We start from the raw sequence: 72,089 nt of genomic DNA on the forward strand, positions 1-72,089 counted from the left end.
TTTCTATATTCTGCTTTGTTTCATATGTTGTCTAGTCCCAGGTCTTCTTTGTGTGCAACAAAATGTTGCTCAGACAGATGCTTTATTTATTGTTGAAGAATTGCTGCCACACCATTATTCGTTCCAAGCTTAACATTTGCCTAGTCTGACATAAATATCAGCATTTTTGAATATCAAGATTGTTGTTGATATAATTTTTTTATTGCTTCAGACTGTTGGCAATACTCAAAGTGTGGCCGGACTGGTACCTTATAAAGCCTTAGCATTACCTCATTGCTGTTATATTCTGTTCCCCTTGAAATACTGCCAACATTGAACTTGCCTTCTTCACCACAGACTGAACCTGTAAATTAATCATAAGACTATAAGACATAGGAGCAGAATTAGGCCACTCAGCCCATCGTATCTGCTCCACCATTCCATCATGGCTGATCCTAGATCCTACTCAACCCCATACACCTGTCTTCTCATCAAATCCTTTGATTCCTAACCAATCAGGAAACGATCAATTTCTGTTTTAAATATACCTACAGACTTGGCCTCCACTGCAGTCTGTGACAGAGTATTCCAAGGATTCACTACTCTTTGGCTAAAAGAAATCCTCCTTACCTCTGTTCTAAAAGTTCGCCACTCAATCTTTTAGGCTGTGCCCTCTAGTTCTGGATACTCCCACCACAGGAAACATCCTCTCCATGTCCACCTTATCTAGTCCTTTCAACATTTGGTAGGTTTCAGTGAGATCCCCCTGCTTTCTTCTAAATTCCAGTGAGTGCAGGCCCAACGTTGACAAACACTCCTCATATGTTAACCCCTTCATTCCCAGAAACATCCTGGTGAAAGTCCTGTGGACTCTATCCAATGACAGCACATCCTTTCTGAGTTATGGGGCCCAAATCTGTTGTCAATACTCAAAGTGTGACCTGACTAGTATCTTATAAAGCCTTAGCATTATCTCATTGTTGTTATATTCTATTCCCCTTGAAGTAATGCCAACACTGAATTTGCCTTCTTAACCACATCAAATGCCTTCCGAAAATCCAAGTAAATAACATCCATTGCCTTTTATTTGTCCACCCTGCTTATTACTTCCTTGAAGAACTCTGACTCTATCAGTGATACTGTCATATGCCGTTAATTTCAGAACACCTACAAACACAGTCTTACAGAAAGTTTCATTTTCCGGTCAAAACTTAATATACAAAATTAAGATTTTCTGTACAGAAATGAATATACTTTCTTCAGAACTGAGTGTATGGAAAACAAATTTCCACTATTTTTCCATTATCTGTTTCTGAAACACAAAGCTGATGCACTCAACAAATTCAAACATGTAGTTCTTTCTGCACCAACTCTCAGGTATATGTACGTATTTGGCCACAAGTGCATGGATGTTTTGCACAGAATGTACTGAAGTGTTAATTTTAATTATGAAGATAACTTTATAAATTGCCATTATGACGATATCAAAGGTAGACTTCTTTTTCACATCTTGTTTCACTCTTGTTTCAAGCACTTTTGGAGTTTCAGTTAAGAGGTGCAGAATTCTACTTTTCCTCTGGTTGTGTAATTTGGTAACTGCATCTATATGAAACCTTCTGTGAAGATAATTGTTTTAAATAATCTAGCTTTCATTTTTCCATATTTTTCCACTACTGAACTTGCTCCCAAATTTCAATTCCACTCAAATAGTGCATACAACATCTCTAGTATCTTGATATGTACAGATATTGCCAATTTTTATGTTTTGTTTTTAATGTGAAGATGGCAGCTCAGTAACTATGAATTGCAGCAGCCATTCTATTTTACATTTTGTACAGGCTGTGTTCTTCAAAGCATTTTTCTCTTCTTCCACTTTTCTTAGGATACTAAAATTAATAATAATTATCATTTCAGAATGATAAAAACAGTAATTGTTATTATTGCTTGAAAAATTTAACAAGGTAATTTGAAAGATTTATAGCTTAATAAAATAACCAGATCATGCAAACAATTTTATGGAAACAAACTTTTACCTTGTTCTATCAATTTTTTAGTTTAAAAAATTCTATTAGATTATGATGTTTTTAAAAGGTTACTTACCAAAAAAGTCAGAATATAGAATTTTTCACATCAAACAAACACAAAACATAACTCACAACACTAGTAAATGATGCAGTCAAAACAACTGACAGACACAATGGCAAAAATAAAATATTTTGATTAGATGGCATCCATTCTGTGTGTATTGTTACAATTTGTAAGTGTGTACATCAATTAGCATCCTCCAGTCCTCTGGTACTACTGCTGTGGCCACTGAGAACACATTGCTAATTTATTTTAGATTCTTAAATTTGAACCATTGCTGTCAGCAAGTACTGATCAGCTAAGAAAATGAATATTTAAGTCAAAGAACACTTCATATTTTATTTTGGCTTACTTTTTAGTCATATGCCTGCCCCACCCTTTTAAAGTCAACAGAAAAGGAAATCTACTGATAGGAGGGGGACATATAATGGCAAAAATTACAATATCATCAATTTCCTGGGCAGCCTATTATAATTTTTCTGTTGGAAAGCAGAAGAATAACATTACATCGGACCAAGAAGTTAAATATTAAAATTTCAAGAAATGAACAGCTATTTCAAATGCAAGTACACTGTGGAGATAGCTCAAACTCTAATTAATTAATTGATGCTGATGAGTAGTAACAATTTAAATGACTAGAAGATATTATTGTTGATATCCACTCTCGCCTCTCCAGTACTCTTTGTATATCTGAAAAATTTAATATCTTATATTATTGGCTAACTTACCTTCATACTTCATTTTTCCTCTCATTATTCTTTTTTTCTCAGTTACCCTTTGTTCATTTTTAGATGTTCCCCAATCCTCTATTGCTATTGCCAGCTATGACATTGCTTCTCCATTAGAAATAGGAGCAGGAGTAGGCCATTTGGCCCATCGAGCCTGCTCCACCATTCAATAAGATCATGGCTGATCTGGCCATGGACTCATCTCCACCTACCTGCCTTTTCCCTATAATCCTTAATTCCCCTACTATGCAAAAATGTATCCAACCTTGCCTTTTATATATTTACTGATATAGCCTCTACTGCTACATTGGGCAGAGAATTCCACAGATTCACCACATTCTGGGAAAAGCAGTTCCTCCTCATCTCCATCTTAAGTCTACTCCCCTGAATCTTGAGGATATGTCCCTTAGTTCTAGTCTCACCTACCAGTGGAAACAACTTTCCTGCCTCTATCTAATCTATCCCTTTCATAATTTTATATATTTCTATAAGATCTCCTCTGATTCTTATGAATTCCAGCAAGTACAGTCCCAGGCGATTCAATCTTTCCTCATAGTCTAATCCCCTCACCTCTGGAATCAACCCTGGTGAACCTCCTCTGCACCGCCTCCAAAGTCAATATATCCTTCCTCAGGTAAGGAGAGCAGAACTGCACACAGTACTCCAGGTGCGGCCTCACCATGACCCTGTACGCTTGCTGCATAACCTCTCTGCTCTTAAATTCAATCCCCCTAGCAATGAAGGCCAGCATTCCATTTGCCTTCTTGATAGCCTGCTGCACCTGGAAACCAATTTTTTGTGATTCATGCACAAGCGCTCCCAAGTCCCTCTGCACAGCAGCATACTGCAATTTTTTTTTACCATTTAAATGGTAATCTGCTCTATCATTTTTCTTTCCAATGTGGATGACATTGCATTTATCAACATTATACTCCATCTGCCAGTCCCTTGCCTACTCACTTAATCTATCTATATCTCTCTGCAGACTCTCCATATCTTCTGCACAATTTGCTTTTCCACTCAGTTTAGTATTGTCAACAAATGCATATCATGAACAGTTGCGGGCCCAGCACCGACACCTGCAGCACACCACTCACCACTGATTGCCAACCAGAGTAACATCCATGTATCCCAACTCCCTGCTTTCCATTAGTTAATCAATCCTCTATTCATGCTAATACATCACCCTCAACTCTAAGCATCCTTATCTTATGGATAAGGCTTTTATGTGGCACCTTATTGAATGCCTTCTGGAAATCCAAGTAAATAATGTCCACCTGTTCCCATCTATCCACTGTGCTTGTTATATCCTCAAAGAACTCCAGTAAGTTTGTCAAACAGGACCTGCCTTTGCTGAATCCATGCTGCATTTGCCTGATGGATCCATTTCTTTCCAGGTGCCTTGCTCTTTCTTCTTTAATGATAGCTTCAAGCATTTCCCAAGCTACAGATGTTAAACTAACTGGCCTACAGTTACCTGTCTTTTGCCTACATCCTTTTTTGAACAGTGGCGTGACATTCACCATCTTCCAATCCACTGGGAGCTGCCTAGAGTCCAGAGAATTTTGATAAATCATCACCTCTACTATAACTTCTGCCATTTCTTTCAGTACCCTGGGATGCATTCCATCAGGACCAGTGGATTTATCTATCTTCAGGACCACAAGTTTGCTCAGCATTACCTCTTTAGTGATGCATGAGCTTTTAGTTTGATGCCTTTTATTATCTCCTTAGTTATCCAAGGCTGGCTCTCCCCACCCTTGCTGTCCTTGCTTTTAACTGGAATATACTTTTGTTGAACACCATGAAAAATCTCTTTGAAAGTCTTCAACTGTTCCTCAACCATCCCACCATATAGCCTGTGTTCCCAGTCTACACTAGCCAAATCCTCCCTCATCCCATTGTAGTCTCCATTGTTTAGGCATAATACACTGGTTTTAGATTGAGCTATTTGTAGCTCATTTGTCTTTCTCCATTTGTAGGAGAAATTCAATCATACTGTGATCACACTTTCCAAGAAGATCCCTAAAGTCAAGATCACTAATTTTACCTGTCTCATTGCACAGGACCAGATCTAAGATAACATGTTCCCTTGTAGATTCAGTAACATGCTGTTCAAGAAAGCCATCACAGATGCATTCTATTAAGTCCTCCTCAAGACTGCCTCAACCAACTTGATTCATCCAATCTATGTGCAAATTAAAGTCCCCGATGATAACTGCTGTTCCATTCTTACAGGCCTCAGATATTTCTCCGTTTATTGCCTGTGCCACTGTCATGTTATTATTTGGTGACCTATAGACAACTCACACCAGTGATTTTTTTCCCTTTACTATTCCTAATCACTACCCAGATGGATTCAACATTCTGCTCCTTAGATCTTACATCGTCTCTCATTATTGCCCTGACTTTCTTTTGTTCTTTTGTTGGCGAGAGATGAAGAGAGAAGTCGTGAATGAAAAGAGTTGGTACACCGCTGGATGGAGTGGACTCAGAGCGAGGGTCCGATGGTCAGTGACGCTCGGAAGAGGTCAATGGGGAACGAATGGACGAATCCGTGAGCTCCAACATGCACATTAGACTGTAACTTTAAAATGGGCCCTTTTTCTTTTTATTTTCTTTACTAACCCTATAATTCAGATTAAGATTTATAAAGTCCAAACGTTTAATTGCATATGGTGTACTGCCTGATATCTTGTGGTTTGGATGTATAACCAGGCAACACATCACACAGCATGCACACAAACGAGATTTCTAATTTTGGCTGGGCCAGAGGCTATCTTACCCTAGACAAACATATGCTGGCTGAACCTCAGGGTTACACTGGCATAGCTTTAAACAAAGGTGAAACATAAAATACTGTAAAATAATGAGGAAGCCCCAGATGCAAACATAGCTTTACTCCACACAATTTCATTTCTCTTTTTTCCGGAGGGTGGATTTTGAAACAAATTAAGATTGTCAAGCAACTTTTAAATCATCAGCTGGGATTACTTTTACAATTAGAAACCTCAATTACAATTATTCTTGTGTACTATTCATCAAGAAAATGTCATTTGTAGGGTTCATCGATCAGTACCTGCAAAGAAATAAGAAGTAGTTGTTCAAAGGATTCCCTGATTGTGAAAACATACAGTAAGAATCATACCATCCTAATGTGTCTTTTCATGTCCTCCCCACTATCTTTCTCCCATGAAGAGGGAGACACACATAACAAGCAAAGTGTTTATCTATTCATATATATAAAATTGTAAACTTTCAAAGTGAGGATCTTGGACTCAATGAAGAGATATACTCAGTGGCCACATTATTACATACTTCTTACACACCTGTTAATCTAAATATCTTATCAGCCAATCATGTGGCAACAACTCTCTGCACAAAAGCTTGTAGCTCAAGTTCAGTTGTTCAGAACAAACATCTGAATGGGGAAGAAATGTGATCTAAGTGACTTTGGCCGTAGAATTATTGTTGCTGCCAGATTGAAAGCTTTGACTGTCTCAGAAACTGCTGATCTCCTGAGATTTCCATGCATAACAATCTCTAGAGCTTACAGAGGCTGGTATGATAAACTAAAAACATCCAGTGATTGGTAGTTCTGTGGGTGAAAACACCTTGTTAATGAGAGAGGTCAGAGGAGAATGCCCAGACTGGTTCAAGCTGACAGTAATTCAAATAACCATGCATTATAACAGTGGTGTTCAGAAGAGCATCTCTGAATACACAACACATCGAACCTTGAAGTAGATGGACTACAGTCGAAGATCACAAACAATTACTTAAAAGTGCCTTTAGTGGATACAGGAGGTACCTAATGGACTGAGTGTATGAGGAGATACTGAAGCAAACTCCATAGGTTGCTGTCGGATTTTGGATTTCTGAATGCACTTTATCTGTTATTTCTTAAAATCTATAAGAGAGCAAATGTTGGAAATCTGAAGAGAGGAATTGAGTTAATTCAATCTTTCATCAGACCTGGAAAAGGGAAAAAAACATGGTGTGTGTGTGTGTGTGTGTGTGTGTGTGTGTGTGTGTGTGTGTGTGTGTGTGTGTGTGTGTGTGTGTGTGTGTGTGTGTGTGTGTGTGTGTGTGTGTGTGTGTGTGTGTGTGTGTGTGTGTGTTGGTGTCACTTTAGTCAATGCTGATTAATCCTTCATATCTATCTCTTTCACTGTGCCCTCTTAGTCTTTGATTTCCTACATTATTGCAATGAAAACACTAGCAATAGTTTTAGCTCCCATTTAGGCATGAAGCAACTCCCAGGACTCAGGACTGAATTCATATTTTTCAGATCATTTGGACAGTTTTGATGTAAAGTCACATTATTAGCAAATTTTTTTCTCTCTGCAGAGATACCGCCCAATCTGCTGAGTATTTTCAGCAGACCCTTTTATTTTAGATAAAACAGCAAATGGATTTACAATTACAGAAATTTTTCTCTCTCTTGTTACTGCTTTCATTCACATCCTAATTAGATTCCTTTAAACAGATCAGCTGTGATTAGCAAGCATTCATTACCCTCTTAAACAGCACAGTTCTCTCTACCCGTCTTCTCTCTGCAACTGAAAGACAGTGTTTGTCTCCAGTTCATTATTGACCTCAAACATTATCTCTATTCTTTCTCCTCGGACACTAGTGACCCAACTGTTTTTGCAGTATGTTCTGTTTCCAATTATAATACATAAATATCCTTTAACAAAGCCATTATTTTCCCATTTTAAACAGAGTCTTCTTATTGTCTACCTGCACTGCACTTTCTCTGTAACTACAACACTTCATTCTGCATTCTGTTATTGTTTTACCTTGTTCTAACTTAATGAATTGGTTTTGGTGAACAGTGTGCAAGAGAAGTTTTTCACTGGAGCTTGGTACATGTGACAATAATAAACCAATCCTCTACTAATTTACAAATTTTCAGGATTCAAGATTCAAGATTGCTTGTTGTCATTCTTTAATACGCAAGTTTAATGGAGAACAAAATGGTTGTTATACCAAATTCGATGCAATGTAAAGAAAGCACAATAAACAAAAGGAACACAATACATTTTAAAAAGTACAAAATTATAAATATAAAAGCAATCCTATAAAACACAATGTACAAGTAACTGTTACATGCATGGACTGATTGCATGTACATAAAGCGACGGTAGATGATGTATGTGTTGTGCTGGGATGGGTAAATGGGTGGAGGTGTTGATCAGCCGGATATCTTGGGGGAAGTAACTGCTTTTGAGTCCAGTGTTTCTGGTGTGGATGCTGCCTTTACCAAGAGTACTGAAGTGATACTGGGCAGAATACCATTAAGCAATGTAAATGCAGAAACAACTGAAAGCAGCAAGTATGTTTAGCAAGTCAGGTTGTATTTAGAAAGGAAAAGAATGAGTTATGTGTAAGGCCTGGACCCATTGCATTTTGCCTGTCGCCACAATAAATCATCAGGAGAAACAATCTCAATGGCTCTCCACACGACTTTAGACCACCTGGACAATAGAAACACCTATGTCAGGATGCTGTTCATCGGCTATAGCTCAGCATTTAATACCATCATTCCCACAATCCTGATTGAGAAGTTGCAGAACCTGGGCCTCTGTACCTCCCTCTGCAATTGGATTCTCGACTTCCTAACTGGAAGACCACAGTCTGTGTGGATTGGTGATAACATATCTTCCTCACTGATGATCAACACTGGCGCACCTCAGGGGTGTGAGCTTAGCCCACTGCTCTACTCTCTCTATACACATGACTGCATGGCTAGGCATAGCTCAAATACCATCTATAAATTTGCTGACTGTACAACCATTGTTGGTAGATGACAGAGCGTACAGGAGTGAGATATGCCAACTAGTGGAATGGTGCCGCAGCAACAACCTGGCACTCAACGTCAGTAAGACAAAAGAGCTGATTGTGATACTAAACCTGATTCTGATTCCGATTCATCAAGACGTATAATGAAAGCTACACACTGAAAGTATAGTGGCTACTGAACTCTTTTTAACATTTTTATCATCTGTAATGGAACAAAGGAATCTGTCATCTTCAATAATTAGATTTTAATGCACTTGTGTAGAGACAAGTGAACAATGGTGGTGCATAATCAATTTTCTTGCTATAATTTATATTTAAAATAAGTCAGCTGAAGGATAAAATGTTGATCTGCTGCAGCTCTGAGTGCACTTCCTACAATTGTCATAAATCTCTCATGCTTGTCGGGATACTTTTCCACAAACTGAAATATGACTCAATCTAGGCTGAAACGTGTTTTTCACTCTTTGTAAAAGGTGAGGGTGGGGTCATGACTTTACATCAGCGTTCAAACGTGGCTCCCCTCACATCCATCCACAAGTTGTACAAACAGGAACTGAAGTAGTGCCTGTTCAGCTACTTGCTGATAGTATTAGGCATGAGATAAGTTTGTATTTGTCGAACCAGCTGAAACTGAATAATGTGGATGTTATTATGGTAAGTGTGAAGTAACTTTCCCACAGTGTTAAAACTATTGTATTTTTTTCATTGATGCTTCAAGTATTATTTTTAAATGATGCAAAATGAATGAAGCTTCATGAGAATTAATATTGAGAATGCAAAGAATATCCGAACTAAATATACTTTTAAAACTTGGGTGAATACTTAACCCACTCTCATAGATTTTTAGGGATTTCCGACCTGATCTTGTAAACAAGACAGCAAAAGGACAATTTTATGCTCAGTAAATGAGTACATAGAATTTTAGAATTGGAAGGGTTTCCTTATTTAAATTATCTTCACTTGCATGAGTTTCAGCTATACACTGGGAGCATATTATCAGGAACAGCAACAGATTAAAATAAATCCTGCAGCTGTCTTAATGAGGAATGTGTACCTTGAGGAGCAAAATTGTAGATTGAACTGGAAGTAGATATGAAACCCATGAAGGCAGTGATAAGCTCTTTCCAGAAAGAATTGAGGAGGATGAATGTGTAAGTGTTAGAGAAAGAGAATGCTTTAATGTCTAATGCTCTTTCTGTTGGCTGCGGAATAACAAGTTCTAAAAGATGTGTCTGACTGTGTGTATGGGCACCTCAGTGCACACATGATCAAATACGTCATGCTGTGATCATACATTTATTTATAACTGCTCTGTTTTTAAGCATTTTCTGGCCAATCTGCAGTAGACCCTTTAAAAAAAACACTCATTAGACTCAAAACCAATGAGCAGAACCTGATTTTCATGAGATAATGAGGCTCTTGCTTCTTTCTGATGAGCAGCAAGCCCAATTATTTCAATGCCACTGATTATGAGTCAGAGATCCAGCTATCAACAAGAATGGGTCATGCATTCTTCACTTCTATTACAATAGTGTGGTCACATTTTTTCCCCGGTTGGCTCTATTTTGTATACAAGATTGATGCCAAGTCAGAGAAATGTAGAGGTAGTTCATAAAGATGCTTTCAAAAGTAATTTAATTGGACAAAACATCGAGATAAGCTTAAAACATATTAGAGACCAATGTTTCTGAATGTGCTTGAAGCTCCATTGCTATTGAATTATTTTTATTACATTCCACAACAGACAAGGAAAATAATATTTGTCCAAGCCAAATAATTTTTACTAACTTATTTTATGAAGCACCAAATATGAATATTTGAAATACATTCCCCTGGAATTTTACTGATAAATGGATATTTAATGCAATAATTTATTATCCATTGCCAACAAATGCAAAATTAACAACTGGAGTTGCTTAATACATTGATAGATAGAATCAAACATCCCTCCTGTTGCATATTAGAAAAGTTATTCTGTTTACTTTCAAGAGGTACAATGATCCCACAGTTACTACCCTACATTGATCAGGCTCCTGAACCAGTTTGGATAATTCATTCACCTCAATGCTAAACTAACTCCTCAACCATTTGATTCATTTTCAAGAACTCTACAGGTCATATTGTCAGTATTATTTATTTACTTTTATTATTTTGTTTATCATTTGCACAATTTGTCCTCTTTTTGTGCATCTGTCCATCTTCCTTATGTTCAGTTTTTCATAAATTCTATTGTATTTCTTTATTTTCTTGTAAATGCTTACAGGAAACTAAATGTCAAGGTAGTATATAGTGACATAAGACCATAAGACATAGGAACAGAATTAGGCCATTCAGCCCATCACGTCTGCTTTACCGTTCCATCATGACTGATTTATTATCCTTCTCCACCGTATACTCATGCCTTTACCTCAGTGGTTCCCAACCTTTTCAATGCCCCACACCCCTAGGAAATGTTTGATTAATGTTTGAACCCCCTACAGAAGTAATATCACATTTGAAGATGAAGAAGTCTAATTTTTAATTTTTGAACCACAAATTGAACCACTGCAAAACTGCGGGTGAACAACTTGAACTTAAAAATTAAGCTTTTAACTCAGTGCATAAAATGCAAATATAAATTGAGCAATTAGATTCTAATTTATTCAGAAAAAATTGTAAACAGTAAAATCAATCCCAATTGTGAACATAAAATTCAATGAATTCTTTGCTCCTGCTTCTCATTCATGATTTTGTCAAAACGTGGAACTTTCTTGCTGACTGCGATACGCAGGTCTGCTTGTGGATTCAGGCAATTCCTAGATTTTGTCTTGATTGACAAAAGAGAACTGAATCCAGATTCACACAAGTATGTTGTTGCAAATGGAATGAGGACACGAAGTGCTTTTCCACCAAGTCTTGGGAACATATCCAGTGCTGCACACCAAAACTCCTCCAAAGTCTTGCATTTCAAGAGCTCGATTTGTCCACAAATCAATAAGATCTTCCTTCAGCTCTTCATCATCTGACCTTTTCTCTAAATTGTAGGAATATGGATACATGATCCATTCTTCTGAAATCTTCAGGTCTCCAGCAGCAAAATATCCATCAAACAATTCTGACAGTATTTCCAAATGAGCCACAATTTCTTCACGCACAGTAGGAGTTATGGATCCAGCATCATCAACCATATCTTCTAGTGAAGGAAAATTTGAGAGACTGCCTCTTTCCATCCTTTGACGCCAAAGACGTAACTTTTCTTTGAAGGCATTCAACTTTTCACAAGCCTTCAATATGTTTATCCCTTTTCCTTGAAGAGAAACACTCAGGTTATTCATACGAGTGAAAATGTCAGCTAAGTAAGCCAGCATTTGGGCAAATTCCTGTGATTCCATTGGCCCATCCAGATCACATTCACACTCCTCCAGAAAAACTTTGATTTCTTCCCGCAGTTCAAAGAAGTGGGTTAAAGCTTGTCGTCGTGACAACCAATGGACTTCTGTGTGGAAAAGCAAAACTGAATGCTCACTTCCCAGATCCTCACAAAATGATTTGAAGATGCGATGGTTCAAAGCATGCCCCCTGATCCAGTTGATGATCTTCACACAAGTATCAAGGACTTTCTTCAATTTGGAGGCAATGTTTTTGATGCCAAAGCATGCCGATGAAGAAAACAATGGGTAACTTGCAAGTCTGGAATCTCCTTTTTCATCAATGCGGAAAAGCCAGATTTATTTCCAAGCATTGCAGGTGCCCCGTCAGTGCACACAGAACCAATGACTTTGATATCTAAATCATGTTAGGCAAAGAAGTCTTTCACCAGCTGCATCACATCCTTTGCAGCTGTGTTTGTTTTCAGATCTTTACAAAACAGGAAATCTTCCTTCACAGCACCATCATCGACATACCTCACTAATGTGATGAGTTGACTACAACTGGAGACATCAGTTCACTCATCCAACTGAATAGAGATTTTAAGCTCTGACATCTGAGATGACTTGGTCCAAAATATCTTCACTCAAATCATTGATTCAGTTGTGAATGACATTATTTGATATGGGCACCTGTTCAAATTTTTTTCTTGCTTCTTTGCCCAGGATAATTGTTGCCATTTCCAGTGCACATGGCTTGATGAGATCTTCTGCAATTGTGTGGAGCTTCTTGGATTTGGCCACTTTATATGCCACTTGGTATGAAGCAAGTTGTAGTGGTTTCTCAACAGAAACGAAACCTAATTTTGGAAGAGTTCCTTCTGAATCAAAACAAGCTCTTTTGATTTTCAATGACCAACATCATGTCCTTCAACATCAGCTCTGCCATATTTGTTCTTGAAGTGCTCCTGAAGCTTGGATGGCTTCAGATTTGAGTTGGAAAACATAACGCTACAAAGAATGCACTGGGGTTTTTGCAAGCCATCATTTCCTGTTGTGCAAGTGAAACCAAAGCACACATAGTCATCATTCCATTTCCTTCTTTTTGACATGATGAAGGGTTAATGAAGGGTCAAAGGTAAAGAGAAGAATATGAGCTAATATGAGAAAAACTATCTGACTAAGTCAGGGATGACCGCTTTACTCAACCAGACACGCCTACAGCAAAGTATCGCGAGAAATAAGCTTTTGAATATTATATTACGATATTATCTGCGGTTACGCCAAGATAAATCGTCAGGTGGAAATGCTACAGGAACACGACGCAACTTATTAGGCTACTCTCTACTGAATTTACACACCTATTTCCGATGATTACTGGAGATATGAACTCCCATCACACGATTCAAAGTCCTCGGCGCTAACCATGACAACCTTCTCAACTAACACAATTCAAAATTATCAACAATTCAAGAAAAAAAACCATTTAAGAGAAAAAAACCTTTGAAATTCAAAAACTTCTTTAATGCATTGAGACAAATACGAATGAACGACTTCAGCTGCTTTTTATCAAAAAACGGCTTTTTAAAATTTTATAATTGAATAATTTACCTACTGTCTGCAGGTTTGGTTTTAACGCGAAGTCGTTACTCGATGGTTGATTTGGGATGTATAAAGATTTTGGCATTATGAGATGATTTTTAACTGAGATGTTACCTTCTAGTTAACATTGATGAGACTCCTCAACTCTGAGGTGTAACTTCCCAGGTAACACTGATGAGAATCCTCAACGCTGACTCGGGCAGCGGGAGACTGGAGTGAGTTTACGTCTCTCTCGACTCAAGCAGCGGGAGACTGGAGTGTGCTTGGGACAAACATTACTACCACTTCTCAAGGCACACTGGCAACTGGCTGAGTGATGACTTGTGTTTCGTCACTCAAGGACACAAGCCACTCTTTGTCGCACCCCCTGGGGGTGAGGGCACCCCAGGTTGGGAACCCCTGCTTTACCTCATAACTTTTGACACTCTGACTAATCAAGAATCCATCATCCTCCGCTTTAAGTCTACCGGATGACTTGGCCTCCACACCTGTCTGTGACAATGAATTCCACAAATTCACCACCTTCTGGCTAAAGAAATTCCTCCTTATGTATAACTACTTCAATAATAAATTGACTTGAACTTTGAAGTTATTGGTGTATTTTAAATCATAGAACTTACCATGTGGAGGTATCACAAATGAAGCTAAAATAAATATTTATATATAGATTGGAATATTAATGTAGGTTTACATTCTTCATATTAACCTGGGCAATTTGTTTTGGTTGCAAAATGGGCACCTAGGTCTCCAATATTATGGACAGTAAGCTTATGATCAGTGTTCAGCTAGAATTACGTCACTAGAATATTCAAATGCTCAGGTGAAAAAACATTCTGAGTTGCTGTAGTTAATAGTAGGTGTTTACTTTCAGGAAGCCCTTGATAAGGCCCACATAAGACATTAACATGCAATATTAAAATAGGATTTGGGGATATGGTGCTAGCATAGAAAGAGAATTGGTTGGCTGACAGGAAAAAAATGCTAGGAATAAATTGGTCTTTTTTCGAAGTGGCAGTCCGTGTAATAGATATCAGTGAAATCCCTGCTGGTGTTCAGTTTTCATTATATACTGTAATATCACTTATATATCACTTGGACGAGGGGATTAAATGTAATGTCTCCAGGACTGCAGGCTACACAAAACTGGGTGGAGGGTCAGTTTGAGGAGCTTGCAGAGAAGCACCAGCTTGAGGGAGTGGGCAAATAAGTGGCAGATGCAACATAAAGTGGAGAGATGTGAGGTCATCCAGTTTGGTGGTAATAACAGGAATGGCAATGGATTGGGAAACCTGTGGAGATTCACATGTCCTTGAGCACCACTTGCTGAATACAAGTACAGTAGGCAGTTAAGATGGCAGACTATTTGCTGGTCTTCATAGCGAGGGTGTTCAAATATAGCAATAGTGATATTGTGTTGCAATTATACAGGGCTTTAGTGTGATGATACTTTGAGTATATTGTGCAGTACTGGTGTCCTTTCCTATGGGAGATTCACTTGCTATGGCCAGAACTCAGCATAGATTCACTAGACTGATTCCTGAAGAGGCGTTAGGTGAATTAGGTTTATATTCATTCCAATTTAAAAGAATGAGAGGGAAACTTACATAATTCTAACAAGACTGGACAAATTAGATGCAGGAATGATATTCCCCGTGGCAGGAAGTCCAGGAACAAGGATCATAGCTTAAGGATAAGAAGTAAGCCATTTAAGAAAGACATGAGGAGGAAGTTCTTCTCCCAGAGAAAAGGGAATCAAGGAAGTCTCTACCATAGATGCCAAATCATTAAATAAAATCAGGAAGGATTTAGGTATTGTTCCTATGGATCAAGGGATATGTGGGTAATGAAACTGAATGGTCAGCCAGGATCATTTTGAGTGGCAGAGCAGGCTCAAGGCATTGAATGACCCACACTTGTTATTATTTTCTGTGATTAGCCTATGGAGAATAAAGACACATATGTAAGGCTCCTTTTCATTGACTACAGCTCTGCCTTTAATACCATCATTCCAAATAAACTGATTCCTAAGCTCCAGAACCTGGTTCTTAGCACTCAGATCTACAGCTGGATCTTTAAGTTCCTCACAGACAGGACCCAGGCTGTAAAAATAGGGAACAAGCTCTCCTCTACAATCACTCTGAGCACCGGTGCCCCACAAGGCTGTGTACTCAGCCCCCTGCTGTACTCCCTGTACACCCATGATTGTGTAGTCAAGTTTCCATCGAACTCAATATATAAGTTTGCTGATGACTCTACAATTGTAGGCCGTATCTTGGGTAATGATGAGTTGGAGTACAGAGAGGAAATTAAGACCCTGGTGGCATGGTGTGAAGACAATAACCTATTTCTCAACGTCAGCAAGACAAAGGAATTGGCTGTTGACTTCAGAAGGAGTAGTGAACTGCACGACTCCATCTACATCGGTGGTGCGTAGGTGGAACAGGTCAAAAGCTTTAAGTTCCTCAGGGTCAATATCAAAAATGACCTGACTTGGTCTAACCAAGCAGAGTCCACTGCCAAGAAGGCCCACCAGTGCCTTTACTTCCTGAGAAAGCTGAAGAAATTTGGCCTGACCCCTAAAACCCTCACTAATTTTTACAGGTGCACAGCAGAAAGCATTCTTCTAGGGTGCATCACAACCTGGTATGGAGGTTGTCCTGTCCAAGACCGGAAGAAGCTGCAGAAGATCATGAACACAGCCCAGCACATCACACAACCAATCTTCCATCCTTGGACTCACTTTACACCACACACTGTCGGAGCAGTGCTGCCAGTATAATCAAGGACAAGACCCACCCAGCCAACACACTTTTTGACCCACTTCCCTCTGGAAGAAGATTCAGAAGCATGAAGACTCATACGGCCAGATTTGGGAACAGCTTCTTTCCAACTGTGATAAGACTGCTGAATGGATCTGACCCTGATCTGGGCCGTACCTTCCAAATATCCAGACCTAACTTGCACTACCTTACTTTCCCTTTTCTATTTTCTATTTATGATTTATAATTTAAATTTTTATTATATTTACTATTGATTTGTACTCCAGGGAGTGCAAAGTGCAGAATCAAATATCGCTGTGATGATTGTACACTCTAGTATCAATTGTTTGGTGACAATAAAGTAATAATAAAGTAAAGGATAACCTTCCTTCTCCTGCATCAAGACCTTGATCCTGCTTTAATATGACAACCTACTGTACATTCTAATTTAATGTGCCAGTCTGCATTCTCCATTCCGAAAGCAGATCTTGCTAACATGACCTTCAGATTTATGATTACTATTTCCTGAGAGGTATGCTGATAGTTGTTAGAAATGTATCTGCAATTGTATTTAATAGGCATCTCTCACCCAAACATTTGCTCAGTACATTTCCAAAAGGTATTTGGCAGATTTTAATCAATTTTGCTTTCTGAAATAATTTGTGTAGTTCTTGTTGTAATATTCTGCATTTTAGAGTTGGGCTTGGTAAAATGCAATAAAAAGATTAAAGAGTCTCCTTCATAAGTAATAATTGAGATGTAGAAAAAAAGCTTAAAATGGTACAAGTGGTAAGAATCTGAAACAAAGACAGAAAATAAGAGAAGACACAATAATTCAGCCAGGAGCAATGCTGTGGAGGCGGAATGATGGCAAGTTAGTATTTCCGGCAGTGCCATTCATCACATTAGTTTCAGATTCTGAATCTTGTTGGCATTGAGACAAAATAGAGAATTTACCATAGAAGCTCTTTCCCTCACATTTTATTACTTTTGTGTGAAGATATAACATCCTAATTCACCCATGCAAAACCAATTCCATAGAAAGCAACTTCATTGCAGATAAATCTTCTGCCTATTGATGAGTGAATAATGCTCAAGAAATAATAGAATTAATGTTTTCAAAAGCTATAATTTAAGGAAGCTACAGTGTTAATAATAAACACAAAGTACACTTTGTGTACTAAGTGCTACACCTGTCCCTACACCTCCTCTCTTACCACCATTCAGGGCCCCAAACAGTCCTTCCAGGTGAGGCAACACTTCACTTGTGAGTCTGTTGGGGTAATCTATTGCATCCGGTGCTCCCGGTGCGGCCTCCTCTACATCGGTGAGACCTGACGCAGATTGGGGGACCACTTCGTTGAGCACCTACGCTCCATCCGCCACAACAGACAGGATCTCCCGGTTGCCACTCACTTCAACTCTCCTTCACATTCCCATTCAGATATGTCCATACATGGCCTCCTCTACTGCCATGATGAGGCCAAACTCAGGTTGGAGGAACAACATCTCATATACCGTCTGGGTAGTCTTCAGTCCCTTGGTATGAACATCGAATTCTCCAACTTCTGGTAATTCCCTCCCTCTCCCTTCCCCCATCCCACCTCCACTCTGTCTCCTCTTCTAGCTGCCTATCATCTCTCATGACTCTGACTTCTTCTACTACCCATAGTGCTTTCCCCTTAGATTCCTTCTTCACCTCTCCTGCCTATCCCCTCCCTGCTTCCCCTCCCCCACCCCTTGATCTTTCCTCTGATTGGTTTTCCACCCTCCCCCCACCTTCTTTATAGGGCCCCTGCCCCCACTTCTTTAGTCCTGACGAAGGGTCTCAACCCGAAACGTTGACTGCTCCTTTCAACGGATGCTGCCCGACCTGTTGAATTCATCCAACTTTTTTGTATGTCAGTGTTAATAATAAATGTCCGTGTATCTCAATTTGCTTCTGGGAGCACCTGCATGGTCCTTCTGTTAAATGGTAGCAGTTTCACCCAAGCCTACTCTTACTCCTGCACAGCTCTTGTCTACTCCATCTCAACTCTCTTCAGCTATATATAGTTCTTATCGTAATTTATATATTTTTTTAACTTACATATTGCTGCATAACAACAAATTGCACAATATATGCCAGTGATACTAAACCTGATTCTGATTCTTACAGTAAGAAGTCAAATCAAAAATTATCTGGGACTGCTGATGGCTAGCTTTGATAGAAGTCAATATGCTGGCTCAAAGCAGTAACAGCCAGGGTGATCTGACAGGTTGCAAAGCAGAGGTGAGATAAACATGCCAAAAGAGTTCAGGTAAAATCATTTTACCAGGCTAATGTAAAGTCAGCAGGAGATGGCCGCAAATCTACTGAGAGTTGTTCAGTGACCTTGGTCAAATTGTCTACTGCAAATCAGTTACAGCTTGTTAAAATTCATAGAAGTTGTAGATTAAATTCTGACAACTCTTAAATGAGTTTTTTTCCTATGCTATGAATGTAGTTGTTTCAGTAGCACAGAGAATATTTATTTATTTGTTTGTTTATCTATCATTCTATTTATTTATTTAGTATTTGCATAGTGTGTCTTCCTTTACACAATGATTATTTAGCTATCTTTGTTGTGAGCATTTTTTCATGAATCTATTGTACTTCTTTGCATTTTCTGTGAATGCCTGCATCTCAGGGTAGTATATGGTGACATAGTTGTACCTTGATAATAAAGCTACTTTGAACTTTGAGGTTATTAAACCAATTGCATAAGATAAATTGGAAACAATATGTTATACTTTTCTGCGTTTTTAATTGCACATGGATATTGGATAGAGTCATGGAGTCATACAGCTCATAAAGTAACCCTCAGCCAATCATAGCCATTTTGAATATCAAGTACACAGCTGGACTAATCCCATTTTCCAACATTTGGCCTGTGACCTTCTAAACCACTGTGATTCGGTTGCTCCGCTAGAGACTTCTAGCAAAGTATTGCGTGACTCTCAGCTTCTGAGACTGTCAGGCAGTGTGTTTGGGATTCTGGGTGTTAGAGAGTCTAGAGAAATGTATCACGTAGACCACCGCTTCATCGCACTGAGTCTGTGTTGTCAATCAGCTACCCATTTACACTAATCCTGCATTAATTCCAGTTTCATTCTCCCCACATTCTCATCGCTCACCACACACCCCCGGATTCTACCACTCACCCATACAGCAGCAGTTATTTATTGTGCCCCTCTAAACTACCAGCACACGTGTCTTTGTGATGTAGGAGGAAAGCAAAGCACCTGGAGGAAGCCAGAGTGGTCACAGGGAGAACATACGGGTAGCAGCCGAGGCCAGGACTGAAGCTGGTCCTGATACAGTGAGACAGCAGCTCTACTATCTGTGTACAGTTTACACATTCTCCCAGTGAGTTTCCTCCAGGTGCACTGGTTTCCTGTAGCATTTCAAAGACATATGCCCTACTGTGCTGTCCGAAAAATATCTTCATGATGAAGGGTCTCGGCCTGAAACGTCGACAGCGCTTCTTCTATAGATGCTGCCTGGCCTGCTGCGTTCCACCAGCATTTTGTGTGTGTTGCTTGAATTTCCAGCATCTGCAGATTTCCTCGTGTTTCCTTTAGATTCCTTCTGGATTTCTTTCTCCTCACCTTAAACTTAACGCCTTCTAGTTTTCAACACCTTCATGAGGGGAAAAGTTTCATACTACCAATCTTTTAAGTCAGCCATAAATTTGTGTGACACAGGTTCCTTCACTGTAAGGAAGACAAACTCAGACTATCCAATATCTTCTCATAATTGAACAGAATAAATAAATTGAGAAGCAATAATGATTGCAAAGTTTCTTCCTCTCTGCCATCTGATTTCAAGTCAAGTCAAGTCACTTTTTATTGTCATTTCGACCATAACTGCTGGTACAGTACATAGTAAAAATGAGACAATGTGTTTCAGGACCATGGTGTTCCATGACACAGTACAAAAACTAGACTGAGCTACGTAAAAAACAACACAGAAAAAAACAACACTAGACTACAGACCTACTCAGGACTGCATAAAGTGCACAAAATAGTGCAGGCATTACAATAAATAATAAACAAGACAATAGGGCAGTAAGGTGTCAGTCCAGGCTCTGGGTATTGAAGAGTCTGATAGCTTGGGGAAAGAAACTGTTATATAGTCTGGTCATGAGAGCCCGAATGCTTCGGTGCCTTTTCCCAGACGGCAGGAGGGAGAAAAGTTTGTATGAGGGGTGCGTGGTGTCCTTTATAATGCTATTTGCTTTGCAGATGCAGCATGTAGTGTAAATGTCCATAATGGCGGGAAGACAGACCCCGATGATCTTCTCAGCTGACCTCACTATCCGCTGCAGGGTCTTGCGATCTGAGATAGTGCAATTTCTGAACCAGGCAGTGATGCAGCTGCTCAGGATACTCTCAATACAACCCCTGTAGTATGTGCTGAGGATGGGGAGTGAGAGATGGACTTTCCTCAGCCTTCACAAAAAATAGAGACGCTGCTGGGCTTTCTTTGCTATGGAGCTGGTGTTGAGGGACCAGGTGATCACCAAGAAATATGGTGCTCTTAACGATCTCTACCGAGGAGCTGTCGATGTTCAGCGGGGAGTAGTCGCTCCGTGCCCTCCTGAAGTCAACAAACATCTCTTTTCTAAATGGACATTGAACACATGAACAGCACCTCACTGCTTTCTTATTTCTGTTGTTTTGCCCTGCCTATTTTAACTGAGCAATCTAATAAATAAATATAATGTAACTCGGTTTTTTTCTTTAAATTTATTGATCATGTGTTTCATTGTAATGTTGCCACAAAGTTAACGAATTTCACACTATATGCCGGTGATATTAAATCTGATTCTGATTTTACGGAAATTTGAAGCAAGCCAATGAAAGTGAACAGCTTTCCTCATTGTCTTACACATCTTTGCGCAAATTTAAAACACAATGAGAATACAAGCCGGGCGAAGATGTTTTAACATTCATTCTCTTGTTGCATTATTGTTTCACAACCTCATTATTTTAATAGGTTTGAAATTTATAGTGAATTCTGAAGGCTCATCCTGAGATTGCTAACGAGTCATTTATATTCCCTTCAGTCCAGTGGAAAAATGGAATTGTATTTGATCTCAAGATATAAATGAAGCTTATTAATTTCTCAGTCCCAAGTACTCTGAGAAGGTGGGAATGATGCTCTCACAATGACCCTGAGGAATTTAGGATGCTGATGTGACTATGTTTAATGAATGGCAAACTAACTCCATGTTTAGCTTGTCAATGATTTGAAGCTGAAATTAAAAATGATAATATCCCCACTAGGCTGCTGCTCTTATGCCTCACTGTGGCAGAATTAATAACTTATCTCGAAGTAACATTGTGCTTGCAATGCATCCAATTCAGCAAAGTTGTGGTTGAAGAAACTTATTCTAGCTGGAGATCTGTGATTGGTGATGCACTGCAGGGATCAGTACTGGGAGCTCTGCTGTTTGTCATGTATATAAATGGCTTAGATGAAAGAAAAAACAGATGGGTGGGGTATTAAGCTTGCAGTTGGCACAAAGATTGGTGGTGTTGTGGATAGCATAAAAGACTGGCAAAGAATACAATGGAATATAGATCAGTCCCAGATAAGTTCAGGGCAAGATCCTTACAAGTGTTGATGAGCAGAGGGAACTTATGGTCCAAGTTCATAGCCCCCAGAAAGTAGTTACAGATAGGGTGGTAAAGATGCTATGTGGGATGCTTGCCTTTATTAGCCGAGGCATTGAGTTCAAAAGTCAGGAAGTTATGTTGCAGCTTTTAAAACTCTAGTTAGGACAAATCAGGAGTATTGCAAACAGTTCTGGTTGCAATAGGAAAGATTATAGGAAATGTCAAGGCCTTGGAAAGGGTGCAGAAGAGGTTTAAAAGTATGCTACCTGGATTAGAGGGCATGTGCTCTAACAAGATGTTGGACGAACTTGGTTGCTTTCTCTGGAGTGGCGGAGGCCGAGGGAGATCTGATGGAAGTTGGTAAGATTATGAGAGGCGTAGATAGCCAGCATTTTTTCCTCAGGGTTGAAATGTCTAATACCAGAGGGTATGCATTTTAAGGTGATAGGGAGTAGTTTCAAAGAAGATGTGAGGGGCAAGTTGTTTTACACAGAAAGCAGAGGGTGCCTGGTATGCTCTGCCTGCAGTGGTGGTAGAGGCAGAAACATTATAAGCTTTTAGGAGATGTTTAGATACATAGATGAATGAGGGGAAAATGGGAGGATATGGACATTCTGTAGGCAGAAGAGTTAGTTTGGTTAGCCATTTGATTAGTACATTGATTGGTTCAGCACAACATTGTGGGTTGAGTGGCCTGTTCCTGTACTGTACAGTTCCATGTTCACTTCCTCTAACATGGTGACCAGATACCGTGATTCTAACTCAAAAAGCAAGTCATGGATCAAATGAAAATGCCTGACCTGTTCCTCCTTCCATCCTTGGGAATTTTGTTTGCAGTATGCAGAGTAGGTGAATATCTCTGAGTGACTCATAACATGCCTGGAGATGTCATTCATATATTACAAGGTGCATAGACACAGAGCTTGTTCAATAATTGCAGAACCAAATAAAGACAAAGATGGACTGTCAAAAATTGATTGAGTGGGGTTAGTTGTGAGTCTCTACAATTCAAGATTTTTCAACAAGATGTATGTTATACCTTTTGCTTCGGAAAATCAAGTTTGTTATGAATACTTTTATAGAAACATATTAAATTCCAGAATAAATTGATTTACAAGCAGGATTGAAAACTTTATGAAAATTGCTCATCCCATGTTATTAGGTACATTACCCAATCCAAGAAGATTCAAGATCAGTATTTCTCCCTTTCATCCTCAATCAGGTTAATTTAATACAATCAAAGTTCTGAAGTGTAACCCAAAACATAACAGCTGTTGTAATGTACAACGAGCACTGGAAAACAAATATCTAATTTGATTTTGGCTTTAAACAGGAAAAAAACTCTTGACAGGAGTTATTGTTTTAGAGGTTTCAAAAATTATGAACCATAAATAACTATTTAATGACTTTTCCTGTCACACATTATCTCTTCATTTTGTATATTTGGTAACATTCTTAGAACTCGGGTCTGATTAGCTAGTTTTCCTTATTCCCATCATGACAAGTATATTGTTTGTCAGATAATTACTTTATTAACACCAAGAACAACACTTATTTTAATTGTTTCCTCAGTTTAGCTCTGACAGCTGAGAAATGAATATAAAAAAATTGAACTGATCTTTTATAGCCAAGCTGATCTTACATGTCCCATTGCTGTTAACCCTTTGAAATTGGACTGAGTGTATGGTTGAGCAATGCAGTTTTTCACTGTCTACAGCTTCCAGATGATTAATGGTATTATATTTAGCCATTTAATGACATTTAATCCCATTTTAGTCAGTCGTTAACTGTATATGACAAGCTCAATAATTAAGCAAAATGGTGCCGATATAGTAATCTTGCCAACAGAAGTTTCTCAGCTGTCAGAAATGTCAGATTATTGTAGAGTCTTTTTCCGCACAGTGATGAGAGCTATTAATTAATTTGTCAGTAACTAGAAAACAAACAATAGTTTATAGAAAGATTTGATTTAATATAGCACCCTTAATAGGCCTGGGGTATCATGACAATAAGAGTATCTTTGAAACGTAGTCATTGTTGCACTGAGGAAAAAGTGGCAGATAGTCTACAGGACGCCCAACAAACTGCAATGTGAGGTTTTAGCTCGTGTATGTGTATGTAGAATATGGAGCACTTTTGTGAATGGAATTGGAATTGGTTTATTGGTGTCACGTATGTTGATATCTTGAAAGAAGTGTCTTGCATACTGTTTGTTCAACTCTGAGTCCTGGATGTTAGCACCATTCTCTGCAAATGGGTCCTTGATTTCCTGACCAGCAGGCTGTAATAAGTTAGAGTAGGCAGCAACACCTCAGCCACTGTAATCACAAACGCCAGTGCTCCATTTGGCTGGATTCAATAATTGCAGAACCAACTAAAGGCAAAGATGGACTGTCAAAAATTGATTGAGTGGGGTTAGTTGTGAGTCTCTCCAATTCAACATTTTTCAACAAGATGTATGTTATACATTTTGGTTTGGAAAATCAATTTTGTTATGAATACTTTTATAGAAACATATTAAATTCCAGAATAAATTGATTTACAAGCAGGATTGTAAACTTTTGGAAAATTGCTCATCCCATGTTATTAGGTATATTACCCAATCCAAGAAGATTTAAAATCAATATTTCTCCCTTTCATCCTCAATCAGATTAATTTAATACAAACAAATTTCTGAAGTGGAATACAAGACATAATTGCTGCTTAATGTACAATGAACACTGGAAACAAATACCTATTTTTATTTTGGCTTTAAACTGGAGAAAAACTCTTGACATGAATAATTGTTTCAGAGGTTTAGAGGTTTAAAAAAGTTATGAAGCATAAATAGCTGTTTAATAACTTTTTCTGTCACACATTATCTCTTCATTTTGTATTTTTGGTAACATTCTTATAACTTGGGTCTGATTAGCTAGTTTTCCTTATTCCCATTATGACAAGTATATTGTTTATTAGATAATTATATTATTAACACCAAGAACAACACTTATTTTTAATTGTTTCCTCAGTTTAATTCTGAAAGCTGAGAAAAGAATATTAAAAAATTGAACTGATCTTTTATAGCCAAGCTGATCTTACATGTCCCATTGCTGTTAACCCTTTGAAATTGGACTGAGTGTATGGTTCAGCTATGCAGTTTTTCACTGTCTACAGCTTCCAGATGATTAATGGTGATATATTTAGCCATTTAATGACAGTTAATCACATTTTAGTCAGTCGTTAACTATATATGACAAGCTCAATAATTAAGCAAAATGGTGCCGATATAGTAATCTTGCCAACGGAAGTTTCTCAGCTGTCAGAAATATCAGATTATTGTAGAGTCTTTTTCCACACAGTGATGAGAGCTATTAATTAATTTGTCAGTAACTAGAAAACAAACAATAGTTTATAGAAAGATTTGACTTAACCCTTACAAACTGTTCGGGTCAAATTTGACCCATTTTGATATTTGGCAGCAGTAAAAAACACCCTAAATGCCATTTTTAAGCCAAAATTTGATGACTTTTTCTAAAGTGACCCATAATGCGCAAAAATGAAAACATTTAAAAATTTTATACTTTTGTACAGGTGCTACAAATTTTTGTACATTGAGGCTGTTCCGGGTCAAATTTGACCCATATCTATTGAAATGGATATTAAATCTTTGAAACATTAATTAAGGATTAATCACCCATTTATTAATGTCAGATAGGCTATTTATACATTCTAAATAGATCTGTGGTTCAACATTTGGTATAAACACTTGTTATGAGGGGATTCTTGGGCCGGGTCAAAATTGACCCAGAATATACTGTGAAGGTATAGAATATGAACAGGTTTCCTGGGTTAATATAGCATCCTTAATAAGCTTGGTGTATCATGAACATCTTTGAAAGGTAGTCATTGTTGCATTGCGGTAAAAGTGGCTGATAGTCTACAGAAAGTTCAACAAACTGCAATGTGAGGTTTTAGCTCATGTATGTGCATATAGAATAAGGAGCACTTTTATAAATGGAATTGGAATTGGTTTATTGGCGTCACATATCTTGATATCTTGAAAGAAGTGTCTTGCTCATACAAGTCAAATCATTACACTGTGCAAAGCGGTAGTAAAACAATAACAGAATGCAAAATAAGGTTCAACAGTGACACAGAAAGTGCATTGCAGGTAGGCAGTAAGGTGAAAGGTCATAAGGAGATTGATTGTGAGGTCAAGAGTCAACTTTATCATACTGGAGAATCATTAGAAGCTGTCCTTGAGTCTGCTGGTATGTGATTTTAGTTTTTTTTAAAATCTTCTGCCCAATGGGTGTGTTGAGAAGAGAAAATATCAAGACGGGTAGGAGCTCTGATACTGATGTGGTGAGAGTACAGACGGAGACCACAGAAGGGAGGCACATTTTTGTGATGTGCTGAGGTGTGCCAAGCACCTATAATTTATTCTTAAAATTAACATTGCAGTCAGTTTCGAAGACGTTACATGAAACTATTTTCATTCATAATATTTGAGTCCTAAATAGAAAATTATCTATTTAAAATAGTCTGTAGTGAGTAAAATCTTCGTTTCCACATGTTTAGCTTATAAGAGCCTTTAAGTTTCTACTATTATATTTGGAAGTCTGCAAATATATACATCACATTTGGCATATACTTGTAATTCCAGAAGTCCAAGCAAACTGACCATCATACTCTGAGACTTGGAAGTTAACACCATTCTCTGCAACTGGGTCCTCGACTTCCTGATCAACAGACTGCAATAAGTTAGAGTAGGCAGCAACACCTCAGCCACTATAATCCCAAACACCAGTGCTCCATTTGGCTGGATTCTCAGACCTTTACTTTACTCCCTGTACACTCTTTACAGGGTGGCCTGATTCTGCACTGATTCCATCTATGAGTTTGCCGATGATAGTGTGCCATATCTCCACAAACAATGAATCAGAATGCAGATTGTTTCATTTATTTATCACTTGTGCATCGAAAGATTCTGTGATTTGTGTTAAGAACCAACTCAATCTAAGGGTGTGCTGGGGGCAGCCCACAAGTGTAGCCACACACAATCAGGTGCCAGCATAGATTGCCCACAATGCTTGACAGAGCAACACAGAACACAACACAACAAGCAACAAAACAAAACCACAGCAAAACAAGCCCCTTACCTACCTCTTACCCATCCACACACCCACTCAGACTGTCCTCTAGCCCCAGACTGGCCTCCAGGCCTCAAATAGACTTGAGAGCTGATGACCCCTTTGGGGCATGAGTTGGCAAGTCATGAGTTTGAGGCCGGGAGTTCAAAGTCCCATTGTCATCTAGTCCTGGGTTCGTCCTGAAGATTGAAGGCTGAAGGTCAGTTGGAAGTCTGGAGGTGAAAACCAGATGCTCAAAACTTTGGGTCTATGAGTTTGAAGTTCAGTTATTTTCTATTAGTTTTGAAGATTAATTCCTCTCATATGGGGTATTTAGTGAACATGGCGTACAGCAGGGTGACAAGAAAGATTGAGTGAAGTATTGGAGCTATGAAGAAGTCTTCATTGACTTCTTTACTGTCATTGACTGGGTCATAAATCTATTGCTAAGTAGACTATTGGCAGATTACATGAGGCTTGGTGTTGTTGTGGATAGCATAAAACACTGGCAAGAATACAATAGGATATAGATCAATGCCAGAATTGTTAAAGGCAGGATCCTTAACAGCGTTAATGAGCAGAGGGATCTCATCGTCCAAGTTCATAACCTCCGAAAAGTAGCTACAAAGTTCGATCGGGTGGTGAAGATGGCATATAGGATGCTTGTTTTTATTAGTTGAGGCATTGAGTTCAAAAGTCAGGAGGTTATGTTGCAGCATTATAAAACTCTAGTTAGGACACATCAGAAGTATTGAAAACAGTTCTGGTAGCCCTGTTATAGGACGGATGTCAAGGCAATGGAGAGGGTGCAGACGAGGTTTTCCAGGATGTTGTCTGGATTAGAGGGTATGTACTCTATTGAGAAGTTGGACAATTTTGGTTGTTTTCACTGGAGTGGTGGAGGCTGGGGGCAGATCTGATGGAAGTTTATCAGATTATAAGAGGCATTGACAGAGTAGATAGACATATCTTTTTCCCAGATTTGTAAAGTCTAATACCAGAGGGCCTGCATTTGAGGTGATTGGGGGATAATTTCAAAGGAGATGTGAGGGGCAAGGTATTTTACACAGAGAATGGTAGGTGCCTGGAATGCGCTGCGTAGGGTGGTAGTAGAGGCAGAAACGTTATAGATTTTTGGGAGATGTTTAGATAGCACATGAGTGAGAGGAAAATGGAAGGAGATGGGCATCGTGTAGGCAGAAAATATTAGTTCAGTTAATAGTTCAGTTAATAATTTAATAGGTTCAGCATCTACTTGTGGGCCAAGTGGCCTATTCCTGTACTGTACAGTTCCATGTTCTATGCTCTATGTTCTATAAAATTACCTCCCTCTAACATGTGGTGACCAGGTTCAATGTTTATAACACGAGGAGCAAGTCATTGATCAAATGAAAATGCCTGACCTGTTCCTCCTTCCATCCTTGGGAATTTTGTTTGCAGTATGCAGAGTAGGTGAATATCTCTGAGTGACTCATAACATGCCTGGAGATGTCATTCATATATTACAAGGTGCATAGACACAGAGCTTGTTCAATAATTGCAGAACCAACTAAAGACAAAGATGGACTGTCAAAAATTGATTGAGTGGGGTTAGTTGTGAGTCTACAATTCAAGATTTTTCAACAAGATGTATGTTATACCTTTTGCTTCGGAAAATCAAGTTTGTTATGAATACTTTTATAGAAACATATTAAATTCCAGAATAAATTGATTTACAAGCAGGATTGAAAACTTTATGAAAATTGCTCATCCCATGTTATTAGGTACATTACCCAATCCAAGAAGATTCAAGATCAGTATTTCTCCCTTTCATCCTCAATCAGATTAATTTAATACAATCAAAGTTCTGAAGTGTAACCCAAAACATAACAGCTGTTGTAATGTACAACGAGCACTGGAAAACAAATATCTAATTTGATTTTGGCTTTAAACAGGAAAAAAACTCTTGACAGGAGTTATTGTTTTAGAGGTTTCAAAAATTATGAACCATAAATAACTATTTAATAACTTTTCCTGTCACACATTATCTCTTCATTTTGTATATTTGGTAACATTCTTAGAACTCGGGTCTGATTAGCTAGTTTTCCTTATTCCCATCATGACAAGTATATTGTTTGTCAGATAATTACTTTATTAACACCAAGAACAACACTTATTTTAATTGTTTCCTCAGTTTAGCTCTGAGAGCTGAGAAATGAATATAAAAAAATTGAACTGATCTTTTATAGCCAAGCTGATCTTACATGTCCCATTGCTGTTAACCCTTTGAAATTGGACTGAGTGTATGGTTCAGCTATGCAGTTTTTCACTGTCTACAGCTTCCAGATGATTAATGGTGATATATTTAGCCATTTAATGACATTTAATCCCATTTTAGTCAGTCGTTAACTGTATATGACAAGCTCAATAATTAAGCAAAATGGTGCAAACATAGTAATCTTGCCAACAGAAGTTTCTCGGCTGTCAGAAATGTCAGATTATTGTAGAGTCTTTTTCCGCACAGTGATGAGAGCTATTAATTAATTTGTCAGTAACTAGAAAACAAACAATAGTTTATAGAAAGATTTGATTTAATATAGCACCCTTAATAGGCCTGGGGTATCATGACAATAAGAGTATCTTTGAAACGTAGTCATTGTTGCACTGAGGAAAAAGTGGCAGATAATCTACAGGACGTCCAACAAACTGCAATGTGATCATGTATGTGTATGTAGAATATGGAGCACTTTTGTGAATGGAATTGGAATTGGTTTATTGGTGTCACATACGTTGATATCTTGAAAGAAGTGTCTTGCATACTGTTTGTTCAACTCTAAGTCCTGGATGTTAGCACCATTCTCTGCAAATGGTTCTTTGACTTCCTGACCAGCAGGCTGCAATAAGTTAGAGTAGGCAGCAACACCTCAGCCACTGTAATCACAAACACCAGTGCTCCATTTGGCTGGATTCTCAGCCCCTTACATTACTCCCCATACACTCTTTACAGGGTGGCCTGATTCTGCACTAACTCCCTCTATGAGTTTGCCGGTGATAGTGCGCCATATCTCCAATAATAATGGATCAGAGTGCAGATTCAGTTTCATTTAGTTATCACATACGCATTGAAAAATGCTGTGATTTACATTAAGAACCAGCTTAATCTAAGGATGTGCTGCCCACAATGCTCAGCTGAGCAGCACAGCACAACAAGCAACAAAGCAACAGCAAAGCAAGCCCCTTACCTCCCTCCTACCCATTCACACACCCTCACTATCCATCCTCCAGCTCCACGACAGGCCTCTGGGCCTCAAACGGACTTGAGAGCCAATAACCCCCAGGGACATGAGTTGGCAAGTCATGAATTTGAGTTCAGGGGTCGCATTGGCAGCTAGTTCTGGGGTCCGTACCGAAGATTGAAGCCTGATGATCAATTAGAAGCCCAGAGTTGAAACCCGACTGTCAAAACCTTGGGTCTACGAGCTTGAAGTCCCATTGTTTCATCTTAGTTTTGAAGATTATCTCCTCTCTTATGGGGTATTTATTGGACTTGGGGTGCAGTAGAGAGGCAAGGAAGATTGAGAAAAGTATTGGAGCTATGAAGAAGCCTTCACTGGCTTCTTTACTGTCATTGACTGAGTCATAAATCTATTGGTATGTATCATGGTTTGCATAGCATTGTGGAGTAAAAGTAAGATGGAGATGAATCTCTCTGGGCATCCAAGATTGAGGAGATGTTCCATGGTTCCTTCTAATGTCTGAAATAGAATCAAAGTAAGGTTGAGAAGGTCAGCTACTGCTCCCTGCACTTCTCTTGGAATTGTTTTGTGATGAAGATCATGTTTAATATTCTTCCAGATGAACAGATTTCCACAGCCTGATTCAACAACCTGGTTCCACAGCCACTGGAGGAGAATCCAGTGGCAAACAATGGGAAGAACTCTCTATGATTACCACAGTTGAACTTGTCCTATTAAAGATAGCCATGCTCACAGCATCTCTAGGCTCCCTGGTCTGTCCTTTTCTTCCCAGAATTAGACGATGAGAAAATAGATCTGTGACTGAAGCTCTTCAACACTATGCTTTTGGATTTCAGTGGAAATAATGTCAGCTCTCGAACAGTAAAGTATATAAACTATTTGATTAACAGCAAAGCTGAAAGTGAAATTATATCTTACAATATTGACTGCGTGCATTCATTGATGGGTGTAAGAAACAAAATGTTTGATAAAGGTGGAGTCAGATTGCAACGGCCATAGAATCAGAGAAGGTTTAGAAGGAAGAGCTTCCAGCAGATGGAAATTAAACAACTGACGGTAACGCTGTAACTTTTGAGGTGAAAGGAGAGAGTACGCAGGATTAAGAGGAATGAAGAATTCTGAGTCGTTGACAGAGTGGAAGTAGTTATAGGGGTTGAGCAAATACAAGAACAAGAATATTAGAATCCAAGCCCGTGGCAACCAGGTTACAACATGGGTAAGCAAGATAAGTGCTTGAAGGTACAAGTGAGTGAATGAAAACGGTGCAGGTTTTCAGTTTTAGGTGAGTTGAAAGTGATGTGGCAAGGAGACTTGGAGCCATCCAGATGAATATTGGAATGGTCATTCCTGGAGCTGATGAATTGTACAGCACAGTAACAGGCCCTTTGGCCCACTGTGTTCATGTCATCCTATGTTCCCATTTATACCCTATCTCAATTGGCATTCATCAAGTACTACATATTGGATTAACAATCTGACAACAAAAAAGGCAGCAGAGTGGATCAGTTTGTGTGTGAATGCTGACCCAACACTACGGTAACACACACACAAAATGCTGGAGGAATTCAGCAGACCAGGCAGCACCTAGGAAAAGACCCTACTGCATATCTTCAGATGACATTGATAACTGCAGCCTAATTTATAAGAATGAAGAAATCCCTTACCATCTGATCACATACTGAGCTACAAATAAAACAATTTATTAGACAAATTTAGTCACACACAACAAATAATAATTAAGATATTCCTTCAGTAGCAATAAACCGACTATGTAGTATACTTTGAATAATGTTATTATTGCAGATAATATGTTAATACACTGAACTACCACTTGTCAGTATTTCTGTTGCAATTTAATGTGACAGAAAAATAAGAGTACCCTTAATCAGTTACAGGCACATCTTTAAACATAAACCTTCATTTTCATTTGAAGCTTTCCAGCAAACACAAACCCATAATAAGGCTCCACCTTTTCCAAAAGAGTGTGTCATTTTCGAAAGCAAATGTTAACAAGAGAACTGAAAAGAAATTGAACAAATTTGTGGAGGCCCAGTGATCTGTTCCTTAAAAATGGTAAGAGTTTAAGGCACCGATTTTGTCAATTTGACAATAAATTAGTACAAGTTTAAGAAAGCACTGCTCTAAGTTTACCAGAAAGCTTATACTTGAGCTGAGAGAAACTAGATGCCTTTTACGCAGAGATTTTTGGGTGCCTGGAGCACCTGGGGTGGTGGAGGAGGCTGTAGAAGAAGGGTGAGCAAATGGCTTGCAATTTCCTATTTGAACATTGCAACCCAGTGTAAGTTTGTAACCTAATGTCCTTAGCTTAGACTTGCAGTTTAGTGGGCATTTGATTACTAATTTAATTATTTCAGCACAACATTGAAGCCCAAAAGGCTTATTCCTGTGCTGTACTGTCCGATGTTCAACGTTCCAACATGTAGGGAGTATGAAGGAGAATGAGTGACTCGCATGTTTGTATTTTCCTCGAACATTCAGCAAAGGTGTTGTTGCATAAACCTAGGCCTTGAGGAGATTGGGAGTGATATATCAGCATTGTCATTTAATGACCAGAAATCATACAGAATGAGTAAATGGGTCTATTTTAATTGGACTCAACAAGGATCATAACTTGGTTATCACTTATTTATAATCATTATAAATGACCTAGGTAAAGAGACAGAGTATCCAATATTGCTGATGATACAAAGTAAACTGACAATAGTTGTTAATAATACAGAATGTAGAATTTATTTTGGAGTTACGCTTACAGAAGGCATCAGTTTACTTGAGGATGGAAGGAGGAGAGATTCATAAATTGGTGTTATTTATCAACAGTCACATATAATCTATATTCCATTTGTTCAAAGATTCATAATTTCAGGAAATTTTCTTTGATTACTTTTGGCTCATAAGATGCAAACAAATGCTGATTATAATTTCACCTGAGCAGAAGGATAATGAAACAGAACAAAGTGTTATGACACGCATCCGACATAGGCAGCCTCCGAGGTTTAGAAACTCATAATACTTTGGAATGTGATAGCTGGCACTATCAGGCCCGCTTTGTTAATCAGTTGGCGACCGTGTTTTGGCACCAGGACTTTAATATTTAAAGAGTACCCGAACTGAAGTTTGGTGCTTAATCGTCAGCTCTACTTGGACTATCATCTAGCATCTAGATCAGTACCCTGTTGTCATTTCAGTCTCGTTTCATGTTTCGATTCTGGTCTTGGATAATATTAATAATATGTTTTATGATATTCTGTATTGACTGGATACTGCGTCATTGCTTTAATTTTGAGTAGCATTTGGGTGATAATTCAATGAAATGAACGAACGCAAGTGTATGTAGAATGACACAATCATATGATATGGGGAGCAATAGAAACTCGATATTTATGATTTATAGAGAAATTGGCTTGTGGATAGTCATCAGGAATAACATCCTTCATAACTGTAGGACTGCCTGTTGAAGAAAAATTATGCTAGAGACCAGTGTTCAAGTGGTGATACCTTTATTCAGCATGATATCATGGAGAGCCTGCAGAAATGTGCAGGGCTCTGAGTTACAGCACAATTTTGCCATTTATTTATACCGATGAACGGGTAAATATTGGCATGCAAGTGAATCTGTCATACAAGCAGATATACGTAACCAGGAGCAAACAAGTACATCCTTGGCACAGGGTATTTTTAATCATAGAACAGACAAGTGACTAAATCATGAGTGCATGTTCCTTTATTCAGCCATCGACACTCGGTGCTGCATCCTGATTATGAAAAACCGTGTGCAGGTCTAAGCTTAGGACATTGGGTGACAAAGTTCAAATAGAAAACTGCAAGTTAACTACTTCATTCATTAACCCTTTTGCTGACCTCTTCTTCCACACTGCCTGTAATGACAAAAATAATGAAGGAAGATGAGACAGTGTGTTAAATATAGCTGTATTTTTAGAAGCTTTATCTTGATATAGCGATATTATAACTTGCTGAGGTGAAAATAACTATACCTCATTTTCGTCATCTACTATTTGATTTAAATACAGAATCTATTCTGTACTTATTCTTGTAACAGCAAGATCACACAGCTAATTGATTTTCCTGAGCTTTGAGTCTGAAATAATAAATCAGTTTCAAGACAATAAACACAGCAGAAGATGTGAATTTAGAATGCTTATGTTATTAAATTGTGCCAGTATTTTCATTTTGCAGTTCCACAAAATTGTAATGACCATCAAGCTGTTCAATAATAGCTTTTCTTTAAATTGCTGTTCATGCTGAAAGTCCTCATATTCATAACAAAACCTCATTCTGAAAAAAATGTACTGTACTTAATGCAACACACATAATGCACTTAGTGTCACTTTTCCTCATAAAAGAGATCATGACATAAATTCTACATTGCAGTTCACAAAGTCCATATTGCTTCAAAACAAAGTCAAAATTGTGCCAGTAAAGAAATGATTAAAATATCCACTTATCCAGGTATAGGTGAGGTATATGTCAGGTATCAGCTTATCTTTGATGGTCCTCATTTTAGCTTTTGATGTTTGAAATCATTAGCTAATGATATTCAAATTCTTACAGTTGACATTACATATTTTTATCTTATCACCTTTTCCTGAAAATCTACCACTGTCATAAAAATCTATTATTACTTAATCTTTGTAAACTGCACCACCACCTCCAGTCTGTCTTTTTCTTTGTAAAGCCTTTGAATTTTCCCCCCAAATCCCTCTCTGCCTTTAATAAGAATAAAAAATGTATAAATAATATATTTAGCAAGTCAAGAAATAGCTCTCAGAAAAATAATAGCTAAGGTTTCAACTCGATCATCTTTCATAGGAAATGGGAAAAATGGAAAATGCACATCTTTTAAGCTGCAGAGGAGGAAGGATAGACAAAGGAAATTGAGAGGAATACTGACTGATTGACATAGATGGTGTTGGTACTGGCTGACAGAGTACGCTGAATATTTGTTAATCCCAGCCAATCCATCTGGAAATTTACAAATTAACTGCGAGAAGACAGAAAATTAAGTAATCCTGGAACTGTGAGATGAAAAACACAAGTGACTATTGGACATCCAAAACAGAAGAGAAAGCAGAAAAATCAGGCCAGGTAAGTTACAGATCGCACCACCAGGTTCAGGAACAGTAGCTACCACGCAACCATTAGGCCCATGAACATAAGGGGAAATCTTCACTAAACTTCACTTGCCCCATCATTCAATGATAACACAACCCATATAACAACACACACAAAATGCTGGTGGAACACAGCAGGCAGCAGGCAGCAGATTTCCTCGTGTTTACTCACACAACCCATATACTCACTTTCAAGGACTTTTCCTCTCATGTCCTCGATATTTTTGCAACTTAATTATGTATGTATTTGCAGTTTGTTGTCTTCTGCACTCTGGTTGAACGCTTTAGTTGGGTGATCAATCATTGACTCTGTTATGGTTACTATTCTATAGATTTGCTGAGCATATCCGCAGAAAAATGAACCTCAGGGTTGTATATGGTGGCATGTATGTACATTAATAATAAAATTTACCTTGAACTTTGAATAAGCCACAAGTAAGTTTTTGGTGGAGGTGGATGAGAGAATCAGGGAGTCACAGTGTAAATCATTCACTTGAAATTCTGCAAGGAGAGAAGATGTTATATCTTAAGCTTGCATCTCATTAAGGTGATGGAAATTGTGGAAGATAATCCATTGAATATGGTGAGGATGAATGGCAGATGACAGGAAACCCATCTTAAACACAAGAGAGTACCACATTCAGGATTCTGAAGGAACTCAGCCAGTACTCATTATTTAATTTAATTTTTGAATATACTGTATGCTATATATTACAATGTACTGCTGCTGCAAAACAACAAATTTCATGACCTATGCCTGTGATGTTAAAACTGATTCTGGTTCTGAAGTCAGGCAGCATCTATGGAAAGGAATAAACACCCATGGAAAGGAACCCCATCCTTGTCCTGGCTAGAAGGAAAGGAAATGAGAGCTAAAGTAAAAGAAATGGAATATGTCAGTGAGGGCTTAGTCAACCAGAGGTGATGCAAAACCATCTGGGAATGGTCATTTTAGTGTTTCACTCTGACATAAAAAGATATTCAATTGCATATCATGAAAAAAATAACATGACACTATTCATTTTCTAGCAAGAGAGCTCCAATACCTTACAGCACAGAATGAAGCCGCTCAGTCTAAAATTAAATTAGTGCCTCTCTTGCTCATGGCTCCCTAGCCAGACAAAATAATTGCAGTCATGTTAAAGCCATTAATTAATCTGCCATTAATCTTAACCCTTTACCTGCTGTTGCATCTTTCAACATTATTTTGATGCTGCTACATTTTTCCGGTGGAAATGTTTATATGCTTCAATATTCCTGCTTGGGCATGTTATGTTGGTGCCAGAATGTGTGATGACACTTGTGGGCTGCCCCAGCATATCCTCAGGGTTGTTAATACAAACAACGTATTTAACTGTACGTCATTTCCTGTACAAGAGTGTAAAGGAGAGTGAAATGATTTCTACTCTGGATCATGAGAGGTTGTGTGTGATGTGCACTTCCAGGAGTTTGAACCTGCTTGCAGTTTCCACTGCTGTGCCACCGATGTAAAGAGGAGTGTGAATGGTGCACGAGTTCGTCTGAAGTCGGTAACCATCTCTTTTGTTTTGTTGTCATTAAGGACTAGGTTATTGCCTTGCTCCAGGCCTCATGCTCATTCACCTCCTGTCTGTAGGTCACTTCATTGCTGTTGGCGATGAGACCACGACTGCTGTGTCGTCGGTGAACTTAACAAAGTGATTGCTCGAGTGTTTGGCTGTGCAGTCACATGTGAACAGAGGATACAGCGATGGGCTCAGCACACAGTCCTGGGAAACACCTGCGTTGAGAAAACAGAGAGGGAGGAGTAGTTTTGCAACCTCTCTGTGAGGTCTGTTCGATATACAAGTGGTAAATCTGTATCAGGAATAAACCTTAATGAATTACTAAATTATTAAAAATCTTTTGCATCTGTAAAATCAGTGACTTTCCATAAAATGTATAACATTATAAAATTTATCAGCTCCCAAATACCATTCAAACAACCATCCCTTTCAAATCACCATGTTACTCAATGATTTCTTGTTTTACCTGATGAGGCGTATGGTCCAACATGATTGAGAGAGTAACCTTTCTGATGTTAATACATTGGCCGTAGGAAATCCATTGGTCGATCTTTAAACCTGGCATTCATCTAATGTGTTTTGAATGTTCCAGATTACAGAGATTAACTAAATCATTAGTGAAGTTATCTTTGAAAATGATGGCAGCAGCTACTATGCTACAAAATCAACCTATTTTCATAAATAATGTTTGTACATTCCATCCATACTTATAAGGTAGATCTACTTTGCATTTTGCTGCATGAATAGGATGCTTCACATATATGATTTATGAAACTTATAGGCCTCAAAAGGAGGCAGTTTCAAATAATTATAGCTTATCTATGTTCATATAATAGGATTATAAGTTAATCGCATAGGTAATAAGTCTTTTGATCCAATTTCTATCCGTAAGTCATTAAAGGGCAATGGAAATATTAATAGCATCATCACAAAGGACAAGTTTAAGCAAAAGCGCTTTCAATATATTCTTAACCTACTAAATACGATGTTATATTTGGAGCATGGAAACTCGATTTCTTTTTCAGAATAAAAGAAACAAAGTAAATTAAATCAGAAAGTACATACAGCAGTTACCAACAGCATGTTCAATTTTGCAGCAGTATAGTGTTATATATATTTCATTTGTTAGCAGAGTGATGATTAGCTGTAAAATTAGTTGCAATGAACATTATATGAGGTTCATTGCAATTTATGTTAGTAAGTCACACTTGATAGCTGAATCTGGAGCTTTTATTGCTGTTATTTAGCATTAGTTTGTCTACTTTTTGTGAATTAAACTTGTCAATTTGAAATTTTATTTTAAATCCATAATATTTATCTTCATTTGATAATTAATATTGTTGAATTCACAACAAATCTGAATGACTGTTTTCACAGAAAGAGAATACTTGTACCATATTTGGAGTCATGTTTCATGTCTTTTTACAAACTTGCACTCCGTGATCCTGGCCAGTTCAATTCTTATCCAAAAGCTTCAAACTTTGAGCCAATTTCAACAGAGATTATAGTGCAAAAGTAATCACAATTTTATGCTGGTATAAGATATTTTACTGAATGAGTGAAATCTGCTGAAACTTGTATAATATGTACCAGCCAAATCTTAACTACGATCTTCCAAAGAAGTGAATACCACTCTTGTAATATCCAGCCTTATCATCACTTCCTACAATTGTGCTGCCGTGGCACAGTTTCCATTAGCTTTTCTGACCTTTCATCTGTGAATCAGCTAACGCTTTATATGTGCTTTTTTTGAAAAGAAATAATATATTCTAGACTCATTACTACTCATTTTGACAAGAAATAATACTCATTTAACCTTTATTGTCTTGAAAAAATAAACATACTTAGAGAGAAGCCGCATTCCTTTTTGTGGATCTTCTGTGATTTTAGACTACACCTTACAAATGCCTTCACAGTTATCTGAAGTTTGGTTTAATTTTACAAATCCATGTTCTTTTTTATGCTTGTACTGTGTGTGAGATTAAAACAGACAGAACTCTGCCCTTGTGTTTGAATGAACTGATTTGTTTTTTACCTTTCCCTTTTGGCAGCAACTCTCTGGTGACTGTCAGGAAACAGTGAGTTCCAGTATCCCTCCTTTTCCAAGCCTGAGATGTAGTGGTTTCAGCTTTTGCCTGAATAATTGCAGGAAATTAAGAAAGATGGAAATTCATTCCTCGAAGGGGTTCGAAAGATAGCACGGGCACACCTACCTCAGTGGTACATGGCGATGAATGGGAGGAAACTACGTGCATCAAGCAGTTTGTTATAATTGATGGGACTAAAGCAGCCTACATTGTCATTTCCTTAACTCAGTTGATGCATCCACTCCCAGGATGTACCTTCCTCAGACAGTTCCTTTCTCTGGGGTGTGGCACCAGCCCGCTTTGGTGCTTACCATAAATGAGAGCAGGAAACGGAGAAAAGAAGTGTCTCATTTTATTGAGGTAACCATATAGTGATGTTTTTCTTTTACATTCAAATTCGCATCAAATAAGAAAGTGAAATACTGGCTAGAGAAAGGCAGAACTTCTGATGAGGAAACTGCTTTGGACAACTTCTTCGCATTCCACTGGGGGAGACGTGAAACAGGCATTAGTGCATGCAGTGGTGAGTAAACAATGAGTTGGCTGTAGGTGCATAGACCAACATTGGCTGAGAGGAAAGAATTTTCAATTTTTTAAAGGAAGAGTTTTTTTTTTACACAGAGAGTGATGATATTTAGAAGTCACTGACAAAAATGAAGTTGGTGGTATCAGACAGAACATCCACCTTTAAGATAGTTAGATTGTCACTTGAATAGGTGACGCTTTGAGGGGTAAGGATGCAGAGAAGGTGTTGGGAGTGACCTAAACTTGGTCACATCGTGGCCTTACCTGTGAAATACCTCCAGGAAAGAGTGAGTCCAGGAGAATCCAAGAGGATCTCACTTTTCTGACATGATGTTTCATATTTCTTCAACACAAAGATGACAATAAAAGATGAGCTACACTCAACTTCACTCGCCCCATCACTAAACTGTTCCCACAACCTATGGACTCACTTTCAAGGACTATTCATCTCATGCTCTTGATATTTATTGCTTATTTATTTATTAATATTATTTCTTTTATTTCCTTTTGTATTTGCACAATTTGTTGCTTTTTTATTCCACATTGGTGGTTTGTCTGTCCTTTCACTGATGCTATTGTGTTTCTTGTACCTACTGTTATTATCCACAAGAAAATGAATCACATGGTTGTATATGATGACACATATATACTCTGGTTATAAAATTAGATCTTCTTGTTCTTCTCGGGTTGACAAAAGAAAGTGTTGGTAACGCACAATTCCCTCTGAGTGCAAAAGTTTAGCATAAGGTCACCATTGGTGTTCTTTTTGCCTTTACCAAATTACCCCAAATATTACACATCAAGTGGCAAGAGAGGGTACCAGATGTGGAGGTGCTCAAACGTGCTGGGACAGTCAGCGCAGAGTCGCTCATCACAGTCTCTCAGGTGCGTTGGACTGGTCATGTCACAGGAATGAGGGATGATCGTTTACCCAAAGCTGTTTCTATGGGGAGCTACATGAAGGAAAGAGGAAGCATGGTGGTCAGAAGCTGCGCTACAAAGATGTGTTCAAGCATCACATGAAGAACACTGACATGAATGTCAGCACCTGGGAGAAAGATGCTTTGGACAGAAGAGTTGGCGCTGCATTGTCAAGAGGTCAATCCCAGCTATCGAGGAGAAAAGGCAGAAGAAATATGAAGCAGGTCATGAACGCAGACACTCGGTGCTAGACCAGTCAACTGGCAAATGCAACCAATGTGGGAGACAGTGCCAATCCAGTGCTGGTCTTCTGGTCCATAAATGTGCCTGCAGAGACTAAACTCTCATCACAGTCAACATCGAAATTGATGGACAGCCAAAGAAGAAGAAGGGGGTTATAAAATTACTTTGAAATTTGAACTTTAACTCCAGTTTCAATTGCTGTAATCACTTTTTCTTTAACATTACCATTTGGACTATGGTCAAAGTAAAGTTATAGAATAGCATAGTTACAATGGCAGAACAACTAGTAGAACTCCTTTGAATATTCACTATTGGTGCCTGTTCTAAAAACCTGAAGTCCAGACACCCAACATACGTCCCTTTGTCACTGTTGAAGGATGGTACCATGAATATACCACCAACCAGAAGGTTAAGTGACAAAACAGATCTGTCCTTAACTGTCACAAACAAGAGAGAATCTGCAGGTGCTGGAAATCCAAGCAACACACAAACAATGCAGAAAGAACTCAGCTGGTCAGGCAGCATTTTGTGTGTGTTACTGTCCTGAACGGTGCCTCGAGTAACAGGGATACAGTTTTAGCTAATAGAAGGAATATTTATCTACTGTCTTCACCCTTTTTCCAATGGGACAGAATCATATTGTCTCATTAACATGTCTACAGGGTTTTATTTCCTGAAGACTGGTTCTCATTTTAGTTAATTCATAATTATGTTATCTGTACTATCATAACTCTAGAATGACCTGAACAGCAGGCAAATTAGATTAGTGCAGATGGACAAAAAGGTGGTCTTGGATATATTGTCACAGATTCATAGAGCAATAGAGCATGGCTACAAGCTCTTCAGCCCACCGAGTCCATGGCTGTCCAACCAGTTAGTCCCAGATTCCTGCGTACAGCCTTTATCCCGACAAGTCCCACTCCCTCCATGTACTTATCCAAGTGAACCTTAGATGATACATGCCTTCTTTTCATTATTACATCGAGGAGGAGGAGTATGAAGACTCATACTCAACGTATTAGGAACAGCTTCTTCCCTTCTGCTATCTGATTTCTGAATGAGCCATCAATGCATAAACACTACATTGTTGTTCCTCTTTTTGGAGTATTTATTTATTTACTACTGTAACTTTCAGTAATTTTTTGTCTTGCTCTGCACTTCTGCTACAAAACAACACCTTCCATGACAGGTCATGACAATAAACCTGACTCTTATACTGAATTGTTCTCGCCTCAGCTTTTTGTTCTGGCACCATGTTCCAAGTACTCACAACCTTCTGCGTGAAAAAGCTGCCTCTCAGCTCCTTCTTTCCCTTTCTTCCTAGTTTTTGTTTATCTCACGGGCCCGTTTCTATGCTGTGCAGCCCCATGATTCTATTACGTTTAAAATTTGAGTTGGACTCAGAGGAAGGAAGAGAAGAAATCTCCTGATTTGCTCAAATACATGCCCAAGAGCTGCTGCCAGCACAACAAAAGCCTTTAACCATTGGTCCTTTTATCATGGCCACCCTAGAGAGCCACATCAACTGGGTAGCTGACTCACAGACGATCTACTTGAAATAATAGGCTCCTTAGTGAAATCAAGTTCAGTTGATTCAGCTGCATGATATTGGGTGCCATCCGCTACCTAGCCATGAACATGCAGTTTCTTCTTCAAGACATATAATGAGCCTGTAACCCTGTCAAACTGAAGACAAAAACTGAAGATTTCAGAGACAAAAACCAGATGATAAAATTGTTGTCTTAGGGCAAGTTATCTGAGCAATGTGTGATCATCACCCTTTTCTGCACTTGTTATTAGCTGTGGGCTATCACAAACTTTGACTGATTTTCATCTTCTTCCCCCGCGTGGATGCTTACTAGGATGCACATTTAAGTTCAGTGCCTGGTCCTGGGATTGGAACAGTTCTTTGTGTCAGCCCATGGGAAGTATTAACAAAGATTAAGACATGAGGCAGATTTCAGCTTCACCTCATGAACGGTAAGTTTGATTCTGAGGTTCGCCTGCCCTCGGTGTATCGTGAAACTGTTGGTGTGCCTGGAATCCAATCACACAGACACAGACTGGAAGCCCAAACAGAGCTTAGATTCCATTTGAACTTTAATGGCAATGTGCAAGTATCTGGTTTAGTCTCAGAATTGCTGAAGTCCTTCATAGTTTGGAAGCAAGGAAATACTGCAAGGCCATTTGCAAGCCCATACATCTAAATTTCCAGGCCAAATTCAAGGAGGCTGAGGAAGCACCTGTTGAAAATAATGTAGAGAAAAGATTAAAATACTTTGTCACCTCCATGCTTCATTTCAAAGGACCAAATCTCAGAATTCATCTGGAACACACTTTGTTTTATAATACGGTACAAATGGATGCAGATGCTAGAAGCTGAAACAACAAAGAAGCTGCACGAGGAGCCCAGCAGGTCATTCAACATCTGTAGGTAGAAATGAATTGCCAAAGTTTTGTGTCCAGATCTACATTTGGACATTTTAGCATTGATAACATAGATTATTTATGCATGATTCGATAAATAAACAAAACAAAAAAATCCCTTGTTAAATAACAAACACAAAATGCTGGAGGAACTCTGCAGGCCAGGTAGCATCTCTGGAAAAGAGTAAACAGTTGACGTTTCATCAGGACTGGAAAGAAATATGGGAAATCAGAGTAAGAAGGTGGGGGGAGGGGAGGAAGAAGTACAAAGCGGTAGTGAAAGGTGAAACCGGGAGAGGGTGAGGGGTGAGCTGAGGAGCCGGGAAATGGATTAGTGAAAGGACTGGAGATGGGTGGAATCTTACCGGAGTGTGTGGAAGACCAGAGAAAAGAAAAGGGGGAGGAGAACAGACAGAGGTGATGAGCAGATAAGGGGATAAGGTGAGAGAACAAAATGGGAAAGGGGACTGGTGAAGGTGGAGGAGGGGTTATTACCGGAAGTTTGAGAAATTGACGTTCATGCTATCAGATTGGAGGCTACCCAGACGGAATACAAGGTGTCACTGAGCGTGCTCGCTTTGCAACAGTGGAGGAGGGCCATGGATTGACATCCGTGTCACTTGGGTTTCCAGCATCAGTAGATTTTATTGCCCTTGTTAAATAGTTTTTTTCCAAATACGTTAGGTTGGGGAAGGAGCTTTGAGCAGTGTGTTAAATCACTTAAGGTTTAAGCATGTTAAGTGACCTGATAGAGGTGTATAAGATGTTGAGAGGCATTGATCGTGTGGATAGCCAGAGTCTTTCTCCCAGGGCTGAAATAGCTAACATGAGGGGCATAGTTTTAAGGTGCTTGGAAGTAGGTACAAGGGGGATGTCAGAGGTCACTCTCTTTTTCACAGAGAGTGGTGGGTGCATGGAAAGCATTGCCAACGAAGGGGGTAGAGGTGGATACAATAGGGTCTTTTAAGAGACTCTTAAATAGGTACATGGAGCTTAGAAAAATAGAGGGCTATGTGATAGGGAAATCCTAGGCAGCTTCTAGAGTATGTTACATGGTTGGCACAACATTGTGGGCTGAAGGGCCTGTAATGTGCTGTAGATTTTCTATGTATCAATGTTTCTAAGATCAAATATTAGTAGGTGGTTTTCTTCGCACAGGAGAGTGAAGATCTGGAACAGACTTCCAGCTCATTTGACAAATGCTAAGTTACTATTTTCCTTCAAGATAGATTTGCATTTGGTTCTGCCAATTTTGATGAATGAATGAATAAGAATTCCCTTTAGTTTGTTGCCCAAAATTGGGGAGATTAGTTTAGTTTTTTCACCTTTTCCTGGATATAATTTGCTTTCAGGTACTGTGGTGAATCTATCTGCTGTGACTTACAAGGCACCTTAATTATGTGAGACAAGTTTTGAATCCAAGAATCATTACTTCACACAATCACATCCATCAGGACATCCTAACACAAGTTACCATAACTAAAACAATTAAGGTGTTTTCTTTGGTGTAACTTTTATACTGTGTGTTGTTTACATATTGTCGTTGGCTGCATGTGAGCATTAGTCATTTGCTTACTTAAGACTGCTGACAGTGTTAATTGCTTTCTTGATTATAGATGGAGCTTTTGTTCAGGATCTCCAAATGTTTGATGCTGGGAACAATGCCTGGGCTATTTTCTCTCACTAATGTCGTCAGAAGTCTCTGCCTTATTTCAGAACTGAGTGGAATACCATCATAGTCATACAATTGCCCTCAGAACCTTTGAAAGCCAGGCTTTTAGTGTCTGCAGAAAAATTCAAATTGATGTTTTTAATTTTACTCAAAGAATAAAGTAAACGTTTTGCAAGCAATTTTATCCGATTGTTATGTCAGTTCATTGTATACGTATGAATGACGGACTAATGTGTGAATGCTCTTCGCTAGAATTTGTTTTGTGAGAACATTAGGGCGCATTGGAGCTTGGCTCAGAAATATTCAGTCACATTGACAAAACCATTACACGGCCTAACTGAATGGCCTTGAGTTCATATATCAAACAATGAAATAGTTTGACTGATCTTCAATGAAACTGGTAACTCTGTACATTAAATCTATTGTGTTTCTAAGTGCGACTTCAGAACCAAATGATATATTGATTCCTATAACAGGTTTGCTTAGAATACACATGTCTAAAAAGCACTCAGCAGGATGGAAAAGCAACCAATGTAAAAAATACAACAAATTGTACAAGTGCAGAAGAAAAAAATTAAAAAATAAACAATAAATTTCGAGAACATGAGATGAGAGTCCTTGATATTGAGTTAATCGATGTGGGGAACAGTTCAATGATGTGGCAAGTTCAGTGATGCTATCCCTCTGGTTCAAGAGCCTGATAGTTTAAGGTGAATAACTGTTCCTGAAACTGGAGGTGTGAGTAATGATGCTCCTGTACCTTCCTCCTGATAGCAATAGTGAGAAAAGAGCTTGACCTGGGTGGTGGGGGTCCTTGATAATGGATGCTGCCTTCCTGCGACAGCACTCTGTGCGTGATGGGGAGAGCTTTACTCATGGTGGACTGGACCATATCCACTACTTTTTGTAGGATTTTCCATTCAAGGGCACTGGTGTTTCCATACCAGACCATGGTGCAACCAGTCAACATATTCTCCACCGCATTCTACAGACGTTTGTCAAAGTTTTAGATGTCGTGTCAAACCTTCATAAGCTTCTAAGGAAGTGAAGGTGCTGCTGTGCTTTCCTGCTGCTGGGCCCAGAATAAATCCTCCAAAATGATAAAACCAATGAATTTAAATCTGATTTAATCTGATCCCCCGATGAGGATTGGCTCACGGACCTCCAGTTTCCTCCTTCTGAGGTCAATAGTCAGCTCCTTGGTCCTGCTGATGTTGAGAGAGAAGTTGTTTTTGTGCCACTCAGCCAGATTTCACTTCCCCTTCTTTATGTTGATTCAGCCAGTGGCAGTGGTGTCATCAGCAAACTTAAATATGGCATTGGAGCTGTGCTTAGCTTCACAGTCATAAGTTTAAAGCGATTAGAGTAGAGGGCTAAGCACATAGTCTTGTGGTGTACCAGTGCCTATGGAAATTGTGGAAGAGCTGCTGTTGCCAACCCAAACTGACTGGGGCCTGCAAGTGAGGAAATCAAAGAACCAATTGTACAAGGAGCTATTCCAATCAAAGGCTTGAAGTGCATTGACTAGATTTGAGGGGACACTAGTACTGAATGTCAAACTACAGTTGGTAAAGAGAAATAACTGATAAAACGCAGCAACTTATCATAATCGTGTCTATGTATTGATTGTGGCATTCCTTCCTATCCCTTCCTGTCCAAACAGTGTTGCTTCCGTCTTCCATGTTGTTCCTATTCATGTAATACCATTCCCCTTGTATGATCTTAATTTCCTGATGATGATGTTAATGGGTGATCCCTGGGTAATAGCCATTCGGGTTACAGAAATTCACCCCTACAAAATTTACAAATGACTACCCAAACATTTGATGTACAGAATAAAATGTGCTCTCATGGAATTTGTATGGAAAAGAAATAAATAAATCAACTCAATTTTTTTTCAACTTGGGTTTTTTGGTGCACAAGTGGATGTCTCAGCTTCATTGCATAGAATTCACAAAAGGGGCCATTTCCTAAGTCACTTGTATTATGAATACATTTAATTTAGTTACAAGCAAATTATGACTATGACATCAAGAAACCCAACTATAGCAATTGGATTTCTTTTGTTGCAATTTAAAAAAAATGAAACTTAAGTTTTTTACATTAGTCGAGTTAACGAATCCTGTGATAGGGATCAACATAATAATATGGCTTTGAAGCCATACATAGGAATGTATAAGATTTAATGCGCCAATATCAATTGTCATTATTTATATGCTAAACTAATTAATTGTTTGATAAATAAACTCAAGTCATAGAGTGAGGCCCTATAATGATATCATCAATGTGATTCATCATTTCTACGTTATGCTTCAAACGTGCCCATATGTTTTCATGGAACTAATTCCAGCAGGGGACATTCATGAATTAGTCTGCGTTCATATTTACTATTTAGAGATACAATGTGGAACAGGCCATTTTGGCTCACCAAGCCTCTTCACCCAGCAACCTACTGATTTAACCATAGCCTAATCACAGGACAATTTGCAATGACCAATTAACCTCATAACCAGAACATCTTTGGAATGTGGGAGGATACTGGATCACCTGGAGAAAACTCACCTGCACAAGGGGAAGAACGTACAAACTTTTTACAGTGGATGCCGGAATTGAAGTCCAAACTCTGACACCCCGAGCTGTACTAGTATCGCACTAACCACTATGCTACCATATATATGTTTATTTGTGTATACATATATACTATATATGCATATAATGAACCACCAATAATAATCAACTTCATTCTTTGAGTAAATTGAGAGTAAGCAATTTGATTTCTTCTGTGTGCACTGTAGACCTGGCTTTCAACAGATCTGAGGGTAGTAATATGACCTTGGTGGCAATAACAAGTTCCACTCAGCCTGAAATGTGGCAGAGACTTCTGACAGGATTAACGAGAGAAAATAGCCCAGGCACTGTGCCCAGCACCGCGGTGCTGCTCAGAGATCCTGAACAAAAGCTTCATTTGTAAGTAAGCAAATGACCAAAACCAAAGAGCAGCAAAAAACATAATGTAAACTGCATGCAGCATAAAAGTTACACCCAAGGAATTTTTACTTCGTGAACGGAAATATCCTGCCACCAAATCGGAATAGGTGTTACTTAACCTCAGTAATTTATGGAACTGAATAAGTATACAGTACACTTGTTAAATAACTTTTACCTAGCTTGAGCTGTGCTTTTTTTGTTTTAAATGGTGTAATTAATTTTTATAACTGCCTGAAAGCACAGATAACTTCATACTTGCAGAAAATAACATAAGTAATTAATTTTATTTCAAAGTAACGGGTAACATTTTAAGCTCCATTTTTATCGCACAGGTCTCTGCAAACATCATGATTTGCTTCCATGATGATCCAAAAAAAAATTAGAACAAAATTGTAAATGATTCCTGTTGGTTTGCTTGAAATAATGATAAATCAGAGTCATTGCTTCTGAACTTCTGAGGCAATAATAAAAGAGTTCAGTTGTTAAAATGCCTTTTTCTCTAGTCCCCTGGCAGTGGCACTTCCACTAAAAGCAGATACTTTGAGCTTCCGTCCTATTTCATGTTTTTTTGTTCCGCTACCTGAATTAGTTTCCTATTTCTTCAGGGTTACAACATGTTTTTAATCAACATGACCTTCCCTTAGTGGGAAACAATCAGTGGTTTATATGCCATAATGATGCCTCAATTGATAGCCACAGCACATCTACGCTCTTTTTGCATCCCTCTTTTAATTGATACTGCACAGAGATAAAATAATCAAGCATGTTATTGTTAGTATATCAGTTCTGGCAGTTACTTTGGCATGGGTCTCTTAATGTAGGACTTTTTTATATCTACTACTATATCAACTGAATCTTGACATGTAAAAATGATCACCATTAGGGTAAATTACATTGAAGTATTAACTTAAAAATGCCGCTCAAAATAGCAATTAAGTTTGTATGACAATCAACAATTTTTGGAAACAAGAAGCTATTAATTATTTACTAAAATAAAACCATTCAGCAGCTAATAGAGAATCAAATATAGCTTAGCAAAGATATCATGTACCTGCCTTTTGACATTTAATCCTTTGAAATACTGAAGGCAGGGAAACAGAATTTATTTTAAAGAATATTATCCCTGAATTAAAATATCTACCTGTAGATGGTGGAAGGGTATTCAACAGCATACATAGTATAGAACACCTATGCGTTACTCTATTTGAACAAAACTGTTTAATGATAACATATATTTTACACAAAGGTAACAAAAATATTTGATCAGTCTGTTAATAATAGTTAAAGAATTCAGTACTGCAAATGGAAGAGTTAGAAAATATTTCAATCATCTTTGCTACCCTCAATATTAAATATGCAAAAATGCATGTAAGATATGGCTCCCTTTTATACATCTTGACCTTAAAAGAGCAAATAATTGAATATTTGTAGACAAAAAAGTGGCACTTCCACTTCACCCATTATACTGAACTCTAATACACACACACACACACACACACACACACACACACACACACACACACACACACACACACACACACACACACACACACACACACACACACACACACACACACACACACACACACACACACACACACACACACACACCTCACCTTTGCCTCTGTGAACCTTTTCCAGTCGTGACTTCATGCATTCTTGTACGCAGTCGGAATCAGATTGTCAGTCAGTGCAGAATCATGGACAAGTTAGTCTATTGCTCTGAGGTATGGTTATGAGTAGTTCAGAATGTGGTTTTTCTCATGGGACTCTTGCAACTAATTCAAGGAGGAGACTCGCATCTAAGCAGTCTGATTGGATTATGTTTTCTGTTTGAATCAGGAATTAATTAGAAATTATTGAATCTCCATTAATTAAACAAGAAGCCACTTCCCACTAAAATTCACTTTAATATCAACCAACTGATTACATTATATGTTGCATTTATAAGAATAGAACATACTAAATAAATAAAAATGTGTATCACACTCAGAGTAGATGTCTGATATACCTTTAAGACTGAGTCAATTACTCAATGAATTAAAAGGTTTTGAAATTTTACCTAACTATTCACCAAATATACAGCTTGAACTAATTTTGCTCAGTATTTTAAATAATTGGAGACAAATAATATGAAAGTTTCTTTAACTGTTACATTGCATATTAAAGGAGACTTGTTTCTCTAATGATAGCTATTGCAGTTACTAGTTAATTTGAAGATTTAAAGATAGTTTCCATCTCAAATTAAATATACCTTCTGCTTTCTTTTTCTTACATCCAACACCAAACCATGCATTTCATGAAATAAAAGCCGAAAGCCCGATAGTACTCAATTAGTTGGGGGCTAACAGTGGAGAAAGTAACAATGATCTGGTCAATGGTCTTTCCATCAAGACATTTAAACTCTTTCAAATTTTCTCTCACAAATTTGACGCCTGACAAATCTGTTAAGAGTTCTTCAAGTAACAAGCAGGGTGGACAAAGGAGAGGCAGTGGATGTCATTTATTTGGATTTTCAGAAGGCATTTGATAAGGTGCCACACATGAGGCTGCTTATCAAGATGAAATCCTAAGGTGCTACAGGAAAGATACTGGCAGGCATTTATTCCTTTCTGAATTTGCACTCCTTTTTGTCTTTAGCACACTAGTTGAAATCCCAAATTGGTGCAGCCTTTCATTGATTCTATTATGGTTCTTATGGTGTTATGGATTTATTGAGTATGCCCACAGGAAAATGAATCTCAGGGTTGTATATGGTGACATACTGTATGTGTACTTTGTTAATGAATTTACTTTGAACTTTGAATTGCTATAACTACCTACATAACTTTAACACAAAACATAGTCAGGTAAATTTACAGAACCTCTTTGAATATTCATAATATAAAAGGATTAAATGCATAATTGTGTTTTTCATAATTTCATAACTCCAGAATGATCCCTATCAGCCTGGTATATCTGCTTAGACCCCATTCAAGGTATGTTTTATAGTAAGGTAGAAAGGGATTAAATAATCTGAAAATCTAAATGCTGATTTTTGAAACTTAAGATAATTGAAAACACTGAAAATACTCAGCTAACCAAACAGCATCTATGGAATGAGAAAAAAAGTTAATATTTCAGATTGGAGACCTTTTGTCAGAACTGGGAAAGAGAGAAAGCAAGTTAATTTTAAGATGTGAAGACAGTGAGGGAGAAATGGATAGACAAAGGGAATACTTCCAGTACGATGAGATCGGGATTGCCATGGGGATAAACCATTGTTGAAGTAAACTGGCTGATACATTAAAGAAGGTGAGAAGAAAGGGAAAATACAAAGAAGTTTAAGTACTATAAACACAAGATATTTTTCAGATGCTGGAAATCAATAGTAACACATACAAAATGCTAAGGAACTCAGCAGGTCAAGCGCATCTATGAAGAAGAATAAACTGTCAACATTTCTGGCCGAGTCCCTGGTGAAAATTCTATTCCTTTCCATAGCTGTTGCCTGACCTGCTGTGTTCCTCCAGCATTTTGTGTGTGTTACTTTAGTTAAAAAAACTATGAAATGCAGAACCATAGGATATGCTCAGAAGATAAAACTACATTGATTATGAGAGAAACACTTATCTAAAGTCATAGATGGACGGTCTACAGCAGGAATGGTATGTTCTTATGCTACAGTAAGAATGAGTTACCTGAAACTGCTGAATTCAATACTGAATCCTGAAGTCTGTAACGTGCCTTGACAGACTATGAGGTGTTGATCACCAGGCATGGAATAACAATGTACGAGGAGACAGATAATTCAGACGGGATTGGAAAGGCAAATTAAAGAAGCAGCAACAAGAAGCTCAGATTCAGCACTGTTACAGATGCTCTGTAAAATTGTCACAAAATCTGTGTTGTGCTTCTCGAGTGCTGCAGAGGCCATATTGTGAGGACCCCGTACTATACGCTCATGACTGTGAACCGAAATCCTATTCTCATTTCATTTAGAAGTTTAATGAAGGAGACAGAGAGCCTAGCGGCATGGTATCAAGTTAACAGCGTCCTCCTCAATGTCAGAAAAATATATAAGCTGGTCACTGACTTCAGGTAGCTAGGAGGAGTACACATCCTTGTCTGTATCAATGGTAACTAAGCTTTAGAGCTTTAAGTTGTAAATGGTGCCACCAATCTGTCAATGACCAACCATGTTGATGCTATAGCCAAGAAAGCACACCAACTCCTGTAATTCCTCAGAAGGTAAAAAAAATAAATGGCATGTCCCGATTGACTTTTAGCAAGTTTTCCAGATGTGTCACAGAAAGCATCCGATTCAGATACATCAAAGATTGGTCCAGCAAAAGCACCACGATATAGGTAACAATAGTAAACCAATTCCAATTCTGATTCAGAGCTATGGAGATAGCCCAGCACATCATTACACCCCAGCCTCCCTTTAATTTACGCTATCTTTATTTCCTGCCGCCGTATGAAAGCAAACAACATAAACAAGAACCCCTCCCACTCCGGTCATTCTTTTTTCTCCCCTCTCCAGTCAGATAGAAGATACAAAAGCTCAAAAACGTGAACCATCAAACTCAAGGATAGCTCTATCCTTCTGTTATCAGTCTCTTAAATTTTTATATGATAAGGATGAATTCTTGGTCTCCTAATATATCTAGTCAGGGCCCTTGAATTGTATTTGTTTTCCTGCACTACAATTTATCTGTAGCGACTGCTCTATATTCTGCATTCTGTTTTCTTTTGTCTCCCTAGAAGGCTGGCATGCCAGCAGAAAGACTTGCATTATTTCTCAGTACCTCTCACCATTATAAATCGATAATAATAAGAAGAAACCCAATGCAGATTGGAAGAAGTGCAAATGAACCACTGGAAGAACTGTTTGGGTCTCTGGATGGTGGGAAAGAAAGAAGTAAAACATATTTTACATTTTTTCCATATGAAAATGTCATGAGATGAGATTAGTGGAAGCGGAGGAGAGGATCGGGAAGGTTTCTTCAAAATTTTGTAAGAAATAGGGAAGATCTGAATGGTAGTAGAATCTTGATGAGTCATGCTGACATTTATAAAGGGTAATCCTTTGATTGCAGTGGCTGATGGAATGGAAGGTGAAGACTGGTGGAAATTGAGTCTTGCTTTGATTGAGAGCAGAGGTGTGGGGAATCGATAAAATGCCACCGAAAGCTTTGGCAACTGTGGTAGAGAGGAGGACGTCACAGAGGCACATGTGTGGAAGCTAAATTCTTCTTTTTATTGTAAGCCAACTTGTCTCATTTTGGGACAATTTGGACTCAAATCACATTTTAATTTTCAAATCAATGTATCACATCTATCTTAATTCTAAATATCAGTATTATTGGTGGCTGATTTGTCAATGACCTGTGTAGTTAGAAAGTAAATAACAAACACAATACTCTGAAAATCAGTAGAATTAAATTCTACATTTTACTATGTTTCACCTTCTACATATTACAAGAGATTAGACCAATTCTAATATATACTGTAGTATAATTGTTAACTCCTTTTCCAAATGCACCTTTTTCATGTTTGTTCCATCTTGGTGCAGTGAAGAGCGCATGTATACAATTGTAATACACCAAAAGAGATTTTTTAAAAGCAGACTACAAATAATGATTCAACAAAAACTCATTGATAGTAAATAAATATTTTGCTTTACAATTCTTTCTATGCCTTCTTTACCATAAGAGACAGAAAATCAAAGCATCCAATGCAGTTAATGCAAACATCAGTCCTTTCTACAGCGATCAGTGCTCTTACTGTTTTTTCACTCTGAATGATCTATTCCATCTGCATACGAATCTTGTACGCTTTAAGAACAATTCAGGACACTTGGTAAATTTTATCTTCCTCACATGCATGCTGCTTCGGTTTGTGTGCTAATAGGCAATGTGATTACAAGACGGTCAGTTCTCAGACACTCTGTGTTCTAAATAGAATACAGTTCATGCACACCTGGGATTACTGGGAGGAGGCCAGTGGTGAGAGTAGGAGTGTCAAGCTTTGGCTCGGGAGAGGCATCGATTCCGGATAAACTTCTGTTAAGGTTCCTTTTTTTTACTCTCTCACTGTACCTAGTTTAGTAAATGGCCGTTGTGTGTTTCTTATGCCGGATACTGGAGTCCTGAGATACCCAGAGTCTCCCAGGGAACTACATCTGTGTGGTGCTTCTAGCTGGAGCTCCTTGAAGGCTGTATTAGGGATCTGGAGCAGCAGCTGGATGACCTTCAGCTTGTACAGGAGAGTGAGGAGATAATTGATCAGAGTTACAGGGAAGTACTTATCCGATGAGGTGAGTAGCTGGATGACTGTCAGGAGAAATGGAAATGTGAATATGCAGTTATTGCACAGCACCCCTGTGGCCATCCCCCTCAATAATATGTATACCGTTTTGGATCCTTTTGAGGGGGATGACCTCCTGGGGTATGTCACAGAGACCAGGTTACTGGCACTGAGCACGGGTCTGTGGTGCAGAAGGGAAAGAGGATGAAGAGGGGAGCGGTAGTGATAGGGGCCTAAATTGTCAGAGAAATAGACAGGGGATTCTATGGACATGAATGGTCCACATCCATACCCAGATGGTATGTTGTCTCCCAAGTGCCAGGTCAGGGACATCTTGGATCACGCCCACGGCATTTAGGAGGGGCAGGGAGTGCCACCAGATGTCTTAGTACATATTGGTACCAATGACTTAGGAAGTAAAAGCAAAGAGGTCCTGAAGAGAGAATTTAGAGAGCTAAGGAGAAAGCTGAGAAGCAGGACCTCCAGGGTAGTAACTTCTGGATTGCTGCCTGTGCCACGTGCCAGTGAGGGTAGAAACAGGATAATGTGGCAGATAAATGCGTGGCTGAGAGGCTGGTGCAGGGGGCAGGGCTTCAGGTTCTTGGATCATTGGGATCTCTTCTTGGAGAGATATGACCTGTACAAGAGGGATGGCTTGTACCTGAACCCGCGCAGGGACGAATATTCTCATGGGCAGGTTTGTTAAAGCAATTACGGAGGGTATGAACTAATTTGGCAGGGGTTTGGGAACTGGAGTGATGGGATTTAGGATAGGACAGACAGTAAAAAAGCAGAGATAGCGTGCAGACAGACGGTCAGGAAGGGCAAGCAGATGATAGGACAAAATTACAGCCGGCAGGGTGAGTATCAGTGCATTAGGAATGCAGAATCAAAAAGAGTAGCAAATACAGTACTCAAACTGTTATACCTCAAAGCACAGAGTGTAAGAAATATGATGGATGATCTTGTTGCACTATTATACATTGTCGCGTATTCTGTGTGGCCATCACTGAATCGTGGCAGAATGATAGTTGTAGTTGGGAGCTGAATATCCAAGGTTACACGTTGTATTGGAGGGATTGGAAGGTAGGCAGAGGGGGTGGTGTGGCTCTGCTGGTAAAGAATGGCATCAAATCAGAAGAAAGATGTGACATAAGATCAGAAGATGTTGAATCCTTGTGGGTTGAATTAAGAAACTGCAAGGGTAAAAGGACCCTAATGGCAGATAAAGGGGATGCAGTGGATGTTGTATATTTGGACTTTCAGAAGGCCTTTGACAAGGTGCCACACACGAGGCTGCTACCAAGTCAAGTGCCCATGGTATTACAGGAAAGTTACTGGCATGGTTAGAGCTTTGGCTGATTGGTAGGAGGCAGCAAGTGGGAATAAAGTTATCCTTTTCTGGTTGGCTGTCAGTGACTAGTGGTGTTCTGCAGGGGTCAGTGTTGGGACCAGCTCTTTTTATGCTGTATATTCGTTAGTTAGATGATGCAATAGATGGCCAAGTTTGCAGATGATATGAATATTGGTGGATGGGCAGGTGGTGTTGAAGAAATAGTACGCTGCAGAAGGACAGATTAGGAGAAAGGGCAATAAAGTGGCAACTGAAGTAGAATGTTAGAAGATGTATGGTCATGCATTCGGTAGTAGAAATAAATATGCAGATTATGTTCTAAACAAGGAGAAAATCCAAGAATCCAAAAATCTAAGATGCAAATGGACTTGGTAATCCTTGTGCAGAACACCATAAAGATGTGTAAAGAAGGCCTGGAAGATCACTGGGGACACCAGTCACCCCAACCATAAACTGTTTCAGCTGCTTCCATCTGGTAAATGGCAACACAGCATTAAAGCCAGGACCAACAGGCTATGGGACAGCTTCTTTCTACAAGCCATTAGGCTTATAAATTGAGATGGAGTCATAATGCAAGGATTTTTACTCCCTCACATTGCAGGATGGATTTAAGAGTTAAATAAATTCAATTCATTCAATTCAACTTGCAACTTGAGTCGGTGGTGAGGAAGACAAATGCAATGTTAGCATTCGTTTCAAGAGGTCTAGAATACAAGAGCAGGGATATGATGCTGAGGCTTTATAAGGCACTGATGAGGCCTCACCCTGAGTATAGTGAATAGTTTTGGTCTCCTCTTCTAAGGAAAGGTGTGCATGCATTGGAGTAGGCTCAGAGGAGGTTCACAAGATGATTCTAGGAATGAAAGGGTTATCATACAAGGAACGTTTGATGGCTTGGGGTCTGTACTTGCTGGAATTTAAAAGGATGAGGGGGATCTCATTGAAATCTTTAAAGTAGGTGTGCAAAGGATGTTTCCCATGGTAGGGGAGTCTAGGACAAGAGGGTCCAGCCTCAGGATGGAGGGGTGTCCATTTAAGATTGAGACGCAGAGAAACATCTTTAGCCAGAGTGTGCTACATCTGTGGAATATGCTACCACAGGCAACTGTGCAGGCCAGGTCGTTGGGTGTATTTAAGGCAGAGATTAATAGGTTCTTGAGTGGACACAGCATCAGAGGTTACGGGGAGAAGGCCGGGAAGTGGGGCTGAGGAGGGGAAAAAAGGATCTGCTATGACTGAATAGTGGAGCAGACTTGATGGGCTAAATGTCCTAATTTAAACCCTATGTCACTGTCTTATGGATTCCTTTTTACCTTCAGTCTATGTGCATCTAAGCGACTAAACTGGTAGTTTGGTATATATGCTCATTCTATATCAGAAGTGTGACACCTATCATTTTAACAATGGCCAGTCCAAGATCTGGTGGTAAATCACATGCAAAGAGAGGACTGACAATTGCTTTGAGGTAACATTTAATGTAAAATTAATTAATTAAAAAATATGTTCATTTGATGTAAAAATTTATTTGCAGCTGATGGCTGGATGGTAAAACGTAACATTAATTCTGTGTCAGATGCTTCAGTGCTTGGCAGAACTGAGGTGACTTGTGAAGTCTAATAAATTCGAAGTAACCTCATTGGGCCAGAATCTCTGAGTTGAGCCTACTGTCCCTTCTCAGCTGCAGGCAATGCCTATTCTGACACATTTAACTTTAACACATCTGTAGGCTGTTCTCTTGTACAAGGAGAGTCGCAGAGCCAAGAAGCATCTTAATAATAATGGGTGGGCCAAAACAATTCCTGCCAATGAAACTCCACAGAAAGCCTTTGCCAGCTCTCAACCCTGTTTGTTTTTCCATCTAACAAAGCTATCAAGGTTTTCCAATTATCCGAATATTAAATAAGAAATAAATAATTTAAAAATATCAACTAAATATCAACTAAACACAAAAACACACAGTAAAAAAAAACTCAGTCATTTTTCCTTTCCTTCACAATAACCCCACAATGAATGGGCTTCTGGAACATGCACCAAGTCTAAAGTTTCCCAATTATAATCTCAATTTATTTTCATCAAGCATGAATATTACATTTCCAGTGACACAGTAGATCAAATGATTCTGCAATTTTGGCATATGGCCCACTTCCATTTGGGTACAAGATATTTTTGTTTACTCTAATAGAACATGCAAATATTAGTTTAGACAGGAGGAGAAGCAGACATGCCAAAATCGTACATGTGACTGTGCATTGGCTGTATAACAAGTATCTGGTTGATTATAGTAGTACAGTATAGTGCACTCTCCCTTCATCTGCCTCCTCATTTCAGCATTCAGTAGGAACAGTTCTCTGTGCAACACCCTGATTCACTCTTCCATCTCCAGCAATCATTCGCATTCTCACAGCACTTTACCTCACAAGCACAGGAGGTACAAAACATGTCCATTCATCTTTTTCCTTCCCATCATCCAGGTACCCGTGGAACCCTTGCAGAGGAAACAACAATCACTTGTACTTCTTCCACTCCACAGTTCAGGAATCGGTGCTCATAATGTGGCCTCTTCTAAAATGGAGACATCAAATGCAGAATAGGTAGCTCTTTTGTGGAGCATCTGAGCATAAATCACCAGGATCAACCTGGATTCTCAGCTGCCTGTGGCTTTAATTTTCCATCTCACTCCAACTCTGACCTTTCTTTCTGTAGTCTGTGGCATTCTAACTACCCTCTCTAAACTATCACACAGATAGCTCAATCAAGTTCATCATCATTGCAGTCATGAATTAATCTTATTAAAGATACTCCCTTTCCCCTAACCATTGCTTGCCAATACTCCCAGAATTTTTAAACTAACTTGTTTTCACTCCTCTCCAATTCTGCAAAGTGCCAGAAATGTTGACGCTGTTTCAGTCTGTACGGATGCTGCCTGACCTGCAGAGAACTTTCTGTTCACATTACGAAGACGTATCTAAGATTAAGTGAGTTTGCAAAGAATATGCAGATGTAGTATAATGTGGAAAATGGGAAATTGTCCATTATGATGGGATTTTTTTTTTAAAACAAGCATAAAACCAAGATGGTGTAAGGTGTTGAGAGATCTGAGGTATATGAGCCAAACAAATATTAGGACAAGGAAAGCTTCCAGAATGTTATCATTTAATGCTCAGGAAACTAAATACAAAAGTAAGAAATGTATGTACCTATTAAATAAGGCATTGGTAGAGCCACAGCGGGAATACTGTGCACAGTATAGTCTTCCAAAGTTCAAAGTTGAAAGTAATTTTTTTATCAAAATATATAAATGTTACCATACACAAGCATGAAATTCATTTTTGAGTGGGCATATACAGTAAAGCCAAGAAACACAATAGAATATGGAATATGGACATGGTGTAGGTAGGAGGAATTAGTATTCCAGTGTTTTTGATTAGCTTTTTAGCTGGTTTGGTACATTTGGTGCTGAATAGGCTGTTCGTGTGTTGTACTCTTCTATGTAGAATTAATGAAAGAATGCACACAGCAGGATGGACAAATACAAACAAGAGAAAATCTGCAGATGCTGGAAATCCGAGCAACACACAGAAAATGCTGGAGGAATTCAACAGGCCAGGCAGCATCTATGGAAAAGCATTCAGTCGACGTTTTGGGCCAAGACCCTTCGGATGGGCAAAAAACTTGTCATGTTTTGCAACTCCAGAGACTACAGTAACTGAATGAAAAACATGGGAGCTGGGAAAGTCGTCTACTTAGTAATGAGCTGCTGAGATATGATAGTGGCTGTGTAATGACATATACTATTCTCGTACTTCTTACACATAACTCATAATGAATTATGTAAACAAAGAATGTTTAATCAAACAATATATTTACAATATTACTCAAATATTTCTGAAATATTGTATGCACCACACTCCTTGCTAAACTATAAACTCCAATTCAATATGAAATGCCTCTCAATTCAAGTATGTGAAGTACTGCTCTCTCTTACTTTCTATTTCTCTGTTTGCATGTATATATTATTAAATTCTCTAATGTTAAATGAAACTATAGATATATATTTCCTGACTGATGGGGTCTCTCTGCTTCATGGTGAGACTTGTGGCTGTGAAACAATCTCAGGTTCTAGAGTCTCCGTGGTGATTGTAGGAGTGGGAATACAGGAAGTGGTTCTGACAGCTCTGGGTAACTTTCCCCTCTGACAATTGACTTAGATCTCGTCAGGTGATCAACATGCCATCTCCAGATATCTCAGATGCAATCCCCAGTGTGTAAGAGTGGTCCTGTTCTGTCCTTAATCTTCCCAAATCCCACTTCTGGTCATCTCTGTAGTACCTCACCTGGTCTGTTTGTCCAGGAGTGAAATAGGTGAACCTGTTTATTTGAGGCGCTGTCTGTCTGGGATACTCATTCTGAGGAGATCCAAGCATGAATGCAAGGGATGACCCAGGAACCACATAACTGGTGAGTTGCTGGTTGTGGAGTGTGCTGCATTACGACATGCAAAGAGAAAATTGGCGACCTTCTGATTTAGTGTAGTGTGCTCTGCTGATATCACTTGCGATGTTTTCTTTAGACTCTGGAGAAACCTTTCCGCTATGCTATTTGCAGCTGCGTGATACAGTGCAGATGTAATATGTCTTATTCTATTCAGTTTCAGGAATTACTGAAACTGTTCCACAACACATTAAGTGTCTGGAACATTTGTCCTTGAGAAGAGGCTTCTCGACACAATAACAGTTTGTGAGGCTGTAGAGGAGGCTATTGGAAGCACATCTGTCCAATTTGCAGCTGCATCTATTACTACTAAGAAAGGTATGCTGCTGAATGGTGTGGCAAAATCCACATGAATCCTCTGCCAGAGCAATGCAGGCAATTTCCAGGACGTTCTGGACCAATTGTCATTCCAAACACTGTATGGCCAGCTGCTAGATCTGCTGAACTATCACAGGACACCAAACAAAACTTTGAGCCAATGTTTTTATTTTGACCATGCCTAGATAACTGGCATGTTGCTACTCCAACCCTTTAACTCTGAACTTCGATGGCACAACAACTCTCAATCCCCACATAAGGCAAAGCCTGTCAAGGACAAGTTCATCCTGGCGTTGGTAAAAATAAGGAAACCGGAATTTCTGCTGCACATTGCAGTCATTTTGTGTTGATACGTAGACCTGAGACAGTGTGGGGTCATTTCTGGTTTCCCTTTGGATCATCTCTGGTGTAATAGGGAATCTTTCAATTTGCATTAGGGAGAATAGGTCAAGAGAAAAGTCCTCTTTTGTAAAATTTTTCCTTTCGATGCATAAAAGGGACAATCCTTCAGCATTTCCTAAATTAATTGTCCTCTTGAATCCAATCTTGCAATTGTGTCCTCCAAGAAACAGAGCCCATCTCTGCATTTGTGATGCTACTGTTAGCAGAACACCCTTCTGTGGACTGAAAATAGACTCTAGTGGTTGATGGTTAGTAATGAGGGTAAACTCTCTTCCACACAAGTCCTAGTTGAACCATTTTGTACCTGTAATGCCCTGGTTAAGATTTCTACTGCTGATGCTGTGAGGTGTTTTTATTTTAGCAGTGTTCTGAAAACACAGTGTGTCCAGTTAGTAAGCTTTGTAGACGAGTGTTTAGGCTTCGGCTGAAGATACGGAGCTAAATTTGCCCAACATAGGAAAGTTGTTTCGGCCATTGAGGTTTGTTTTGGTAAGGTGTTGGAAGATTCAAGAGAGCTGAGCAGGATCAGATTTTTGAAGGTTTGAGGAATTGTGGTGAGGAGGTGCGGAAGGAAAAGCACAAGGGAAGACATCTGGAGGATTCCATCCAAAGGAGACCCAATTGCAAGGAGTGCTTTGTGGAGACAAATTGTTTCAAGGAGGAAGTACCAATACTTCTGTGTTAGCCTGTTTTTTCATTACATTCTTTGAGGGATGTTCAGCCTGTGGTCAGTAATGGGAATTCAGCACCGTGGGCAAAGCGATACACCCAACTACTACAGAAACGAGCTCCAATGTTTATGTGCACATTTAGATTGGTTTAACTGCACTGGGCCCCTATATTTTTTCTTTTCTTTTTCTGTTAACTGTTTGTTAAAGTTGAAATATTGGTAAAGTTAGTTCCATTGTAATTTTATGCCAGTATACAATCTGTCATTTCCTGTAGAACGATAACTGTGCATGGGACAATATTTACACAGCATTCACCACAACTAATATTCCCTAATTAGAACATCCCAACTTTCCTGTTTGGTTGAACCCAAATCATACCGATCATAGAAGTGTAATACTTATCGAGGGTGGTAAGTTTCTCACCAGTACCCATGTGATGCTGTTAGCCTGAGTTAGCTAATGAGCCAGATTTTTTATGAGCCCAGTGAGACGGTTACGCACCCTAAACCAGATTCAAGGACCTTCTGGTCAATCTGTGCATAGTTTTACTCTGCAGCAGTAAGGGACCATGATGTAAAGACTATGGGGCGTTCACTTCCATCACTCATAACATGTGACGTGACTGCACCTATACCATAAGGCGAAGAATCACAGGCAAGTTGCATTGGACAATGTGGTTAATAATGTGTAGGTATTGTGTCTGATGTCACCACTTCCTTTACCTTTTAGAAACCCACCTAAAACTGCTTTGTCCATTGCCATTCCTCCCAATCTGTAGTAATGAGTTCAAGGGGCGGAGCATAGGAGCCACATTTAGCAGGAACCTGTTATAATAATTTACAGATCCTAAAGTGCACTGCAACTGTGACACATCCTTTGACCTTGGGGATTCCGTCACTTGTGTAATCCTTGTTCGCCAATCATGTGACCACTGCAAGCGATGCTTGATTTAAAGAATTCACACTTGTCATGTCATGTTCTGAGCCCATAATCTTCTAATCGTTCTATCACTGTCTTCAGATTTAGGAGATGTTCCCTGTGATCCTCACCAGTAACAATGATGTCATCCAAGTAACACTGAGTACCTGGGACAGCATTGCAGCACCTGTCCAAAGTTTTCTGTCAAAGTGTAGGTGCAGATGCTACTCCAAATATAAGGTAAATATAGCAGTAAAATCCTTTGTGAGAGTTTATGATGAGAAACATTTTGGACTCTTCTTCCATCTCCATCTGTAGGTAGGCCTCAACTAAATCTACCTTGCTGAAGCAATTTCCTCCAGAAAGGTTTACAAAGATATCAGCTATCCTTGGCAGAGGGCATTGATCTACCTTCTGCGCTGATTTAACGGTGACCTTGAAATCACCACAAATCTTTACAGATTCTTCTTGGCTCCTGACATGGGCACTACTCAACCATGGAAAGAATTTCTTCAGCTTCCATGTGATCTAGCTCACTGGCTACATTATCACAGGTGGTATAAAGAACTGGACAGGCTTTGTAAAACTTGGATGTGGACTTTTCATTTAACACTATTTTTCCCTTGATATATTTGAGTTTTCCAATACCATCCTTGAACGCTACTGTGAACCTTTTTAAATTTGTTTTCAGTTGACTCTGTTACAGGGGATGTGGAGTGCATATGGTGGAAGGATGAATGAAGTTGTAGCTGTCTCCACTAATAATGGCCCCACAATGCTGGTCCTCCTGTTTTTACCCATTACAAGTCTGTGTGGCTTGTTGTTCGTTGTATTTTACTGTTATGAATGTCATTCCCATAGGAGTTCCCTTTCCTTCAGTATAAGATCTTAGTTGGATATTTGCAGGCTTCAGTTTAGTATCTTTGAAATGTCATTCAAATATACGTATTGTGGGATGACTCTAACAGCTGAGCCAGTGTCCAATTCTATTTTAATTTATTTGCCATTCACTTCTGATGTAAGCCATATTGCTTATCTCATTAGTTTTCATATTGTAAATATCATGGCTACTCTGTCACTCTCATCATTATCAGATTTTTCATCAATAGCGTACAGACTATTGTTCTTTTTGAAACTACAACTTGATTTTTTTATCTTTTTCTCTTCCCTGTGCTATTCATTTATTTTTGGCTGCCCAATATGCTCTTTGTGTGTGTTCTACTTTGTTGTATTTTCCGTAAGTTTTGACTTTAAACCTGCATTAGTCTTTTGTATGTGAGCCCCTGCCACAATGGTAACACACTTAGACAATAGACAATAGGTGCAGAAGTAGACCATTCGGCCCTTCGAACCTGCACCGCCACTTGGTAATAAGCTTCCTTGAACTTGGTCACAGTGGAGCACTAGCTGCCTGGGTTGATGCAGGCCAATTGGCTGAAGCATACGAGAGTGGTGCACTGGTCATGTGACATTGCAAGGAAGATCTTTTAGTGGTAGCCAGGCCCCTGTTGCAAGTCATCCTGTACTCTGTCAACAGTACTGTTTCCAAAGCGGTCTTTTTAACAAACTGATTATTGCTAGCAGTTTACATTAAGAACTGAAGAATGGTTCTTGTTTGAATTAACATCAGCTATATTCATGTAATTCCATAACTCTTGAATAACCCCTAACATCACCCATCAGCATATAGCTTACAATTATGATGGAAAAGTGCGTGATTGTGTAGCCGATGGCATGAACATTGATTTATCTAACTTCTCTCTCCTCCTTCCTTTCCTCTTTTTCCATTCCTTACTCTGGTTTCTCCTCTCACATATCCCCTCCTTTGTCCCCATGACCTGCCCATCACCATTCCCTGTTACCCCACCCCCTTCCTTTTATTCCATGGTCCACTGTCCACTCCAATTAGATTTCTCTTTCTTCAGCCTTTACCTCTTCCACCTAACACCTCCCAGCTTCTTAGACCATACCTCACGCCCCACCATCTACCCACCCACCCACCCACTTTACCCCTCACTTGTCTCAGCTATCTCCTGTTAGCTTGTCCTCCCATCCCTCCACCATACCTTCCTATTCTGGCTATGACCCCTTCCTTTCCAGCCAGCTGAAACATCGACTGATTATTCTCCATAGATGAGGCACGGCGTGCTCAGCTCCTCCAGCATATAAAGTATGTTGTTCAAGCTTTCCATCATTTGCAGTAGTTCTTGTGTGTATGATTATGCGTTGGCATCCAAAATGGCCTGAAGGGCTTTGGTGAGAAATGTGTTCTGCAGACTCTTGTATTTACTTCAAGCCTTTAAAGCTGTCAGGCTGTCAAACATATTTTACTGTGCTTTTTGAGAGGGAAGCATTTATATCTTAGGGTGTATAGTTATCTCAGATAATTAAAGCAGTTTGCTTTGGAGAATGTATTAATACGCTGCTATGGAAGTGATCATTGTGGATGAGGCTGACTTGACAGAAATAATCAAGTTCCACCCTGCTCACACAAAGTAATTTCTGTTTAATGTGAACATTTGAAGGCAGCTCTGTGAGACACTCTTTCTTCACTTTCTCATGTTTAAAAGCAGCGGAGAATAACCATCAGCATGTAACATTTTGTTTTTTTTATTTAGAGATACAGCCCTTCTGGCTTTTTGAGCCATGTCGCCCAGCAACCCCCTGATTTAATCCAAACCTGATCACGGGACAGTTTAAAATAACCAATTAACCTACTAACCAGAATGTCTCTAGATGGTGGGAAGAAACCAGAACCCCCAAATAAAACCCACACGTTGCACAGGGAGGACACACTGACTCCTTAAAGATGACATTGGAATTAAACTCCGAACTCTGATGCCCTGAATTTGATAGCATCGCGCGAACTGCTGTGCCATAGTTTGACAGCTTATCCATGTGCATAGAGTACAATTTTCTTCACGTATTTTAATTGTTTCTGCCCACACACAAAGGGAAAGTAGACTTACATGATATGATCCATGAAAGCAAATACCTATCCAGCAATTTTGATTACAAGTAAGTCCAAAAGTTTCTTCAGCTCAATTGCATTTGAGAATTGGCCCCAACACAGACCCCTGTGGAACACCACTACTCACAACAGCCAAGCAGAAAAGGCTCCCTTTATTCCCACTCTTTGCCTCCTGCCAATCAGTCACTGCTTTATCCCTGCTAGAATCTTCCCTGTGACACCAGGGGCTGGTAGCTTGTTAAGCAGCTTCATGTGCGGCACATTATCAAAGGCATTCTGAAAATCCACGTGATTCTCCTTTGTCTATCCTGCTTGTTACTGCTCCAAAGAATTCCAACAGATTTGTCAGGCACGATTTTCCCTTGAGGAAACCATGCTGATAGGGCCTATTTTATCATGTGCCTCCCAGTACCCTGAGTCCGCATAATTAATAATCCACTCCAACATCTTCCCAACCACTGAGGTCAGACTAACTGGCCTATAGTTTTCTTTCTTCTGTCCCTCTCCCTTCTTGAAGAGTGGAGTGACATTTTCAATTTTCCAGCCTTCTAGAACCATTCCAGTTTCTAGTGATTCTTGAAAGATCATTACTAATGCCTCCACAATGTCTTCAGCCACCTCTTTCAGAACGCTGGGGTGTACACCATCTGGTCCAGGTGACTTACCTACCTTCAGACCTTTCAGTTACTCAAGAACTTTCTTAACTGCTAGAAAGCAGAGTCTATTAAATACTTGCATTTCAGTCTTATCATCCTTTACCATAGGAATTGAAAATAGAAGGCAAAGACAAATGATGATGGAGACAGCAGCCAGAGAACTGGAAATGAATACCAATGAATCGATCCACTTGACCCGAAACAGGAGTGGCAGTCAAAGCTCAAACTGGGCACGGCACCCGATGACGATGATGTCACAGGAATGCCTACAACCATGCTTTCGTAGTGCTTGGCACAACTTGGGATCCATGGCTAGAGAAACCTCACTGTTACAAGTGCTTTTTTTTGGTGATATTGCCTTAATAAACGTTGCCCCATGTTTCGCAACTATGAAGGAATTGTGATAATAATAATAATTTCTCTCAGTTGGTAAGTCCCCCAGGCAGCATAATGCCAAACCTCATGGAGAAAAATAAATGTCCTAATTCAAACCCTTTACTGGTCTGAATAGTGTGCACTCAGAAAAGAAGAATAAGATGGCATATAACATACCGTGCAAAAGTCTTAGGCACAGATATATAGCTAGGGTGCCTAAGACTTTTGCTCAGTACTGTACTAGTTTTACATAAAAAAACATGTCATGTGAGTGATGTGAGCTGCCTGCGTACAAAGCTCGGAAAAAGTGACACAACAGACATCATAAATCAGCGAGTTGTTTGTTATGTCTCCCCGCTCACTGTGAAATGGGGACATCTCTTTTTCCCTTATTAGGGAGAGAGAGGGAGCCTGTGGTGTGTTGAATACCGGGTGAACAAGCAGTTTTTGGGGTACGGCAAGTCTGTGTCTATATTGATGCTTTGCTGCACTCTTGAGTGTTCGGTGGGTTGGGGGGCGCCGATGCTTTTTTGCTGGTGAGGGAGGGGTGATTGTTGCCTGGCTGCTGCTTGTGTGAGGGAAGGAGTAGCTGGGGGGGGGGGGTGTCTTTCAAGTTCTAATGTTTAACTGTCATTTATTCTTTGGGGCGCTCCTGTTTTTGGGGATATTTGCAAAGAAAATGAATTTCAAGATTTATATTGTATACATTTCTCCAACATTAAATGTACCTACTGAAACCTATTGATGATAATCCTGATACTAATATGTGTCCCTATTGTGGACTGGGAGTGGGAAGGGGCCAGGTAGTGGGGGGGGTCATAGTTGGGAAAAAGGGAAGAGAGAAGGGTTGAGAGCAGGAAGCACCAAAGAGACATTCTCCAATGATCAATAAACCAAATGTTTGGAATCAAATGACTTTTCCTGGTGTCTCAGGGCTGGATGCGTCTGCATCCACCCCACTCCCCATCCCTGGCACTCCTTCATTGCCACCTGTCACACGCCCCTCTCGCCATTCCCTACCCCACTTGCTCCCACTGGATTTACAAATATATTCTGCTCCATGTTGACAATTACAGTACTGTGCAGGAGTCTCAGACATCTTAGCTATTTATATATGTGATGAAGATTTTTGCTGTACGTTGATCTCAAGCTCTTCCTCTCTCCTCCCATTTTAGAAAGGAATGGGGCCTTCTATCAATGTTAGAAGTGATCTGGCAGCAGTACTTAAAAAAACTGTATGTTATGTTACACTACAAATTGTATAAGAGTGATTTATAAAGCTTTTTTGTTTTGTCCATGAATCAATGATATTCATTCTATATTTTCTTACTCATAAATGATGTCATTCCAATTCATAAACTTTAATATCTTCCAGATGTGTATTTGATTAAAGGCTAGTCCATGTAATAAAGATGGCTACATGTTATCTGGTGCAGTATATTGAAAATATTATACAGAATCTCTTGACAATCAATTTCCTTCACTGTAAAAATATTACTAATGCAGACAGGAGCTAAATAAACTCACTATAAGATAAAAAACATTTTCTGTCTGTCAAAATTCTATTATTAGATGTTTATGCTGATGCAGTAACAAATAGTTGTGTATTCAGTACATTGATTCAAGCAGCAAATTCTGTTTTATGAGCTTTCTAAAATCTCTGAATAAAAGTTTATCATCTCACTGGATATGAGTTGGACTGGCAGAACTCAGATTTTTTTTCTCCCTTCCTGAAAATTGTTCCTGATGTCATGATGCTGAACCACCTTCTTGAGTCACATTAGTCCACGTGGTGACTATATCCCACAATGCAGTGGGTAACTTTGCTATGAGTGATTGGCTTGCTTGCCCATTTCAGAAGATGGGTCTGCAGATGAATGAAAACCAGACCTGGTAACATCTTCAAATTTCCTTCTCATAGTCAATCACAATAGTCTAGCTGTTTTGCAGCTAATAATATGTTTGGTAAAATCACAAAAAATTAGAAAGTTGAGCAGTAACTGTGAGGAGAAAGCAACTGAAGCCTTGATACAGGGTCTTAACCCAAAACATCAACCATTCCTTCCCATCAACCACAAGCCCTCAGATACTGCACAACCCTCTGAGGTCCTCCAACAGTTTATTATTCATTTCAGATTCCATAATCTACAGTTTCTTTTGTGAGCACTTTTGTTTGGGTTATTTAATTACTTAATTAAACTTAAATTGCCCAGAAACTTTGATGGGACCTGACCACATAACTTCAGCTCTTTGTTGTAAGTCGCTAATTATTAGTATGGTAATGTAAGTATAATTTCATCATTAAGTATCATTCCTTCTTTTGCTACTTATAATGCATGACAATAAATGTCCACTGATGTTCAAAACAAGTAACCCAGGCTGTGGGAATAAACATAACTTGAGATTTATTTGAGCACTGAGGTAGTGGATCTTGCGAGTTACAGTTTTATGGATGGCCTCATTTGAACAGAACAGCAATTATGTGGTAGTCAAAGGGAGTTGCCTTCATTGTGTTTGTGATGTATTGATATTCAGAGTGTTCTTTATGAACATTTCTTATTTCATTATAAGCTTCACGCTGAGAAAATATTTCCTTGTATAGTACTATTTAATGCAAAATGAACATTTTAAAAAAAAATTGTAATTCTCCCCAATCTTCCAATTCAGTAAAAGGAGTAAGTAGTCAAGAATCAATAGCAAGAGTTGATTAATTGCAAAAAAAATAAGGTTAGGTATCGTTAAAATATGATGTAAGTAACACAAGATATTTATTGGGCCTTTCAAAAACAACCTGATTAGGTCACTTTGCCTCCTTTTCCATGCATCCAAGCAATATTTTTGAAATAATTTACTTAATAATTTTTAAGGCTACCAGATATCTACCACCCCATTAAGCAGTGCATTCTTTGTGCTGAAATGATTTTCCCTCACATCACTTCAGGGGTTTTTTGGCCAATAGAGTAAAATCTGTATTGCTCATCTTTGCTAATGTGTTTTCCCTGAAGTTAGTGCTAGAGAATCTATCTGGAAATGTAGTGTGATAGTTATTTAAATTTTCTTATACCCTCAGGTTGCTGCACAAAAATACATAAATATATGCTGTGGTATCATTTATTAAAGATGATTCCATAAGAGAAAATCAAATAACTTGTCCAAAAATAAAGTTTAACATTGGTCAGTCATGGTTGAAGTTATAACATTCATTTAATAATGCCAACGACATCAGATTTTACTAATATATACTGAGAATTAAATCACAAATAAAGGTACACCTTCATATGGTTCCTATCATTATTGTTGATCATCCCAAAAGCTTTGCAGCCAGTTAAAAACTTTAAGTAATGCAGGAAATTCCATACCTCTATCGCATTCCAAAATATCGCTATAACTGTGCTTTAAGTAAAATACCAGTCTTTCACATTCTACAAAGTGGTAGTTGACAGAAAATTATGCAGACCATTAGATTTTACTTTTGTTGAGGAGGTATGATCTCACAGTAGCCAGCAGAGTTGAAATGCATGCAGCACAAAACGGCAGCTTGACCTAACAGGGTCACTCTAGTGTTGACACTTGAAATGAGTCATCTTCCACCTCGTTTCATCTAACCTCATTATGAAATCCTTGTACCTATTTCTCCTTGTGCACATTCTGTATCTCCTCAACTGTATCTCAGGTGCTTAAAGTAGTTTGTTCCACATTCTTACCTCACAGGGTGAAGAAGTTTACCCTGTCATTGAGAAATCTATGGTTCCTAACCGGACTGTTTCAATGCAGATATGGAGAGGATGTTCCTTCTTGCGGGAGAATCAAAAACTAGAGGTCACTTCTTAAACATGAACAGTTGGAACAGTAAGTAGGTTGTAGAAACTTGTAAAATTGGTCAGCTCCATCAGGAATCCTAGCCTCCATAGGATGTAAGACATCTTCAAATATCGGTGAAGGAGGATTCCGTCATTAAGGACCCCCGCCACCCAGGAAATGCCCTCTTGTCATTGTTACCATCAGGAAGGAGGTACAGAAACCTAATGGCATACACTCAGCAATTCAGGAACAGCTTCTTCCCCTATGATGTCTTATTTCTAAATGGGTATTGAACCTATGAACATTTTCTCACTACATTTTTATTTCTTTTTGTTTGCACTACTTATTTTAACTTAACTATTTAATGGACATATGTGTGTCTGTGTTTGCCTTTAGCTCCTGGTGGAGTCGTCGGGCGCTGACATGACAAGCTTTTTGCACCGATCATTTTGGTGACTGCTCATCGTACTGCATGTCTTGGGCATCCGAAACCTGGCGGAGCCCATCCCTCTCCAGGTTATTTTTTTACGAGGTCGAGTTGCTAGCTCAACACTCAACCCAGGCACGGATGGAGAGCGTGCAGGGGAGCCGGCCAGATTCAAACTCAGGACCTCTTGCCCCGAAGTCGAACACTGATGCCACTACAGGGTGTGTGTGTGTGTGTGTGTGTGTGTGTGTGTGTGTGTGTGTGTGTGTGTGTGTGTGTGTGTGTGTGTGTGTGTGTGTGTGTGTGTGTGTGTGTGTGTGTGTGTGTGTGTGTGTGTGTGTGTGTGTGTTTACTGTAATTCAGTATTGTTTTCTATATTTATTTATCAGGTACTTCATTGTACCACTCCCATAGAGTTAACAAATTTCATGACATATGCTGGTGATAGTAAACCTGATTCTGATTTTGATTCTGACAATATAAAATGAAGAAGAGGTGATTTTTTTTCCCCTCTCAGTGAGTTGTGAATCTTTGGAATTTTCTTCCTCAAAGTGTGGTGGACGCAGAGTCTTTGAATATTTTTAAGGAAGAAAAGTTTGCACTCGAGGAGCCAGAAGGTTGCGATGTGTAGATGGGACTGTAGAGTGAAGGTTAGGACTCAACTCCCAGCCCTGATTTTATTAAATGGAACAGGAGGCGTGAGGGTCTGAGTGACCTACAACTTTGTACGTTTGCTGGTATGTACAATGTCACCATTAAGAAAAAAGGTGGTTTAATCATTGATGACAATTGCATCGAAGGAACAAGATTACTGGAAATAGAAAAGCAAGATAAAACTTATTTTGTGATTCACCATGAAGACCACATACAGCATAACTATGTTACAGTAGGAATAGTAAGAAACAGTACTTCAGAAAAGATTGTGGAAATATATGTAGGGAGCTAAAGCAGAATTAAGAGGAACATTAGACCATGAGACTATAAAACATTGGAACAGTATCAGGCCACTCGAACTATTGAGACTGCTCCACCATTTCATTATGGGTGATCCATTTCCCTCTCAATCCTATTCTCCTACCTTCTTCCTAACCTTTCAAGCTCTGTCTTAAATGCTCTCCATGACTTGGCCTCCACAGCCGCCCATGGCAATCAATTCCACAGATTTACCACCCTCTGGCAAAAAATTTCCTCCACATCTCTACTGTAAATGGACACCCCTCTATTCTGAGGCTGTGCCCCCAGTCCTAGACTCCCCCATCATAGGAAACATCCTCTCCACATTAACTCTATCTAGGACTTACAAAATTTGATAGGTTTCAATGAGATCCCACCTCCTCCTTCTGAGTTCCAGTGAAGGAAGGCCCAGATGACAAGCCTTTCATTCCTGGAAATATTCTGATGAACCTCCTCTGAACCCTCCAAAGCCAGCATATCCTTTCTTAAATAAAGGGCCCAGAACCGTTAACAATTCTCCAAGTGAGTCTTTTAAAGCCTCAGCTCTTTAGGAAAGCTATTGGCTATTTGGTCAGTAAGCATGGCCTCTTCTTCATGCTGCCTGCAGG

The 72,089-nt window shown here is 39.0% G+C and overlaps 1 long non-coding RNA gene across 1 annotated transcript; it reads right to left on the reverse strand.

The window, feature by feature from the left end:
• Positions 1-33,916: 33,916 nt before the first annotated feature.
• On the reverse strand, positions 33,917-49,574 carry LOC140727394 (uncharacterized). The gene is made up of 4 exons (XR_012098841.1): positions 49,469-49,574; positions 37,048-37,204; positions 35,858-35,946; positions 33,917-34,191 (listed from the first exon to the last, which is right to left on the reverse strand). It is a non-coding gene; the product is annotated as an uncharacterized lncRNA (long non-coding RNA).
• Positions 49,575-72,089: the final 22,515 nt, after the last annotated feature.

The sequence above is a fragment of the Hemitrygon akajei genome, chromosome 5 (assembly GCF_048418815.1).
Source record: "Hemitrygon akajei chromosome 5, sHemAka1.3, whole genome shotgun sequence".
NCBI lineage: Eukaryota > Metazoa > Chordata > Chondrichthyes > Myliobatiformes > Dasyatidae > Hemitrygon > Hemitrygon akajei.